The following is a 72,089-nucleotide window of genomic DNA, read 5'->3' on the forward strand; positions in this document are numbered from 1 at the left end:
GACGGTGTGATGGTGCTTTGCTGATGACACGGTGAGTTATTTAGAATTCAAGGCACACTTAACCAGCATGGCTACCACACCATTCTGCAGCGATAAGCCATCCCATCTCATTTGCGCTTAGTGGGACTATCATTTGTTTTAACAGGACAATTACCCAACACACCTCCAAGCTGTGTAAGGGCTATTTGACCACGGAGAGTGATGGAGTGCTGCATCAGCTGACCTCGCCTCCACAACCACTCGACCTAAACACAATTGAGATGGTTTGGGTTGAGTTGGACCACAGAGTGAAGGAAAAGCATCCAACAAGTGTTACACATATATGAGAACTCCTTCAAGACTGTTGGAAAATAATTCCAGGTGAAGCTGGTTGAGAGAATGCCAAGAGTGTGCAAAGCTGTCGTAAAGGCAAAGGGTGGCTACTTTCAAGAATCAAAAATATATTTGGATTTGTTTAATACTTCTTTGGTTACTACATGATTCCATGTGTTATTTCATCATTTCTACAATGTAGAAAATAGCAAAAATAAAGAAGAACCCTTGAATGAGTAGGTGTGTCTAAACTCTTGACTTGTACTGTATATGAACACATTTTTTAAAAAGTTATTCAAGTATAAATTACCAAAGTTCTGATTTGTTATTTTTGGGGTATTTTATTAGGATCCCCATTAGCTGTTGCAAAAGCAGCAGCTACTCTTCCTGGGGTCCACACAAAACATGAAATAGTACAGAACATTAATAGACAAGAACAGCTCAAAAACAGAACTACATACATTTGGTAGACTGCCATAGATTCTGTTAATTACCAAAATTATTGAAGATTCCGGTGGCATAGGCCTCAGTGAATGTCCAGCCTCTCTTTTTATCAGAAAACTAACAGAAACCCTGCTCTCCTAATCTTCGTCCATTAAGGACCACCTGTCTAGCATAACTTGCAACTCACCCAGGATGAAAAACAATCTAAAAATGCAAGCAATGATCAACTTTTAGGGATGTAGAGACTCCATCGATTGGGATGTTTCATTTCCTTTTTTTAGTACAACTCACCCTTCTCATTTGCAAAGTTCCACAATGTCTCTCTTTTCTCTCCAATCCTCCTATATTCTCCAGGGAGACACATTGGCTCTGTGAAATGAACAGTTTATGGCCCATCCCCTGCTGTCCCAGGATGCTTTGAGGAGGTGTGTGTGGAGACGCTAAGCACCTCTCCTGTTCCTCCATCGATCAGAACAAACTAACACACACCCATGCGCACACACAAACTATTGATCAGTGGGCCTACCATCTTCCAAACCAACACCTCTCTCTGATCAGGGAAGAGTTATTTCAAAGGGGCTCAGGGAGGATGATGAGAAACCATTAACCAAATCAATGTGTGTGTGTGGTGTATTATGTGAGAGATGTGCAAGGGGGACAATGGCACCTCTTGGTAGGATATAAATTGATTCAATTAAAGAGAATCTCATAATACATCATTAGCACACAAACAGGCAAACCATGACCAAGTTCATAAAGAGGCTTCAATTGTGCGATTAGAGCCAAATGACAAGTATGGTCATGACCTTGTCTATGTATAACTAACACTGGGGAGAGGGGGCTAGGGAGAGAGGCTCCTCACTAACACTGAGGAGAGGGGACTAGGGAGAGAGGCTCCTCACTAACACTGGGGAGAGGGGACTAGGGAGAGAGGCTCCTCACTAACGCTGGGGAGAGGGGGCTAGGGAGAGAGGCTCCTCACTAACACTGGGGAGAGGGGACTAGGGAGAGAGGCTCCTCACTAACACTGAGGAGAGGGGACTAGGGAGAGAGGCTCCTCACTAACACTGAGGAGAGGGGACTAGAGAGAGAGGCTCCTCACTAACACTGAGGAGAGGGGACTAGGGAGAGAGGCTCCTCACTAACACCGAGGAGAGGGGACTAGAGAGAGTGGCTCATCACTAACACCGAGGAGAGGGGACTAGGGAGAGAGGCTCCTCACTAACACTGAGGAGAGGGGACTAGGGAGAGAGGCTCCTCACTAACACTGAGGAGAGGGGGCTAGGGAGAGTGGCTCCTCACTAACACTGAGGAGAGGGGACAAGGGAGATAGGCTCCTCACTAACACTGAAGAGAGGGGACTAGGGAGAGTGGCTCCTCACTAACACTGGGGAGAGGGGACTAGGGAGAGAGGCTCCTCACTAACACTGGGGAGAGGGGACTAGGGAGAGAGGCTCCTCACTAACGCTGGGGAGAGGGGACTAGGGAGAGAAGCTCATCACTAACACTGGGGAGAGGGGGCTAGGGAGAGAGGCTCCTCACTAACACTGGGGAGAGGGGACTAGGGAGAGAGGCTCCTCACTAACGCTGGGGAGAGGGGACTAGGGAGAGAAGCTCATCACTAACACTGGGGAGAGGGGACTAGGGAGAGAGGCTCCTCACTAACACTGAGGAGAGGGGACTAGGGAGAGAGGCTCCTCACTAACACTGAGGAGAGGGGACTAGAGAGAGAGGCTCCTCACTAACACTGAGGAGAGGGGACTAGAGAGAGTGGCTCATCACTAACACCGAGGAGAGGGGACTAGGGAGAGAGGCTCCTCACTAACACTGAGGAGAGGGGACTAGGGAGAGAGGCTCCTCACTAACACTGAGGAGAGGGGGCTAGGGAGAGTGGCTCCTCACTAACACTGAGGAGAGGGGACAAGGGAGATAGGCTCATCACTAACACTGGGGAGAGGGGACTAGGGAGAGAGTCTCATCACTAACACCTCACTAACACAGGGGAGAGGAAGCTAGGGAGAGAAGAGTAGTCGTGGCCAAAGGTTTTGAGAATTTTCACAAAAAGTCTGCTGCCTCAGTGTCTAGATATTTTTGTCAGATGTTACTATGGAACAATGAAGTATAATCACAAGCATTTCATAAGTGTCGAATGCTTTTACTGACAATTACATGAAGTTGATGCAAAGAGTGAATATTTGCAGTGTTGACCCTTCTTTTTCAAGTCCTCTGAAATCCGCCCTGGCATGCTGTCAATTAACTTCTGGGCCACATCCTGACAGATGGCAGCCCATTCTTGCATAATCAATGCTTGGAGTTTGTCAGAATGGGGGGTGTTTGTTTGTCCATCCGCCTCTTGAGGATTGACCACAAGTTCTCAATGGGAATAAGGTCTGGGGAGTTTCCTGGTCATGCACCCAAAATATCGATGTTTGGTTCCCATAGCCACTTCGTTATCACTTTTGCTTTATGGCAAGGTGCTCCATCATGCTGGAAAAGGCATTGTTTGTCACCAAACTGTTCTGGATGGTTGGGAGAAGTCGCTCTCTGAGGATGTGTTGGTACCATTCTTTATTCATGGCTGTGTTCTTAGGCAAAATTGTGAGGGAGCCCACTCCCTTGGCTGAGAAGCAACCCCACACATGAATGGTCTCGGGATGCTTTACTGTTGGCATGACACAGGACTGATGGCAGCACTCACCTTGTCTTCTCTGGACAAGCTTTTTCCGGATGCCCCAAAACAATCGGAAAGGGGAATCATCAGAGAAAATGACTTTACCCCAGTCCTCAGCAGTCCAATCCCTGTACCTTTTGCAGAATATCAGTCTGTCCCTGATGTTTTTTCTGGAGAGAAGGGGCTTCTTTGCTGCACTTCTTGACACCAGGCCATCCTCCAAAAGTCTTCACCTCACAGTGCATGCAGATGCACTCACACCTGCCTGCTGCCATTCCTGAGCAAGCTCTGTACTGGTGGTGCCCCAATCCCGCAGCTGAATCAACTTTAGGAGACGGTCTGTTGGACTTTCTTGGGCGCCCTGAAGCCTTCTTCACAACAATTGTAAGCTTGTAAGCTATAACCCTACAGAAATAAAAAAGACATGTATTCCCCCACTTTCCCAGTCACTTTCCTCCCTCTCTCCTTCCTTTAGTTCCCGTTCTTCTTGCATTAGGACTTCATTATGTTTTATACGTGTTGGTATCTGATGCCTTCATCCAGGCAGGGAGCTGGGCTAAATTCTGCATCCACAGCATTTTATGAAGATGGAAAAGAGTAGTGTATGTGCATACATGTATGAGTGTGTGCATACATTTGTGTACACTATCGTTCAAAGTATTAGAACACCTACTCAATCAAGGGGTTTTCTTTATTTGTACTATTTTCTACATTGTAGCATAATAGTGAAGACATCAAAACCTCGAAATAGCACATATGGAATCATGTAGTAACCAAAAAAAAGTGTTAATCAAATCCAAATATATTTTATATTTGAGGTTCTTCAAATAGCCACCCTTTGCATTGATGACAGCTTTGCACTCGCTTGGCATTCACTCAACCAGCTTCCCCTGGAATGCTTTTCCAATAGTCTTGAAGGAGTTCCCACATATGCTGAGCACTTGTTGGATGCTTTCCTTCACTCTGCGGTCAGACTCATCCCAAACTATCTACATTTAGTTGAGATCGGGGGATTGTGGAGGCCAGGTCATCTGATGCAGCACTCCATCACTCTCATTCTTGGTAAATAGCCCTTACACATCCTGGAGGTGTGTCGTGCCATTGTCCTGTAGAAAAACAGTCTCACTAAGTGCAAACCAGATGGGATGGCGTATCACTGCAGAATCCTGTGGTTTAACACTTTTTTGGTTACTACATGATTCCATATGTCATTCCATAATTTTGATATCTTCACTATTCTTCTACAATGTAGAAAATAGTAAAAAAACAAAAACAACAACCTGTGAATGAGTAGGTGTTCTAAAACCTTTGACTGGTAGAGAGTGTGTGCGTGTGTGTGTGTTATCTAGATATCTATCTATCTATCTATCTATCTATCTATCTATCTATCTATCTATCTATCTATCTATCTATCTATCTATCTATCTATCTATCTATGTGGGTTAACCTTGACCAAGGGCATTGTAGAAGCGTTATCCAACCGTGGGGTCCCAATTCTCAGCCATCTGGTCTGGATAGAGAGTAGTGGATTGTGCTTGGGTCTCAGCATTACCATTGGCAGGCCCATCAGGTACAGCCCCTGAGCTGGCAGTTAAACTGGGCCTCTCCATGGCTGGGTCAGGGCCATTAAAAACAAAACACTAGAATCTGCAAATATTGTACATTTCTCCAAAACAAATACTCCAACTCCTCCATGTGCTTGCTCCATATTCTGCAGGTGTGTGAGAAAACAAGGCAATGCTGATTGATGTGTTTATTCAGTTTCCCTGCCGTAGCTGCTATTTGGTTATTTGTGTTATCACTTATCTGTTCTGAAAATCCAACAACATTCCAAAGATAAAACACAGAGCTGTCTGTCTTTCTCTAAAGCTTTTAGTTCAAAGCTTGTTGATGGTGTCTGTCTTAAAAGACACCGTCTTCTTTAACCTTTATTCAACCACAAAGTCCCTTTCAGATAAAGCATTTATTTCCCACCGGATATACTGAGGCTGACATTTCAGAAAGGCAGACAGAGGCACTGCCTGTGTCTCAGACCTTTACTGAGCGAGCGAGTGAGTGTGTGCGTGTGCATGTGTGTGTATGTGTGAGAGAGAGGTGGGGAGGCAGCCTGACATCAAGGCCGGGAGAGACACACACACCAAAGGGACACAGCAGGGGATGATGGGAAGGCAGCTGCTCCGAGCGAGCAGCTCCTCTGAGATCCATGTCAGTGTCAGGGAATCAATATGTGTGTGACTGGGTAAAGGCTATCTGTTACACCTACACCTTTACAAGAGAGAGACAGGTGGACAGATGGACGACAGGATGAACAGACAGACTTACAGATAGTAGGCAGGCAGACAGACAGACAAACAAGACACACACACCCCCTACACGACTACCTACCAGACCAGCTTACTACAACACAGACCGTGCCGCCGAAGCACGGTCGATCCACCTGAAGGCTTGAGTTGACCCCAATAATCAGACTACAGCTTGACCACACACTAGTGGACAGTGTGTCTCTCCAGCATCCAGCCCGGCCCAGTGTCCAATGAAGCGGACAGGGGCAGGTCATTCTGTGTTGCCGTGTGATTAAAGAGGGTAAGTCGTCACCTTTTCAAGCATTTAATTCCAGCGGGGACAGAGATTAGAGGAGCTAATTGCCTGGCTGGGCCACGGACGTGACACACATACAGGGGAGGAGGAGAAAAGGAGGGGGGACACTGAGCAAGAGCTGGAGAGAGAGAAGTGTGTGTGTGTGTGTGTTTTCTTTTACTATCCTTGTGGGGACCAGAAGTCCTCACAACGATTGTAAAACAAGGAAAGTGGGGACATTTTGGCTATTGCCTTATTCCTTGTGGGGACCGGCGAAATGTCCTCACTTTCTTTGTTTTATCATCCTTGTGAGGAATTCTGGTCCTCACAAAGACAGTAAAAGCAACGTCTGTTAGGTTTAGGTTTGCAATTTGGGTTAGTATTAGGAGTTAAGGTTAGGGAAAATAGGAATTTTGAATGGGAATCAATTGTTTGGTCCCCACAAGGATAGTAAAACAAATGTGTGTGTGTGTGTGTGTGTGTGTGTGTGTGTGTGTGTGTGTGTGTGTGTGTGTGTGTGTGTGTGTGTGTGTGTGTGTGTGTGTGTGTGTGTGTGTGTGTGTGTGTGTGTGTGTGTGTGTGAGGAGTGCATGTGTGAGTTTACTATACGTGTGAGTGTGAGCATGGATGTGTGTCGCATACTGATCCCCTCTCCCTGTAAGCCCACTGTAAAACCACCTGAGTGTGGGGATTTAAAAGGGTATTTTTCTCCCAGTTCTGCCAGATGCTATAAAAGAGGGTGTTATGAATCAGTCTTACCTTGGTCTGGCCTCAATGTCGCGCTGCTGAAAAAGACAAGAGAAACAGCAGTTTAAATACAGGAGACTATAACACAGCACTGTGGTTGATATTGACACAATCAAACATCTACACAGATGGCAAGACATCACACAGCTGACATCACATATCAAAAGCTATTCTCAAAGATATCGGTGTGGTACATGAGAGTAGAGTAAATGAGCCCAGTGGTGGATCAGTTCTCTGACAGTAGACACTGTTCACACTTTAATTAGCAGCCACAAGCAGCCACCTCAGTCACCATGCAGCCGCCAGCTATAGGGAGAACCGCAGAGACTAACAAGACAGTACGATACTGTAGCTTCCCCTGGAGGGCCCTGCTAACTCCATCTCTCGGCTCCTTTTCATTAAAACAAATTCAATCAAATGTTGTTATTTGTCACATGCGCCGAATAAAACAGGTGTAGACCTTACAGTGAAATACTTACTTACAAGACCGATAATGTTTTAAGAAAATACCTAAAAAAAGAAATAAAAGTAAAAAATAATTAAAGAGCAGCAGTAAAATAACAACAGAGAGGATATATACAGGGGGTACTGGTAGAGTCAATGTGCGGGGGCACCGGTTAGTCGGGGTAACTGAGGTAATATGTAATGTAGGTAGAGTGACTATGCATAGATAATAACAGAGTGTAGCAGCAGTGTAGAAGAGGGAGGGGCAATGCAAATAATATGAGTAGACATTTGATTAGATGTTCAAGAGTCTTATGACTTCGGGGAAGAAGCTGCTCAGAAGCCTCTTGGACCTAGATTTGGAGCTCCGGTACCGCTTGCCATGCGGTAGCAGAGAGAAAAGTCTATGTCTATGACTAGGGTGGCTGGAGTCTGACAATTTTTAGGGCCTTTCTCTGACACCGCCTGATAAAGAGGTCCTGGATGGCAGGAAGCTTGGCCCCAGTGATGTACTGGGCCGTACGCACTACCCTCTGTAGTGCCTTGCGGTTGGAGGCCGAGCAGTTTCCATACCAGGCAGTGATGCAAACCGTCAGGATGCTCTTGATGATACAGCTGTCGAACCTTTTGAGGATCTGAAGACCCATGCCAAATATTTCCAGTCTCTTGAGGGGGAATAGGTTTTGTATTGCCCTCTTCACAACTGTCTTGGTGTCCTTGGACCATGTTAGTTTGTTGGTGATCTGGACGCCAAGGAACTTGAAGCTCTCAACCTGCTCCACTACAGCCCCGTCGATGAGAATAGGGGCTTGCTCGGTCCTCCTTTTCCTGTAGTCCACAATCAAGACACAATGAACAGAACTACCCTCCTTCTTCCCACTTAGTTAAAAGTGGACTATTTGATATTAAAATCTAATTTGAATAGGTGCAGAATTCAAATCAATTGTAAAAATAAGAACATATTGTGAGGCTGGGTGGGCCAGATGGGTGAGGTCTAGTTTACTATCGTAACCCAGGTCTGATTGAGACTGGGGAAATGTCAAATGAGTGATATCTACAGTGATGGCATTCATTTGATTGATTGATAACCAAGATGGCATAGCAGTTCAGACGTCTTTTGTCCTCGTTGTTGTCCTGTATATATATATATATTTACAACTATTTTCACATACATTTTATTTTTAATCAACTCATCTTCAAAACACTCTCCTGCAACCCGCCTCACCAATTTATATTTATAAAAAAGTATTATTTACCTCAAATCTGTAATCCTACAAGCTAGCCAGAAGCTAGCCCAGACGCTAATCCAGAAGCTAATCAGAAGCTAGTTCAGAAGCTAGTTAGCTTCTTTACTGGCAAATCGTTAGTATTCAGCTAACCACGGTTTGTGGTCATCAGCTATCCTTTAGCTCGAAAATCTATCACCAGTTTTGTACGGCTCCTCCGTCACAACGTTCAATCCTGAACCATCAATCATCTGCAGTCCCCTATCCGCCTGCCCCACCGGCCTAACCGTTAGCTGTCTTATCGGCTGCTATCTGAATAGACAATCGGACAATTTATTTATTTGTATTATTATTATGTTTTCTTCTTGGGCCTCTATAACTATATCTATTGTTTTTATTTTTGTTGTTGTTGTGTGATTTGGATTAATCCCCTCTACCACACGGAACCCCACTAATCTACTGACGGAAAGCAAGAGGTGGTTAACAACAGACCTCCATCCTATGCTAGCTTGCTACCGATGGCCTGGCTAGCTGTCTAAATCACCGTGACCCCCAACCAACCTCTCCACTCACTGGACCCTTTTGATCACTCGACTAAGCATGCCTCTCCTTAATGTCAATATGCCTTGTCCATTGCTGTTCTGGTTAGTGTTTATTGGCTTATTTCACTGTAGAGCCTCTAGTCCTGCTCACTATACCTTATCCAACCTATTAGTTCCACCACCCACACATGCAATGACATCTCCTGGTTTCAATGATGTTTCTAGAGACAATATCTCTCTCTTCATCACTCAATACCTAGGTTTACCTCCACTGTATTCACATCCTACCATACCTTTGTCTGTACATTATACCTTGATGCTATTTTATCGCCCCCAGAAACCTCCTTTTACTCTCTGTTCCAGACGACCAATTCTTATTGCTTTCAGCCGCACCCTTATTCTACTCCTCCTCTGGCGATGTAGAGGTGAATCCAGGCCCTGCAGTGCGTAGCTCCACTCCTATTCCCCAGGCTCTCTCTTTTGGCGACTTCTGTAACCATAATAGCCTTGGTTTCATGCATGTTAACATTAGAAGCCTCCTCCCTAAGTTTGTTCTATTCACTGCTTTAGCACACTCTGCCAACCCGGGTGTTCTAGCTGTGTCTGAATCCTGGCTTAGGAAGACCACCAAAAATTCAGAAATTTTAATTCCAAACTACAACATTTTCAGACAAGATAGAACTGCCAAAGGGGGCGGTGTTGCAATCTACTGCACGGATAGCCTGCAGAGTTATGTGCTACTATCCAGGTCTGTACCCAAACAATTTGAACTTCTACTTTTAAAAATCCACCTCTCTAAAAACAAGTCTTTCATCGTTGCCGCCTGCTACAGACCACCCTCTGCCCCCAGCTGTGCTCTGGACACCATATGTGAACTGATTTCCCCCCATCTATCTTCAGAGCTCGTGCTGCTAAGCGACCTAAACTGGAACATGCTTAACACCCCAGCCATCCTACAATAAGAACATCTCCTCCCAGCTGCCCACTGCACTGAAGATAGGAAACACTGTCACCACTGTTAAATCCACCATAATTGAGCATTTCAATAAGCATTTTTCTACGGCTGGCCATGCTTTCCACCTGGCTACTCCTACCCCGGTCAACAGCACTGCACCCCCAACAGCAACTCGCCCAAGCCTTCCCCATTTCTCCTTCTCCCAAATCCATTCAGCTGATGTTCTGAAAGAGCTGCAAAATCTGGACCCCTACAAATCAGCCGGGCTAGACAATCTGGACCCTTTCTTTCTAAAATTATCTGCCGAAATTGTTGCTACCCCTATTACTAGCCTGTTCAACCTCTCTTTCGTGTCGTCTGAGATTCCCAAAGATTGGAAAGCAGCTGCGGTCATCCCCCTCTTCAAAAGGGGGGGACACTCTTGACCCAAACTGCTACAGACCTATATCTATCCTACCATGCCTTTCTAAGGTCTTCGAAAGCCAAGTCAACAAACAGATTACCGACCATTTCGAATCTCACTATACCTTCTCTGCTATGCAATCTGGTTTCAGAGCTGGTCATGGGTGCACCTCAGCCACGCTCAAGGTCCTAAACGATATCTTAACCGCCATCGATAAGAAACATTACTGTGCAGCGGTATTCATTGATCTGGCCAAGGCTTTCGACTCTGTCAATCACCACATCCTCATCGGCAGACTCGACAGCCTTGGTTTCTCAAATGATTGCCTCGCCTGGTTCACCAACTACTTCTCTGATAGAGTTCAGTGTGTCAAATCGGAGGGTCTGCTGTCCGGACCTCTGGCAGTCTCTATGGGGGTGCCACAGGGTTCAATTCTTGGACCGACTCTCTTCTCTGTATACATCAATGAGGTCGCTCTTGCTGCTGGTGAGTCTCTGATCCACCTCTACGCAGACGACACCATTTTGTATACTTCCGGCCCTTCTTTGGACACTGTGTTAACAACCCTCCAGGCAAGCTTCAATGCCATACAACTCTCCTTCCGTGGCCTCCAATTGCTCTTAAATACAAGTAAAACTAAATGCATGCTCTTCAACCGATCGCTACCTGCACCTACCCGCCTGTCCAACATCACTACTCTGGACGGCTCTGACTTAGAATACGTGGACAACTACAAATACTTCGGTGTCTGGTTAGACTGTAACTCTCCTTCCAGACCCATATCAAACATCTCCAATCCAAAGTTAAATCTAGAATTGGCTTCCTATTTCGCAACAAAGCATCCTTCACTCATGCTGCCAAACATACCCTTGTAAAACTGACCATCCTACCAATCCTCGACTTTGGCGATGTCATTTACAAAATAGCCTCCAATACCCTACTCAACAAATTGGATGCAGTCTATCACAGTGCAATCCGTTTTGTCACCAAAGCCCCATATAATACCCACCAATGCGACCTGTACGCTCTCGTTGGCTGGCCCTCGCTTCATACTCGTCGCCAAACCCACTGGCTCCATGTCATCTAAAAGACCCTGCTAGGTAAAGTCCCCCCTTATCTCAGCTCGCTGGTCACCATAGCATCTCCCACCTGTAGCACATGCTCCAGCAGGTATATCTCTATAGTCACCCCCAAAACCAATTCTTTCTTTGGCCGCCTCTCCTTCCAGTTCTCTGCTGCCAATGACTGGAACGAACTACAAAAATCTCTGAAACTGGAAACACTTATCTCCCTCACTAGCTTTAAGCACCAACTGTCAGAGCGGCTCACAGATTGCTGCACCTGTACATAGCCCACCTATAATTTAGCCCAATCAACTACCTCTTTCCCAACTGTATTTAATTAATTTTATTTATTTTGCTCCTTTGCACCCCATTATTTTTATTTCTACTTTGCACATTCGTCCATTGCAAAACTACCATTCCAGTGTTTTACTTGCTATATTGTATTTACTTTCCCACCATGGCCTTTTTTTCCTTTACCTCCCTTCTCACCTCATTTGCTCACTTTGTATATAGACTTGTTTATACTGTATTATTGACTGTATGTTTGTTTTACTCCATGTGTAACTCTGTGTCGTTGAATCTGTCGAACTGCTTTGCTTTATCTTGGCCAGGTCGCAATTGTAAATGAGAACTTGTTCTCAACTTGCCTACCTGGTTAAATAAAGGTGAAATAAAAAATATAAAAAATTCTCTCTCTATGGCTGCGTTTAGACTGGCAGCCAAATTCCTGTGCTTTTACATCTGCATTGCCTTGGCGTTTTAGGCTGTGTTTCTTTGTAACTTTGTGACCTCTGCTGATGTAAAAAGGGCTTTATAAATACATTTGATTGAAATCGGATTTTTTTCCACTTTTTTTCACTTTTTTTCACTTTTGACCAAACAGGTCAGCTCTGATGTGAAAAGATCTGACATGATTGGTCTGGTTTAGGAGCAGGTCAGGTTGAGGCCTGGGTCAACACGGTCAGCACACTGGGCATCTAATGACAAGCTAATGGCTGATTGGACCCTGTCCGAGGCCAGTTTGAGGCCAGGAGGCTTTACACATGATTGTACCCACTGCTTCTACTCTCTATTGTCAAACACTCACTTGCTCACACACAGGCATGCATGTACAAATGAGGAAACTACTGTAACTTGCACAAACAAACAGCCACACTCATTCTAGTATGCACACTAACACAGATTCATATGGGTGCAAACACATCTCACACAATTCAATGGAACGTGTTAGTCTGTGTATTGGTGCACTGCGGAATGTGAGAGGGTCAGTGTGCATGATTGTCTATCTATATGGGTATCATTCCAGTCTGTGCACTTTGCTGTGTGTGTTTATGCTCTGCGGTGTGTATTTGTCTGTGTCTGTATGCTTAGCTGTGTGGTGTGTGTTCTGCAGTGTGTGTTCTGCAGTGTGTGTTCTGTGTGTGTGTGTGTGTGTGTGTGTGTGTGTGTGTGTGTGTGTGTGTGTGTGTGTGTGTGTGTGTGTGTGTGTGTGTGTGTGTGTGTGTGTGTGTGTGTGTGTGTGTGTGTGTGTGTGTGTGTATTCTCTGACTATGTGTGTGGTTGTGTGCATGTGCTATGTGAGACTTTGTGTGTGTGTTCTGTCAGACAGGCTGAGGGATGATTTCCTCCGGGGTGACAGATCAGTGCTCAGTAATCATGGTGGGTGGTGTTTGGAGGGTAAACACAGCGGGCGTACGTCTGTAGAGCTACTTGCCTACCTACCTACCTACCACCCGCCAGCCCGCCCCGCTCTCTATTGATTTAATGACAGATCTGTAGATTACACTGCAAAACAGGAGCCCATTCATTCTGTAATAAATGTACACAGCAACTGCCATAACAGCTGGCCCATTCTTTATCAGCTTTAGCTCTATTTAGGCTAATTTCCTAGCGAGCATTAACACAAACACACACGCACAAGCATCATTCTCCATTTATGCACTGGACTTCTCAAACTAGTATGTATTTCATAGGATAAATTATGGGATTATGTTAATGTTTTTGCCTAAAATTGCAAAACTATCAGATAATTTGGGTAAATAACACGTCATGTATGACAATCTATGGTAACTTTGGTAATTTACACTTGAATAACTTTTCAAAAACTATTCATGTGTAGTATTCCTTTTTCTAAATGGTGTCCATATTTCCCAAGAGTTTCTGGAGGATAGACCATATGGTTCAATAGAAAATAGCCTAATTTATGAAAAAAAGCATCTAATCAACAATGGCATTATTTTCAATTCACTCTGCAACTCTTCCAACTATTGACTTTTTTCAAAACTGCCACCAGTTTGGCGACAAAACATTTTCAACAAAGACATATTGACATAGTACAATTCATGCTGAAGCCCTCATATTAAACACCAGTGGCATTCACTAAGTTGATGGTATATATTTAGGATAATGGTTTTACAGCTTTGTCATTCTATTTTTTGTTTAAAAAACATTTTATATATTTTACATGTGAAAAGGCAAAACAGAGGGCCAGAGAAAATGACAGACAATGTGATAATCCGAAGTACCCAAAAGGGAAACTAGATGTCTTAATCCTTCAAACATTTCCAGTAATATTCACCACGTTTGCCTGATCTAAAGCAAGCGGACTCATCTCAATTATGAGAAGTATGCTTTAGAGAGGGGTTTGAGGAAGGATAATGATCGGGATAATGATCCATCCTAAATTATTTCCATAGTCTTATTCTTTCAGATGTGGTTTGTGGTTGCTGGTCTGTTGGTATTCATACAGTGCGTTTCTGTTGCTTTTCTCTCTCAGATCTGCAGTTGGCATCTTTTCCATATTGTAAGTAGATAGTGGGGCCACTACATCAGAGAATACAGACGGCTAGAACTGAAACGCGCTCGAGAATGTGATTAGATTGTGTGTATAAATTGGTATTAGGGTCTTCTCTCTAACTCGTTCCCTATCTTGTATCTCTTGCACACACACAAATGTTTCTATTTGTACCTCATCATACACAAACATATATCCCTAAGGCAAAACACTGTTTCTATTTCTATTAATCTCTAAGTCACAGCAGGGCATTACTCAAAGCAGAAATGACTTACAGGAGAGAACAAACAGGGCAACCATCACCATTCAATTAGGCCCTTAATGAACTCGGACCACCACGAGCCGATCATTTCACACAGGAAAGCAATCTGCAGGCTGGCCACAGCCATTACTACATCCCTCCGTCTCTCCCTGACTGCCAGCCAGCCTGACTGGCTCATGCCTGAGAGGCTCCACCAGGGAAGACAATAGTCCAGTCTCCAACAGTTAAACTATAGCAGTTGAGTAATGGGCCAGGAGGATCTTTTAATTTACCCCTGTAGAAATAAGATCCTTCTTTTAACTAGTATGAGGGAGGAGGAGTGGGTGGGGAGGGGAATGGGGAGGGGGTGTGTGCATGTGAGTGAGTGAGAATACATATGTGTATGTGTGTGTAAATGTGTACGTATGTAAATGTCAGTGTGTCACTGTATGAGTGTGCGAATAATGGTGTGGGCGTATGAGAAAGTAACCTTGGCAGGGATTGGTATGTAGAAGAGTATTTCCAGCTGGTGTCTCTCTGTGTGTGTGTGTGTGTGTGTGTGTGTGTGTGTACCTGACAAGCAGCCAGAGGACATACATAGTTACACTTAAGCCCCCAGCTATGCAGTGCTAAACATGTTTACATCTAAGAACCCACCCTAGTTTTACACAAGCAGCTTCCCAAATAAAAAACCTGGTCTCAGGGCATTTTGTATTATTCTGTGGATAAATCCGGGACAATCCATTTAGTATCATATGTTACGTTTCATATAGTTTGTATTAATTTGTGGATAACCATCACCCATTTTATATGATATGTTATGAATTACAATTCGTATTACATGTTACGAATTTGCAAATTATATAATATGTTACGAATGTTGCAAAACGTATGATATGTTGCAAATCTAGCTAGGTGGCCAACTTTAGCTAGCTGGCTAGCGTTAGCGAGGTTAGGGTTAGCTAACATGCTAAGTAGTTGCAAAGTTGCTAAAAAGTAGTAAGTAGTTGAAAAGTTGCTAATTAGCTAAAATGCAAAAGTTATCAGTGATGAGATTTGAAATCTAAACCTTCGGGTTGCTAAACATTTGCGTTGTATGCCTGCCCATCCACCAAGAACAACCACCCTACTTCAATTTTTGCCTTAAGTAACCATCTGGTCTTATGTAACCATACCAAACATAACATATAATACTAATTTGAGTGACCCGGATTTACATTTACTGTGTTAGCCTGGTCTCATAGACTAAACATGAGTTTAAAAAGAGGTGTAAACTGATTTTATCCCTTTGTACTCAGCACCGACCTTATAACCTACCTTATAACTGACCTGTATAAATGTTTTATCCTAACCCACCATCATACTAGGATATCTGAAAAGGCACAGCATGTTGAATTACCAATCAACATGCCGTGGCTTTTCAGATATCCTAGTATGATGGTGGGTTAGGATGAAACATTTATATAGGTCAGTTATAAGGTCAGTTATAAGGTCAGTGGTGCGTTACACACCCAATGATGCACTGATCCAAGATCAGTGCCTACAGTGGTAACATCTACCCTGACAATGGTGGTGTATAAGAGAGGGGTGCCTCACCGCTGGTCTGGGGCATGGTCCTCCCTGTGCTAGGGCGGCTACTCCGGCTCCAGGCTGTGCCTCGGCCTGGTCCAGCTGGCCCAGCTGCTGCGTGATACAGGCCATCTCCTCCTGGAGCCGCTCGGTGTGGACGGTGATCTCAGCAATCTTCTCGGCGGCGGCGGCGGTCAGGAAGGCTTCCTTCAGGTCCACTAGGTGGAGGGTCCTCTTCTCCTCCAGACGAACTAGCCGGTGGAGCTCATCAAACTGACTGTTGACATACGCCTCCAACTGCTCTGTAGACATCTAGAGAGGAGAACGAGAGAGCAAGAGAGAAAGCAAGAGAGAGATGGAAGAATGTGAAAGAAGGTGAAGAGATGTGAGGAAGAATAGCAGGATGAAAAGGTGCAACAGTCGCATTGACGGTCTACAGACAGTCGGCCTGAGTCAAAGTCTCCCCTATATCAATTTCTCAAAAAAAGAACAAACACATTTTTTTTAAGTAGTTGAAAAGTTGCTAATTAGCTAAAATGCTAAAGTTATCAGTGATGAGATTTGAAATCTAAACCTTCGGGTTGCTAAACATTCGCGTTATATGCCTGCCCATCCACGAAGAACAACCACCCTACTTTCATTTTTGCCTTAAGTAACCATCTGGTCTTATGTAACCATACCAAACATAACATATAATACTAATTTGAGTGACCCGGATTTAACTTTACTGTGTTTGCCTGGTCTCAGACTAAACATGAGTTTAAAAAAGTGGTGTAAACTGATTTTATCCCTTTGTACTCAGCACCGACCTTATAACTGACCTATTTAAATGTTTTATCCTAACCCACCATCATACTAGAATATCTGAAAAGGCACAGCATGTTGAATTACCAATCAACATGCTGTGGCTTTTCAGATATCCTAGTAAATATTTATTTTTTTGTAAATCGGGATTGTAAAAAAAATCTGTGTAAACTTAAACAACTAAGATCATCTTCTGTGATGTGGTTCACAGCAGCACTAACAGGTGTGTTGACATGACATCTGCGTTGGAGTTTTGAATGACCCTTGCCCCCCTTTGTTTCATTCTGGCTGAAGACCTAACTAGCCAGTAACTAGCCAACAACAGACACAGATGAAAAGGGAAAAGACAAGTATCTTTGCCATAGATGAATATGGTAAACATTTAATTATATTTACTGACACCCTACAGTCAAATGTTCCCAACAGAAGAGTAGCTCTCTAGCTATTTAAATCACACCACTCTGCAACCACTCCTTCTTTGATGTTGGTGACGGTACTTATTTAAATTAGGGAAGAAAATATCATGTTACCGTTGGTGTATTAAAATTATGATGTCACCCTAAACCATTAATAATCCTGCCTCCTGAATCCAGGTGTTTGATACGGGGGAGACGAGTAACTTTATGATCAAACTTTATCAATGTAAAAACAACATTCATTTTTCATAGGAAATTATCTTTAGGAATAGTCAAATGTCTCTGCGGCCAAGGAGAGCCACTACAATTTTAGGTCGGAGACTGCATCATTGACTAAGCCCACCACCACACCCACCACCTAAGCCCCATTTTGATCCAGAAAAACACCTGAAGTGGCAAGTTTAAACGTGTATTTGTAGAATATTTTGGGGGTTTCAATTAGGTAAATGCAGATGGGCAGCCTATTTATTGAATGACGAAATGTTGCATTACTTGAGATACAGGTTATAATGCTTTTAAAGGGAAAATTATATTTTGGATGGTGTCACCATCATTTAATTTAACATTGTAGAATGTCCTTTTAAAAAGTCACCAGAAGTGACCTCAGTTGTTTTACAACTTGATTGGTGTTCACCTGTTGTAAATTAAATTGATTGGACATGATTTGGAAAAGCACACACCTGCCTATATACATGTCCCACAGTTGACAGTGAATGTCAGATCAAAAACCAAGCCATGAGATCGAAGGAAGGCACAGATCTGGGGATGGGTACCAAAAAATGTCTGCAGCATTGAAAGTCCCAAAGAACACAGTGGCCTCCATCATTCCTAAATGGAATAAGTTTGGAACCACCAAGACTCTTCCTAGAGCTAGCCGCCAGCCAAACTGCACAATCGGGGGAGAAAGGCCTTGGTTAAGGAATGGACAGATAACCCGATGGTCACAATGACAGAGCTCCAGAGTTCCTCTGTGGAGATGGGAGAACCTTCCAGAAGGACAAACATCTCTGCAGTACTCCACCAATCAGGCCTTTATGGTAGAGTGGCAAGACGAAATCCACTCCTCAGTAGAAGGCACATCACATCCATTTACATTACATTTACATTTAAGTCATTTAGCAGACGCTCTTATCCAGAGCGACTTACAAATTGGTGCATTCACCTTATGACATCCAGTGGAACAACCACTTTACAATAGTGCATCTAAATATTTTAAGGGGGGAGGGGGTGAGAAGGATTACTTTAATCCTAGGTATTCCTTAAAGAGGTGGGGTTTCAGGTGTCTCCGGAAGGTGGTGATTGACTCCGCTGTCCTGGCGTCGTGAGGGAGTTTGTTCCACCATTGGGGAGCCAGAGCAGCGAACAGTTTTGACTGAGCTGAGCGGGAACTGTACTTCCTCAGTGGTAGGGAGGCGAGCAGGCCAGAGGTGGATGAACGCAGTGCCCTTATTTGGGTGTAGGGCCTGATCAGAGCCTGGAGGTACTGAAGCTCCGTAGGCAAAGCACCATGGTCTTGTAGCCGATGAACTGGAAGCCAGTGGAGAGAGCGGAGGAGCGGGGACAGAGAACTTGGGAAGGTTGAACACTAAACGGGCTGCGGCGTTCTGGATGAGTTGTAGGGGTTTAATGGCACAGGCAGGGAGCCCAGCCAACAGCGAGTTGCAGTAATCCAGACGGGAGATGACAAGTGCCTGGATTAGGACCTGCGCCGCTTCCTGTGTGAGGCAGGGTCGTACTCTGGGATGTTGTAGAGCATGAACCTACAGGAACGGGCCACCGCCTTGATGTTAGTTGAGAACGACAGTTTGTTGTCCAGGATCACGCCAAGGTTCTTAGCGCTCTGGGAGGAGGACACAATGGAGTTGTCAACCGTGATGGCGAGATCATGGAACGGGCAGTCCTTCCCCGGGAGGAAGAGCAGCTCCGTCTTGCCGAAGTTCAGCTTGAGGTGGTGATCCGTCATCCACACTGATATGTCTGCCAGACATGCAGAGATGCGATTCGCCACCTGGTCATCAGAAGGGGGAAAGGAGAAGATGAATTGTGTGTCGTCTGCATAGCAATGATAGGAGAGACCATGTGAGGTTATGACAGAGCCAAGTGACTTGGTGTATAGTGAGAATAGGAGAGGGCCTAGAACAGAGCCCTGGGGACACCAGTGGTGAGAGCGCGTGGTGAGGAGACAGATTCTCGCCACGCCACCTGGTAGGAGCGACCTGTCAGGTAGGACGCAATCCAAGCGTGGGCCGCGCCGGAGATGCCCAACTCGGAGAGGGTGGAGAGGAGAATCTGATGGTTCACAGTATCGAAGGCAGCCGATAGGTCTAGAAGGATGAGAGCAGAGGAGAGGGAGTTAGCTTTAGCGGTGCGGAGCGCCTCCGTGATACAGAGAAGAGCAGTCTCAGTTGAATGACTAGTCTTGAAACCTGACTGATTTGGATCAAGAAGGTCATTCTGAGAGAGATAGCGGGAGAGCTGACAAGGACGGCACGTTCAAGAGTTTTGGAGAGAAAAGAAAGAAGGGATACTGGTCTGTAGTTGTTGACATCGGAGGGATCGAGTGTAGGTTTTTTCAGAAGGGGTGCAACTCTCGCTCTCTTGAAGACGGAAGGGACGTAGCCAGCCAGGGATAAGTTGATGAGCGAGGTGAGGTAAGGGAGAAGGTCTCCGGAAATGGTCTGGAGAAGAGAGGAGGGGATAGGGTCGATTGTTGGGCGGCCGGCCGTCACAAGACGCAGATTTCATCTGGAGAGAGAGGGAGAAAGAGGTCAGAGCACAGGGTAAGTGTGAGCAGAACCAGCGGTGTTGTTTGACTTAGCAAACGAGGATCGGATGTCGTCGATCTTCTTTTCAAAATGGTTGACGAAGTCATCTGCAGAGAGGGAGGAGGGGGGGGGGGAGGAGGATTCAGGAGGGAGGAGAATGTGGCAAAGAGCTTCCTAGGGTTAGAGGCAGATGCTTGGAATTTAGAGTGGTAGAAAGTGGCTTTAGCAGCAGAGACAGAGGAGGAAAATGTAGAGAGGAGGGAGTGAAAGGATGCCAGGTCCGCAGGGAGGCATTTCCGCTCGGCCTTCCGGAGCCCTGTTCTGTGAGCTCGCATTGAGTCGTCAAGCCACGGAGCGGGAGGGAGGACCGAGCCGGCCTGGAAGATAGGGGACATAGAGAGTCAAAGGATGCAGAAAGGGAGGAGAGGAGGGTTGAGGAGGCAGAATCAGGAGATAGGTTGGAGAAGGTTTGAGCAGAGGGAAGAGATGATAGGATGGAAGAGGAGAGAGTAGCGGGGGAGAGAGAGCGAAGGTTGGGACGGCGCGATACCATCCGAGTAGGGGCAGTGTGGGAAGTGTTGGATGAGAGCGAGAGGGAAAAGGATACAAGGTAGTGGTCGGAGACTTGGAGGGGAGTTGCAATGAGGTTAGTGGAAGAACAGCATCTAGTAAAGATGAGGTCGAGCGTATTGCCTGCCTTGTGAGTAGGGGGGGAAGGTGAGAGGGTGAGGTCAAAAGAGGAGAGGAGTGGAAAGAAGGAGGCAGAGAGGAATGAGTCAAAGGTAGACGTGGGGAGGTTAAAGTCGCCCAGAACTGTGAGAGGTGAGCCGTCCTCAGGAAAGGAGCTTATCAAGGCATCAAGCTCATTGATGAACTCTCCGAGGGGACCTGGAGAGTTCCCACTTGGAGTTTCCCAAAAGGCGCCTAAAGGACTCTCCGACCATGAGAAACAAGATTCTCTGGTCTGATGAAACCAAGATTGAAATATTTGGCCTGAATGCCAAGCGGCACGTCTGGGGAAGCCTGGCGCTATCCCTACAGTGAAGCACGATGGTGGGAGCAGCATAATGCTGCGGGGCAGGGACTGGGAGACGAGTCAGGATCGAGGGAAAGATGAACAGAGCTAAGTAGAGAGAGATCCTTGATGAAAATCTGCTCCAGATCACTCAGGACCTTAAGCACACAGCCAAGATAACGCAGGAGTGGCTTCGGGACAAGTCTCAATGTACTTGATTGGCCCAGCCAGAGCCCAGAATTGAACCAGATCGGACATCTCTGGAGAGAACTGAAAATAGCTGTGCAGCGACACTCCCCATCCAACCTGAAAGTATCTGCAGATAAGAAAGGGGGAAATTCCCCAAATACAGGAGTGCCAAGCTTGTAGCGTCATACTCAATAAGAATGAGATACAATAGCCGGACCCCTTCTACTGCCGGTACGAGGCACCGATCCCCGCCGGTCCTTCACGACCGGACTACGAAGTGATCTGCTCGAGGGGGTACTCAACTGGCCCCTACATCATGACGTCCCCTGAATGCCCATCTGCTAGCCGCAGCCCGCTAGCTGTCTAGAGAATATTGGACTGTACGCTGTATACACCCATCGGACAATTTCTTGGTCCTCTATACCTATTTTACCAATAGGACTTGGACCCCTCTGCTACTCGGAACCATACTAACCCATCACGACTGGTTCTATCGACATCACCGCACACGGAGGCTAAAACAGACTTTTCCTCCATCGAGACGTCCCTATAAGGCTGTCTGAATCGTCGTGTCTCCAGCCAGCCCAACCACTCACTGGACCCTTATGATCACCAGGCTACGCATGCCTCTCCCGAATATCAATATGCCTTGTCCATTACAGTCCTGGTTAGTGATTGTCTTATTTCACTGTAGAGCCTCTATCCCTGCTCAATATGCCTTAACCAACTAGTTTCACTTACCACATATGCGGTGACATCACCTGGTTTAAACATCTCTAGAGACAATATCTCTCTCATCATTACTCAATGCCTCGGTTTACCTTCAATGTACGCACATCCTACCATACCTCTGTCTGTACATTATGCCTTGAATCTATTCTATCGCGCCCAGAAACCTGCTGCTTTTACTCTCTGTACCGAACGCACTAGGTGACCAGTTCTGATAGCTTTTAGCTGTCCGCTTATCCCACTCCTCCTCTGTTCCTCTGGTGATGTAGAGCTTAATCCAGGCCCTGCAGTGCCTAGCTCCACTCCTACTCCCCAGGTGCTCTCATTTGTTGACTTCTGTAAGTGTAAAAGTCTTGGTTTCATGCATGTTAACATTAGAAGCCTCCTCCCTGAGTTTGTTTTATTCACTGCTTTAGCACACTCTGCCAACCTGGATGTCCTAGCCATGTCTGAATCCTGGCTTAGGAAGACCACCAAAACCCCTGAAAATGCCATACCTAACTATAACATGTTTTGACAAGATAGAACTGCCAAAGGGGGCAGTGTTGCAATCTACTGCAGAGATAGTCTGAAGAGTTCCGTCTTACTATCCAGGTCTGTGCCCAAACAATTCGAGCTTCTACTTTAAAAAATGTACCTTTCCAGAAACAAGTCTCTCACCATTGCCACTTGCTATAGACCACCCTCTGCCCCCAGTTGTGCCCTGGACACCATATGTCAATTGATTGCCCCCCATCTATCTTCAGAGCTTGTGATGCTAGGTGACCTAAACTGGGACATGCTGAACACCCCGGCCATTCAATAATCTAAGCTTGATGCCCTCAATCTCACACAAATTATCAATGAACCCACCAGGTACAACCCCAAATCCGTAAACACGGGCACCCTCATTGATATCATCCTAACCAACTTGCCCTCCAAATACACTTCTGCTGTTTTCAACCAAGATATCAGCAATCACTGCCTCATTGCCTGCATCCGTAATGGGTCTGCGGTCAAATGACCAACCCTCATCACTGTCAAACGCTCCCTAAAACACTTCAGCGAGCATGCCTTTCTAAATCGACCTGGCCCGGGTATCCTGGAAGGATATTGACCTCATTCCGACAGTAGAGGATGCCTGGTTATTCTTTAAAAGTGCCTTCCTCTCCATCTTAAATAAGTATGCCCCATTATTATTTTTTTAACCATGAACCAATATAACCCTTGGTTCTCTCCCAACCTGACTGCCCTTGACCAGTACAAAAACATCCTGTGGCATTCTGCATTAGCATCGAATAGCCCCCTTGATATGCAACTTTTCAGGGAAGATAGGAACAAATATACACAGGCAGTTAGGAGGCTATATTCTTCAAGCAGAAATTTGCATCCTGTAGCACAAACTCAATAAAGTTCTGGGACACTGTAAAGTCCATAGAGAATAAGAGCACCTCCCCCCAGCTGCCCAATGCACTGAGGCTAGGAAACACTGTCACCCCGATCAACAGCCCTCCACAGCAACTTGCCCAAGCCTTCCCCATTTCTCCTTCACCCAAATCCAGATAGCTGATGTTCTGAAAGAGCTGAAAAATCTGGAACCCTACAAACAGACGGGCAAGACAATCTGAACCATCTCTTTCTAAAATTATCTGCCAGAATTGTTGCAACCCCTATTACTAGCCTGTTCAAACTCTCTTTAGTATCGTCTGAGAAACCCATAGATAGGAAAGCTGCCACGGTCATCCCCCTCTTCGAAGGGGGAGACACTCTAGACCCAAACTGTTGTAGACCTATATCTATCCTGCCCTGCCTTTTTAAGGTCTTCGAAAGCCAAGTTAACAAACAGATCACTGACCATTTCGAATAGTTATCATCATTAGTCATTTAGGTCAACATTGGATCATTCAGAGATCCTCACTGAACTTCTGGAGAGAGTTTGCTGCACTGAAAGTAAAGGGGCTGAATAATTTTGCACGCCCAATTTTTTAGTTTTTGATTTGTTAAAAAAGTTTGAAATATCCAATAAATGTCGTTCCACTTCATGATTGTGTCCCACTTGTTGTTGATTCTTCACAAAAAAATACAGTTTTACATCTTTATGTTTGAAGCCTGAAATGTGGCAAAAGGTCGCAAAGTTCAAGGTGGCCGAATACTTTCGCAAGGCACTGTATATCCACAGTAAAATGAGTACTCTATGGATATAACCTGAAAGGCCGCTCAGCAAGGAAGAAGCCACTGCTCCAAAACCGCCATAAAAAAGCAAGACTACGGTTTGCAACTGCACATGGGGACAAAGATCATACTTTTTGGAGGAGTGTCCTCTGGTCGAATGAAACAAAAATAGAACTGTTTGGCCATGATGGCCATTTTTATGTTTGGAGGAAAAAGGGGGAGGCTTGAAAGCCGGAGTACATCATCCCAACTGTGAAGCTCGGGATGGCAGCATCATGTTGTGGGGGTGCTTTGCTGCAGGAGTGACTGGGGTACTTCACAAAATAGATGGTATTATGAGGAAGGGAAATTATGTGGAAATATTGAAGCAACATCTCAAGACATCAGTCAGGAAGTTAAAGCCTGGTCGCAAATGGGTCTTCCAAATGGACAATGACCCCAAGCATACTTCCAAAGTTGTGGCAAAATGGCTTAAAGGCAATAAAGTCAAGGTATTGGAGTGGCCATCACAAATCCCTGACCTCAATCCCATAGAAAATGTGTAGGCAGATCTGAAAAACATGTGCGAGCAAGAAGGCCTACAAACCTGACACAGTTACACCAGCTCTGCCAGGAGGAATGGGCCAAAATTCACCCAACTTACTGTGGGAAGCTTGTGGAAGGCTACCCGAAACATTTGACCCAAGTTAAACCATTTAAAGGCAATGCTAACAAATACTAATTGAGTGCATGTAAATTTATGACCCACCGGGAATGTGATGAAATAAATAAAAGCTGAAATAAACCATTCTCTCTAGTATTATACTGACATTTCACATTCTTAAAATAAAGTGATGATCCTAACTGACCTATGACAGGGAATTTTTACAAGGATTAAATGTCAGGAATTGTGAAAAGGTTTAAATGTATTTGGCTAAGGTGTATGTAAACTTCCGACTAACAGATTAGATAGACATTTTCTGTCGTTTAAAACAACATGAAATTTAACATAAATACAGTGTGGACATAGTTAATGTTGTAAATGACTAGTGTAGCTGGAAACAACTTATTTTTAATGGAATATCTACGTAGGCGTACAGAGGCCCATTATCAAGAATCATCACTCCAGTCTTCCAATGGCACAATGTGTTAGCTAATCCAAGTTATCATTTTAAAAGGCTAATTGATCATTAGAAAACCCTTTCGCAATTATTTTAGCACAGCTGAAAACTGTTGATCTGATTAAAGAAGAAAAAAAACTGGCCTTTACTCTTGTTGAGTATCTGGAGCATCAGCATTTGTGGGTTTGATTACGGGCTCAAAATGGCCAGAAACAAATAACTTTTTTCTGAAACCCGTCAGTCTATTCTTGTTCTGAGAAATTAAGGCTATTTCATGCGAAAAAATTGCCAAGAAACTGAAGATCTGGTACAAAGCTGTGTACTAGTCCCTTTACAGAACAGCTCAAACTGGCTCTAACCAGAATAGAAAGAGGAGTGGGAGGCCCCGGTGCACAACTGAGCAAGAGGACAAGTGTCTAGTTTGAGAAACAGATGCTTCATAAGTCCTCAAGCTTCATTAAATAGTACCTGCAAAACACCCTTCTCAAAGTCAACAGTGAAGAGGCAGAGTTCCTCTGTCCAGTGTCTGTGTTATTTTGCCCATCTTAATCTTTTCTTTTTATTGGCCAGTCTGAGATATGTCTTTTTCTTTGCAACTCTGCATAGAAGACCAACTTCCCGGAGTCTCCTCTTCACTGTTGACGTTGAGACTGGTGTTTTGCAGGTACTATTTAACGAAGCTGTCTTTTTAGAATAAGGCTGCAATGTAACAAAATATGGAAAAAGTCATGGTGTCTGAATACTTTCCGAATGCACTGTAGACATAAAACTGTGAACAATGACCAATACGGGGAGAGCGAGTGCATAAATGTAGAAGTAAAAAAGACATGAGGAGACTATAAAAGAATAGAGGATGTTGAGGTAAAAGACTAGCACCAGACGGTAGCAGAGAGGGAGAGGTATAGCGAGAGATCGACACACAAATAGCAAAATAAATCAAGACCATGAAAGAAAGTGAAAAAAAGAAAGGGTGAAAAGGGATGGGGTGAATAACTGCCAGGCCTCAACCTCCGCTTGCTTTTTAACAGTCTCTCTATATTTCTTTCTTTCTCTCCGTCTCTCTCTGAGTGGTGCATCTCCTCCCCAGGCTCTCCTCCACGGTGCCAGTCTGTAGATAGAGACCTCAGAGCCCATCTGCACCGCCGCCATGCCATCTGTTTGGCTTTCAGGGCAATTGAACTCCAAACTGAGATTGCATTTTAATCAATTTCCCAGCTCCCCAGGCTTCTGGGCTCTCTTTAGCTACGACTCATTAGAATACGACACCTTCACTAGCAGGCCCCTTGCTGGGACGCCTCCAACGCAACACGCCAACATAGACGGTGATGCATTGAGGAGTTCCAGCCGGCCCCCTATCAAGGTCTCCTGGCACCCCCTCTGCCCCTGAATGCCCTCATGTCCCCTTACCTGCCCTCAACATCTCTCACATTGCCTCCTATCTTTACCTCCTTTCCCTCATCCCTCCCCCTAACTGCTCCAGTGGAGCAGTCTCACAGATGTTAGCATAGCTGAGGCCATTGGATGAGGCCATTGGAGACCAAAGTCTTGTCAGTAGCTGCCATTTCTGCACAAGCAATCAGATTCTCCAAATTACCCCCCAACTCAAGAGATTTAAAACATTTAATTAACTTTTTTTGTATGGGGGGATAGAAACATGCCCATCACCCATTCAGTCCAGGAAAATCGAATCACAGCAAATTAGTAGGCATGGAGTCACTGTACCGAATCTAAAAGTAGTTTTTTCAGTCCCAGCTATCCCATTAGCTTTAACACAGATCAATCTGAGAAATAAGATCATCCATTGAAGAATTAAAAGGGAAGAACATTTCAGTCAGCATAGCTTGCAGCAAGGTTCTTAGGTCATGTCCCTAATGCAAAAACATGTCATCAATCTGGCGCAGTTGACACATTCTCTCACCACCTCTCCCATCCTCAGGCCCTCGATTGAGCCCCCTGCCCTTTCCTGCTGGGTCCCCACAAACCCTGCACTAGATGGGGGACATGCTCCTAGCACTGCCCCCCTGTTTGTGGAGCATGGCCCTCTGCCCTTGGACATCTCTCCCTGGATGGAGCTAAGCATCTGCCCTGATAGTGAGAGGGGAGTCAGCCATCCATGCTAATCTTCATTTACACTGGAGCCGACCGAGGCCTTCAACTGGAGACACCAGAGAGAGCGGGTACAGGACTTGATGATGAGAAAGAGCAAGAGGAACAAAGAGAGAGAGAGAGGCAGAGAGAGAGAGGAAAGGAGAGAGAGGACACACTGGCAAGGCCATGGGCATTGGGCCACTGTGCCTCCGAGGCTACACAATGACAGAGAACGACTGCAAGGAATCAAAATGTTACAGAGGAGAGTTGTGGGTTTGACTAGATATAGTAAACTTCTTAGACATTGGCCATGAAAGAGAGAAATAGTGCTGTGCATATGACTTCAGAAGTCTAGACACAATGCAATTAACATCAGACAGTGGCTTCTTTGGGATTAAAGATTCAGAAGGTGCTACCCATTAGTACTGATAGATAAAGCTAACATTGAGCCAACACTCTTTGGACCAGCAAAACATCACATTCTCATAGCTGGCAGCTAAACCCTGTACGTGTTTACAATTGTATTTGACCATCACTTGAACTCGTAGTCATGCATACATTAGAAATCAAATCAATGTTTACGTGTCACATGTACAGAATACAACAGGTGTAGGTAAACCTTACAGTGAAATGCTTCCTTACAGGCTCCAACCAATAGTGCAAAAAAGGTATTAGGTGAACAATAGGTAGGTAAAGAAATAAAACAACAGTAAAAAGACAGGCTATATACAGTAGCAGGCTACATACAGACACTGGTTAGTCTGGCTGATTGAGGTAGTATGAACATGTAGATATGGTTAAAGTGACTATGCATATATGATGAACAGAGAGTAGCAGTAGAGTAAAAGAGGGCTTGGCGGGTGGCAGGACACAATGCAGATAGCCCGGTTAGCCAATGTGCGGGAGCACTGGTTGGTCGTCCCAATTGAGGTAGCATGTACATGAATGTATAGTTAAAGTGACTATGCATATATGATAAACAGAGAGTAGCAGCAGCGGGGTTGGGGGGCACACACAATGCAAATAGTCCAGGTAGCCATTTGATTACCTGTTCAGGAGTCTTTTTGGCTTGGGGGTAAAAACTGTTGAGAAGCCTTTTTGTCCAAGACTTGGCACTCCGGTACTGCTTGTCATGCGGTAGTAGAGAGAACAGTCTATGACTGGGGTGGCTTGGGTCTTTGACAATTTTTAGGGCCTTCCTCGGATGCCGCCTGGTGTAGAGGTCCTGGATGGCAGGCAGTTTAGCCCCAGTGATGTACTGGGCCGTATGCACTACCCTCTGTAGTGCCTTGCAGTCAGAGGCCGAGCAATTGCCGTACCAGGCAATTTAGCTTTTATAATAAACCAGTCAGGATGCTCTCGATGTTGCAGCTGTAGAACCTTTTGAGGATCTCAGGACCCATGCCAAATCTTTTTAGTTTCCTGAGGGGGAAATAGGCTTTGTTGTGCCCTCGGACCATTCTAGTTTGTTGTTGATGTAGGCACCAAGGAACTTGAAGCTCTCAACCTGCTCCACTACAGCCCCGTCGATGAGAATGGGGGCGTGCTCGGTCCTCCTTTTCCTGTAGTCCACAATCATCTCCTTAGTCTCGGTTATGTTGAAATATTTAGCATCCGCGTTTCCCCTATATTGATTCCTCCCCTGCTGCAACAAATATGTGACTCGATTCAGAAAACTAGGCATATGTCGCACATCATTACTTCACAGGAGAGCCATTTGAATGTAAACATAACAAATCTATCAAAATTAGTTTCTTGGCAGAAATGTCTTCTGGAACATGTGAACTTTCATGTGCTGTAATAATAAACTTGTATTCCATCCATAAATACAAATGAAATGGTTAAATTACGAGCCTAGTTTGTTTAACCACGGACAAAGACAGGAACCTTACCACTAGCCATGATTGGCTGAGATAATGGATGGGCTGGACATGCCGGGAGATGAGCTTGGATTGGTCTGCCATGTAGCATGCTTCTGTCTGTAAAGTGAGCTGTTGAGTATGTGCTGATAGAAAGGACTAACACGACGTTTTTGAAAAGTATATAACGTTAACCATCGAGAATTACAAAAATGTTGCTACTTTTCCTCAACAACATTGATGCCCTGAATTTAGCAGGCGCTATCGACAGATCAGTTGGAAAAAGTGATGGGCTACTTTCTGCATACGCCACGGTTAGTGGGAACTGGAGTGACTTGACAAAACAAGATTTAGCTACAAACAAAACTGAGGTTCCAGTGTGCCGTGAAGCGTTCATCCATGTATACAGGTAAGAGACTCGCCATATATTCAGATATGCTTCTAATTTTATCAGAAAGTCGTTGATCTATGAAGTAAAAGTATTTGAATCAGAAATCCATGCGCATTGCTAGTTAGTCTAATATTAGCTAGCTAACACTGAACCTAGATTGTTAGCTTTAGCATCCTGCGGATTCGTACTACAGCTATGACAATGCTTGTATTGGTAGTAATACAAGTTCGGATTATGCCGGTTCATTGTTTAGCTAGCTAGCTACATGTCTAAACAAAAAGACTCCACTTCGGACAGATTATTACATGACTCATCAAATTAGCCAGGTGTATCTGGGGGTGATTACGGCCATCTATTGTACTTCATGAACATGTGTACATGGCTAGACAATAGTGACCCATCCACTTAGCTTAACATGGCTGGGGGGTGGTTATAGAATTTCCTTCATATGGCCCATCAAATTTGTGTGTTGAGTAAGTGTCATCTAATAATTATAAAATATTTCTAAAATATTTTTATCTGGACACTGTTTTTGATATTGCTACTATGCAAGTCACCATTTCAGTGAACCATTTCTACCTTCCGTATCCTTTGCATGTGACAAATAAACATAGATTTTATTGCATATATTGTGTGTTTACCACATGGCCTCACATGTGAATCCTTAATGAGATGGGTGGGGCTAAGGCTTAAGAGGGTATGAAAGATGCTGAAAGGGTGTAGACAAAGAAGAACTCTCCAGTAGGTGTAGCAAATTATTCAAGGGACATTTTCTCAAAAGTGGGGTTACAAGTTTATCAACTTTCAAAGCAGAATTACTTCCCATTGTTCCTCAACTGCAGTGTATGATATACCATTTACTAGCTCGGAGTCATTACTTTTATCCATTGTAAAAAATACTATTTCAAATTTTGCTACATAAGACCGAATCGAGGAGGTTGGTCACATATGTATATATTTTTTAAAGGGATTGTTGTTGGCTCAATGACTGGAAGCCTATGGGAACTACTAGCATGTAATTGTGCTAACACTAGTAGCAATGCACCCAGGTGCTAACTTTAAAAGTGAAAAGCACCACATTAAAATGTAGGAGCACCAGAAAATACGATTTTCTAAATTGACCGAGAAACAGCCTATATTGGGTCAATATGATTTCTACTCACTGGGCACAGACATCAATTCAAGGTCTACTCTGCATTGGTTCAACATAATTTAATTGAAATTACATTGATTCAACCAGGGTGTGCCCAGTGGGTGGTTTATTATGAAGCACATGTTGTGCCCTATGAACTAATATGTAACACTGTAAAGACATGAGTTTATTATAAAAGCTAAATTGCTTATACAAATACCTGGAATTGAAAATACAAAGTGATTTGTGAAATATTAGGTTTCTACATGGTGTAAAACACTATTTCCCTGTTGAGATGCATTATTTTGAAAATTGTACACGTCCCCTAAATACATAGTGATGATGACATGCAAGAGATCTGTCAATCATTCATTGCCATGTCTATGATCATTGATCTCCTGAAGAAGCTATCCCTTTAACTTTCTTTCTGTGCTCCAAATGTTTGGCTATACTGGTAAATCTACCAGGTTATTAGCTAGCTAGCCAATGAGGTAACATGACTGAACAGAGTGTAAACAAATGGTTAGACCATGCGGTCCCTGAGATCCGCTATAGGTAATAATGGGTCAGATCTTTAGACCTGGTTGGGTTAAAAGCAACACTGAGCAAATCATAAATGAAACATTAAGGTCTGTACACTTTCTGTGCAGATCATCTCTCTCTATATACTGTAGGTCCGGCTGGTGCTTATCCCCAGTGCCAGGCTCTGCGTACTGTTTTTACAAGGCCTAAAAAGCACTAATGGAACATTAGGACTAAATGGCTTTGAACGGTCTATCCCTCCCTCTGGCAACAATGGCCCTGCTCTAAACACTTTTCCAGAGAGATCCAAAGCCCCATTCTTCTCTCTCTCTAACTCTCGCTCTCCGTTATCGGCATTTCTCTGCAAGCAATCACATTCTCCAAATTACCCACTAACTCAACAAAGGAGAAGTACATTTTTTTTTATGTACTTTCTCCCTTTTTTCCCTCTAAAATAATGTACAAATGGGGAAAGCAAGAGAGGGAGAGTGAGAGAGAGGGTCAGAGAGAGGGAGAGAAGGAGAGGGCCTGTGACATCGGCTGTGAAAGAACGTCAGCTACAGTGAGTGTTTAATGATACATACGGTAATTAAATTAAAATGCTGTGAAAAGAGAGAAAGAAGGATAACTGGAGGTAGAGGCAGATAGAGAGGGAAAAGAGAGAGAGAGAGAAATAGCCCATCACCATATACAGTGCCTTGCGAAAGTATGCGGCCCCCTTGAACTTTGCGACCTTTTGCCACATTTCAGGCTTCAAACATAAAGATATAAAACTGTATTTTTTGTGAAGAATCAACAACAAGTGGGACACAATCATGAAGTGGAACGACATTTATTTAAACTGAAAAATTGGGCGTGCAAAATTATTCAGCCCCTTAAGTTAATACTTTGTAGCGCCACCGTTTGCTGCGATTACAGCTGTAAGTCGCTTGGGGTATGTCTCTATCAGTTTTGCACATCGAGAGACTGAAGTTTTTTCCCATTACTCTTTGCAAAACAGCTCGAGCTCAGTGAGGTTGAATGGAGAGCATTTGTGAACAGCAGTTTTCAGTTCTTTCCACAGATTCTCGATTGGATTCAGGTCTGGACTTTGACTTGGCCATTCTAACACCTGGATATGTTTATTTTTGAACCATTCCCTTGTAGATTTTGCTTTATGTTTTGGATCATTGTCTTGTTGGAAGACAAATCTCCGTCCCAGTCTCAGGTCTTTTGCAGACTCCATCAGGTTTTCTTCCAGAATGGTCCTGTATTTGGCTCCATCCATCTTCCCATCAATTTTAACCATCTTCCCTGTCCCTGCTGAAGAAAAGCAGGTCCAAACCATGATGCTGCCACCACCATGTTTGACAGTGGAGATGGTGTGTTCAGGGTGATGAGCTGTGTTGCTTTTACGCCAAACATAACATTTTGCATTGTTGCCGTAAAGATTTGTGCAATATACGACTGATTGTTGTCCTATGGACAGAGTCTCCCACCTCAGCTGTAGATCTCTGCAGTTCATCCAGAGTGATCATGGGCCTCTTGGCTGCATCTCTGATCAGTCTTCTCCTTGTATGAGCTGAAAGTTTAGAGGGACGGCCAGGTCTTGGAAGATTTGCAGTGGTCTAATACGCCTTCCATTTCAATATTATCGCTTGCACAGTGCTCCTTGGGATGTTTAAAGCTTGGGAAATCTTTTTGTATCCAAATCCGGCTTTAAACTTCTTCACAACAGTATCTCGGACCTGCCTGGTGTGTTCCTTGTTCTTCATGATGCTCTCTGCGCTTTTAACGGACCTCTGAGACGATCACAGTGCAGGTGCATTTATACGGAGACTTGATTACACACAGGTGGATTGTATTTATCATCATTAGTCATTTAGGTCAACATTGGATCATTCAGAGATCCTCACTGAACTTCTGGAGAGAGTTTGCTGCACTGAAAGTAAAGGGGCTGAATAATTTTGCACGCCGCCCAATTTTTCAGTTTTTGATTGGTTAAAAAAGTTTGAAATATCCAATAAATGTCGTTCCACTTCATGATTGTGTCCCACTTGTTGTTGATTCTTCACAAAAAAATACAGTTTTATATCTTTATGTTTGAAGCCTGAAATGTGGCAAAAGGTCGCAAAGTTCAAGGGGGCCGAATACTTTCACAAGGCACTGTATTTTTTAATGCATTTCTGTCTGTTCCTGGCCTCCCCATGACAGCTTTAATGTGTCTACTGCTCTTGTAGATTTTCTGAAGCAGGGTAAAGAGATGGAGACAGATGGTATATATACTGTATGTATTACTAGGCGCTCCTGAAATGGAGTGATTCCTCACAAAACCCAGACAAAAAAAATGTTTTTAATGATTTGATGGTTTTCACAAAATGTAATCCATCGAATAGTCTTTTGAAGGAAAGAATGTTGACATTTTTATCTAAAAACAAAATTGAGAAATAATTGATCAAAGTTGGCGTTATATGACATTTTGGCCACACCCAGGCCTTCGAATCAAATTTTATTAGTCAGATGCGACGAATACAACAGGTGTAGGTAGACCTTAGAGTGAAATGTTTACTTACGAGCCCCTAACCGACAATGCAGTTAAAAAAATATGGATAAGAATAAGAGATAAAAGTAATAAGTAATTAAAGAGCAGCAGTAAAAAAATAACAATATATACAGGGGGGTGGCGGTACAGAGTCAATGTGCGGGGTCACCAGTTAGTTGAGGTATTATGTACATGTAGGTAGATTTAATTAAAGTGACTATGCATAGATGACAACAGAGAGTGGCAGTGGTGTGGAGAGGGGAGGCGGGGCGGGGCGGGGCAATGTGAATAGTCTGGCCATTTGAGTAGATGTTCAGGAGTCTTATGGCTTGGGAGTAGAAGCCTCTTGGACCTAGACTTGGCGCTCCGGTACCGCTTGCCATGTGGTAGCAGGGAGAACAGTTTATAACTAGGGTGGCTGGAGTCTGACAACTTTTAGGGCCTTCCTCTGACACCGCCTGGTATAGAGGTCCTGGATGGCATGATGGCCATACCCAGGCCTTCTTTAAGAGAGTCTATAATGTTTAACCTATAGATGCTACAAAGCATAAATTGGTGTCATATGAAGATTTAGCGCCTGCTATGCAATTAGTATTTTATTCAAATATAATAATTGTTCCATTAATTAATGACTATGGAAAAAATAAGCACATTTTTCAATAAATTACACTCCATGTGCAAATCAAAGTTCCAAAGTGGGATCTCAGCTAGTTTTAAAGAGCAAATTCCCCTAAAAAGCAAGTAATCCCTTTGAAAATGGCCTGTGTGGCATCGATATGGGTCAGTAACATTTATTCTCGTGTCGAAATGTAGTTTGGAACTTCCGTGCGTCACAACAAGTAAACTGAAGGTTGCGTTTGGGTGAACAATTATGACAAGAAATCATGCCCCGTTATGCCAAGCTCCATATGCAAATCACCCCTCTGCCCTTCCCTTATGATTAGGGCTCCGTTGTTTCATCTCCCCCAACACGCTCAAAGGATCACTGCCATTAGAGAATGAAAACCCCAATACGTATTGACCATGCCTCTATGGTATGCATGCTCTGCCGAAGGACCCTAAGTATGCAGAATAGGTGCTTGGAGTTCGTCGGCCCCTGTCTGCACTAGTAATGGTAGCTTGGTGTGCAACGACCCGTGGTGGTTAATTATGACCAGAGATACTAGAATATAATGCACTCTCTGGTATAATAGAGGACTACATGAAAAGGCGGGCCGAACAGGCCACCATTAACATTGACGGGCTGTAGTGGAGCGGGTCGAGAGTTTCAAGTTCCTTGGTGTCCAGATCACCAACGAACTATCAAGGTCCAAACACACCAAGACAGTCGTGAAAAGGGCACGACAAAACTCTTTCCCCTGAAAAGATTTGGCATGGGTCCCCAGATCTTCAAAAAGTTCTACAGCTGCACCATCGAGAGCATCCTGACCTGTTGCATCACCACCTGGTATGGCAACTGCTCGGCATCTGACCGTAAGAAGCTACAGACGGTAGTGCGTATGGCCCAGTACATCACTGGGCCAGGTCATAGACTGTTTTCTCTGCTACAGCACGGCAAACGGTGCCGGAGCGCCAAGTCTAGAACCAAAAGGCTCCTTAACAGCTTCTACCCCCCATTGCTGAACAATTAATCAAATGACCACCATTATTTACATTTGTGACCCGATTCAGGAAACTAGAAAAGTCATGACTTCACAGGAGAGCTGTGTGAAAGTAAAACATTTTTTTCAGCAGAAATGCCTTCTCGACCATGTGACCTTTCATGTGCATAATATCAAACTTGTATGCCATCTGTAAATATGAATAAGAGTTCAATTACAAGCATAGTTGGTTTAGCCACAGAAAAAGCAGGCAACCTTCCCAATAGCTATGATTGGCTGAGATAATGAGTGGGCTGGACATGCCGAGAGATGAGTTTGGATTGGTGTGCCATATAGCACTCGTCTGTCTATTGGAGCTGGTCAGTATGTCTAGGTAATCGTGTCAAACGCAGCTTTAAAAAAAAATTGAGCTCAGGTTCATCATGTTTCCATTGATCATCCCTGAGATGTTTCCACCTGTGGTTTGGAAAGGCACACACCTGTCTATATAAAAAGGTCTCACAGTTGACAAAGCATGTCAAAGCAAAAACCAATCTAGAAGAAAAAGAAACGCACACCTATTAAGACGAGGTGCTGGCTAGCGGAGTAGAAACTTGAAAATAAAAGAAAGCCGCACACTCTTGGAGCTCAGATGCAAAAATGTAACACCAACGTTTCGACAGCCAAGCTGTCTTCATCAGGGTATAACCCAAAGCAAAAACCAAGCCATAAGGTTGAAGGACTTGACAATAGAGCTCCGGGACAGGATTGTGTTGAGGCACAGATCTGGAAAGGGGACCAGAACATTTCTGCAGCATTGAAGGTTCACAAGAACACAGTGGTATCCATCATTCTTAAATGGAAGAAGTTTGGAACCATCAAGACTCTTACTAGTTCTGGCTGCCTGGCCAAATTGAGAAATCAGAGAGAAGGGCCTTGGTCATGGAGGTGACCAGAACCCGAAGGTCACTCTGACAGAGCTCCATAGTTCCTCTGTGGAGATAGGAGAACCTCCACCAATCAGGCCTTTATGGTAGTGTGGCCAGACGGAATCCACTCCTCAGTAAAAAGCACATGACAGCCCGCTAGGTACCTAAAGGACTCTCAGACCATGAGAAGCAAGATTCTCTGGTCTGATGAAACAAAGACTGAACTCTTTGGCTGGAATGCCAAGCATTACGTCTGGAGGTAACCTGGACACGTGTGGGGATGTTTTTCAGCGGCAGAAACAGGAAAACTAGTCAGGATTGAGGGAAAGATGAACCTGCTCCAGAGCGCTCAGGACCTCTGGGTGGGTGGGGGTGGGGGGGGGACAACAACCAAAAAGGACAACAACCCTAAGCCCACAGCCAAGAAAACACAGGAGTGGCTTCAGGACAAGTCTCTGAATATCCTTGAGTGGCCCTACTGAGTCCGTACTTTCATTACCACCAGACAAAATGCCCATAGGCACAGTGTCTGTATCAGCTGGGAACGGTGAAAGGTACACATTGTTATATAAGCAGAATACTGCTTCTATTGTATTATATAAAAGGTTGTTTGTCAAGGACACATCCAAGAAACATCCACATCAAACCACACCCCCAAACCAACTCACGCTTGGCTTCTGTCATGGCCACCAGCAATTCTTGAGGAGGAAGTTCTGCTTTAAAGTTATTGCCCATTTTATACAGAGAATTTCGCATACTAGGCAGTGTAACCAATCCCAGCCCTCTTGTTACTTGTATCATTGCACATCCAGCAAAATACCAGCAGAGAGCAAACTTTTTGAATCAATTTTCACATTCACTCTGTTGGTAATGCCTACAAATCGGATCGTAACTCTAAAAGTAGCAGAGACCTATGCTTGCTATGCCTATAAAGTATATTATGTTCAACAATATCTTGCCCAGTCAAACATGTCTATATATTTTTATTTTTTTGTAAAGTAACGTAAAAAAAAAAAGTTATTGAAATCAAAACACTACTGATATTACAGAGCAAACGATAAAGCTTCATATGACACCAATGTTTGCTTAGTAGCACCTACAGATGAAACACTATGGAGTCTTAAAGGAGGCCTGTGGAAGGCCAAATGTCACAAATATGCCAACTTTTCTCAATTATTTCTCAATTATGCTTTTAGATACAAATGTCAAATATATGTCAACAATTCTTCCTCCAAAATGGATTATGAATTACACTTTTTGAAATCCCACAAATCAATCGGTCCTGTCTGAGGTGATTGAGCCAGCAACACCACAGAAGGCAGTGCGCCACTGACAGAATTATGCAGAGGAGACAGTAAATAAAAAAAGAGACAGAGGTAAATATGCTGACTACCTGCTGCCTTGATCTAAACCTCCCCGCTTCACACAATGTTACCTGCTCTCTGAGACAGACACGTAGACACACACAGAGAGATGCCCAGACAGAGAGACATGCAGACAGGCGGTTAGATATGCAGGCAGGCACACCCCCCATGCTATCCTAATCCCCTGGTCATCCATTAATATGTATGGGCTGAGTCACAGCATTACTGTGCTTTTTGTATAATATTCCATTCTCCCTGCAGGTATAGTGTGTGTGTGTGTGTGTGTGTGTGTGTGTGTGTGTGTGTGTGTGTGTGTGTGTGTGTGTGTGTGTGTGTGTGTGTGTGTGTGTGTGTGTGTGTGTGTGTGTGTGTGTGTGTGTGTTCCATCCCCCTGCAGAGCATGGAGATATGAGTTAAGAGACGTGAAGATTAAAATCCCCATACCTGAGGCAGAGTACATAATTAAGTAGAGGGAATTTAATAAGTAAACAGCAGCTATGGGTTAAACCTTTTTATCCACTCACCTCCCTGAAAAGCACACACACGCACGCACACACACACACACACTCCCTTGGGACCATGCTAAAGTTTCATCTCTTCAAACTTCCCCTTCACACACACACCCTTCCCTCTGCCAGCATTGAACTGTAGTCTGAACTGTAGTAGTCTTGCATAATGAGAAGCTGTGGCATTTGAGAGCATAGAGAGGACACACTGACAAATCGACCTAATGGTTCCTGACGCTTCAGCCTGTGAGTGAGGAGGGAAGTGGATTCTCCTGAACAGGCCACACCTCTCTGGTGGGAAGACAGGAGACAAAAGGTCCAGGAAGGCCCAGGGGCAGCATTGGTATTCTAGTATGATAATATGCCAGGGCTGGTATTCCAGTGAGTACGATATTAAACTGATTATGACAGTAGGTAGATTATGCAATAGTCGCGGAAACACCTTCATTCTGCTTATATTAAATCGCCATGAGGTCCAAATTGAAGTATGCATATGTCGATTAAAACACCTGGATTTCTGAGCAATCTCTCAACTTATTAGGACATGTAAAGACCTCAATCGGCGTTCCAGCGGTGTATTTGATCAGCTCATGTGCTACCACCAGCCGAGAGCCTCCCTCTTTAGCACAAGTGAAGTGAGTTCGTAACAATGGAATGCATGTGTCTTAGAAGTAGTTTTCACATACAAACTTTATATATGTCTGAACTCAGAATCAAATAGGCTTCCCAAACATAACACTGTGGTAGGACTTTTATTTTGATTGGCATTGATAAGAGTGCTAGCAGGTAGCCTGATTTCAGATGTGTCCATGTAAATATAATTATTAGGGAAATCGTTCTTCTTGCAAAGCATGTCGTTGTTTTAATCCACAATAATCATAATATTGTGTACATGTAACTGTACTCAGTGACTACTTGCCAATAAGGGTATTACCTTTTCACAGGGTGTTCAAATGAACCTGTTACATTATGGTGCTTGACAGCGGGTCAGCTCTCAGAGGGGACAGCGGGTCAGCTCTCAGAGGGGACAGCGGGTCAGCTCTCAGAGGGGACAGCGGGTCAGCTCTCAGAGGGGACGGCGTCAAGCCACTCCTCTCACAGAGAGAGACATAGTTATGTAACGACACAGCAGAGTGTTAAGGGTGCAGGGTTCGCTGGAGGGCCAGGTTCAACACTGTCTATGGTAAATAAATTAGACCTGGCTGATTAGCAATGACCTCCCGCATGCGCACGCACGAACACACAGTTTTACTCCCAGTGACTGACTCCCAGTTATTTAGGCTGACATTAAAGACATTATTTCCAAGGTTGACCAGGGATAAAGAAAGTCTATTTGAGTTGCTGTGTGTTAAAATGGGCCAACCTGGCAAGAGGGAGAGCAACTTAGCTACCTGCCAATCCTATAGCCTACTGTAGGAACCAACAGCACAGAGGGAAATTATTCATATCACTCTGACCGCTGCCAAATAATCAATCCCATACACTGAACAATAAACTCCTTAGAGGAAAACCTACAGTCACTAACACAGTATAAAGGACTCTGTGCTAAAGGACTCTGTGCTATTTTCTATTTTCTTTAACTAGGCAAGTCACTTAAGAACAAATTCTTATTTACAATGACGGCCTACCCCGGCCAAACCTTGACGCCGGTCCAATTGTGCTCCGCCCGATGGGATTCTCAATCACGACCAGTTGTGATACAGCCTGGAATCGAAACAGGGTCTGTAGTTACGCCTCTAGCACTGAGATGCTGTGCCTTAAGACTGCTGTGCCACTTCTGAACCCTCTGCTATGTCTCAGAAATAAATCAGGTGGTATCCCTGTTACTCCAGTATTGCTCAACAAAGCCATAGATCTCTGTCTGAGAGTTTATGAAGACAGATTTAGGTGGTGATGTCATAAATATCTAGATTTTTAGAAAGGTATGACGCTCCAGGAAGCCAAGTGGAAGCCTTCTCAGTGAACGGAACACAGTGAGTAAATAGGAATAATTGGCTCCCATGTATACTTCCTCCGTCTCATTTAGGATGTAATCTCTGTGTATTCCATCTTTAGCTCACACTAGACTGATGTGTGTCATACTGCCACAGCTGGGTTTTGTTCTTAGAGAATTAGGAAAATAAATCAGACTTTCTCGTTCAAAGCAGTGTTCCCGAGGTAGAAACACTGTCGGCCATATTGGAATGTTAGTTGTAATAGTGTGGTTGTACTGACCTCAGGGTTGGTCCACTTGGTCTTGATATGGTCAGCCATGTTCTGTGTGCAGCCCAGCAGGTCATAACCCTCCCTGCTCTGGAGGAGAACAAAGACAACACAGAGACAGACAGTCACACAATATGAAGTTGGTTTGTTTTTGAATTTTGTAAAATTCCATCACTCCTAGGCTTAATCTATTCCTCAGAGACAAAATTATGATGATGATTACCCCACTTGGTTCATCACTAATTGGTACTATAATGATACGGAGTGTAAATGGGGCCATGATAATGTCATCTCTCTCCTCCCTGCGTAGTGATGATGATGTGTCATTCCCTCTCCTGCACATTATCCATGATATCTCCTCTGCCCACAGAGAGCAGTCAGTTAGTCAGTTAGTCACGGGATGGGACGGGTTGTAAAACGCCTGCAGTAAAAAGCCATCTGGGAAGGAATCGCTCCCTAGCCAAACAGACATTGGAATATGTTAATCATATATATTAAAAAAATGTTGTTTCCATTCAATTTATTAATAGGCCTTAATAATTGGGAGGATTTGTCATGAGGTCATTGTAGCCTTTACATGGTGGCATACTATTATTATTTTGACATGAAATCATTGTGTTAAACATATGGAGATACTCTGCTCAACTTTTATAAATCCTTAGTGTGTTGACTGGAGGTAATGTATCCGTGCATGAAAGCTATTAGTCTATTGTAATCATATAATATTACAGACACTACATAAAAAATAATGATAGTATTGTTTCTCCTATAGGGGATGTAATTTGCAGTAGAGGGCTTAGAATGAGTTACATACAGGCTGTGTCACTTCACTGTATGCCAGTGGAGGCTCCTCAGAGGAAGAAGGGGAGGACCATCCTCCTCAGTGAATTTCATGAAAATTAAAACAGTAAAACATTGAAAAAGTTATCCTTTTAAATACAACTATACTAAATATAGTCACGTCATCAAATAATTGATTAAAACACACTATTTTGCAAAGAAGGTCTACAGTAGCCTCAACAGCTATCTGTGGGGTAGCACCATGGTGTTGCCGGAAGACAGCTAGTTTCCGTCCTCCTCAGGATACATTGACTTCAATACAAAACCTAGGAGGCTCATGGTTCTCACCACCTTCCATAGACTTACACAGTAATTATGACAACTTCCAGAGGAGAGTCCTCCAACCTATCAGAGCTGTTGCAGAATGAACAGACATGTTGTCCACCCAATCAAAGGGTCAGATAATTAATCTGGTACTGAAAGCATAAGCTACAGCAGTGCATAAAATGTGGTGAGTGGTTTACTCAAAGAGAAATAACCACAGTAGTTGTAAATGTCTTCCAAAATGAAAGAGAAGCAAGAAAGAAATAGAGAGAGATTATCTTTTTTTCTCACTTTGTTTCCCTTACTTAGCTATCAAATGCAGCTAGCAGGTTTAGCCTACTCAAACATCCTGCTCAAACAGAAGGATGCTATGTTACCTAGCAGGCTATGACTATCCAACAAAACACTGGAACTCTTCCAAGTCTAGGTAAACTTTGGTTTGACTAATTTAGTGCTTACTGACTTTACACTGTAACGTTACTGCATGATTGCAGTGGGTTTACGAACGCGTTAGTTCTATTGGCTATGGAGACTATGACGTTACTTTAGCTAATATGGTGACTACGATGTAGGCTGTGTGTAGTGGTTTGGCTTGGAAAGGTTTTTTCACCTGGTCACATACAGCTGATGTGCATTGAAATCCACAAGTGAAAGGAAGAGTTGAGAGGAGGAGAGCGGGGGAGAACGCAAGAAGAAATACAACGTGGCTGATATGAAAGTGAATGTGATCAGGGGTGTATTCATTTCACCAATTCTGTTGAAAAATTATTCTCATAACAGAACCAAACGGACCAAAATGGGGATAAACATACCTGAATATCTCCAATAGAAACTCTTGTTTGCAAATGTTGGACTAATGATTACACCCTATATCAGCTAGATGCAAGCAGGAGTGTGTAAGGCTGTATGGAATTTCACTGTCTGTCCATGTGTCACTGTCTGCCACCTCAAATTTGTCTCTCGACCTGTGTGCACCTACATTGTAAACTTTCATTCATAGGCTAGGTTGTAGCAACCTCGTGATGGGTATCGGGAAACATTGAGTATCGTGTAGTAGTCTAAACGTATCGCTGATACATTGAACTGGGTGAATGGAACATGAATGACAGTCATCCAATATGCTGTAATAGAAATAAGGCCATGCTGAAGAAAAAAAACAAAATGCCTCCCTCATCTTAAATGGCAATGACTGCTACTGCTATACGATTTCTATCCATGAAGAATACCTTTGCAGGTCATTTAATCAAGGACACAGGTGGCAAGGATCTCTCTTCCCCTTTACAATGAAATGCAAGTTCAGAACTCTTGTTGGCCGTTGTTAAGGGTCTGCATGTTTGTATACACTCTATATACAAAAGTATAAAAGGACACCCCTTCAGAATAGCGGATTATCTTGTGGCTGAATGGAAGCAAGTCCCCCCACAGCAATGTTCCAACATCTAGTGGAAAGCCTTCCCAGAAGAGTGGAGGCTGTTATGGCAGCCAGGGGGGGGACCAACTCCATATTAATGCCCATGATTTCGGAATGAGATGTTCAGCAAGCAGATGTCCACAAACCTTTGGTCATGTACTGTAGTGTTTGTTAAATTGTGGGACTGTGCTTAAATCCATGTTATAAATGTGGTACTGCACTTATATCAAGTTTATTAACAGTGGTACAGTGTAATATCTATGTTATAAACATGGGTTGACAGGTAGTGATCATTCTTATGTGAAGTCATTGCGAGTCCGCCTGCAGGTATGATATTTTTAAGTGCGACTCACCTTTTGCCAGATGTAGGCCTCGCGCAAGGTGATGATCTCATGCTCGCGGTGCTCCCCCTGCACGGCACACACCACACAGATGACCTTCTCGTCAGTCTTGCAGTAAAGAGTACCCTCCTGGCCATGCTCATTACAGCGCAGCCTCTCCACTGTCACCGTCTCCCTCTTAATGCCCCCCTCTGGGGCTGCCACCGCCTCTTCATCACCATCATCTTCATCATCAACTTTCCCCTCCCCTTGGATTCTCTCTCCTCCACACGCCTCGTTCTCTTGTACCCCAGCCCCACCGCATGCCCCATTTTCCACCACCTCTTGCTCTGCCCTACTCCCAATCTCTCGAACCCTTTCCTCCCCCTCCCCTGGGTCTCTGTCCCTGGCCGGCTGTTGGGACCGGGCCTGGGGCTGCGCCACTTCCTGGTCGTAGGGCGTCAGTAGGTGTCGTGTGCTGTGGACATGTTTCTCAGCGTGGGTAGAGCAGAAGGCAAAGCTGCAGGTGTAACACACCTGGGTTGCCTGCTGGGCCTCATCAGGCTCACAAGCGTCACATGACCCGTCCATCTGTGGTAACTCCTCCTCCTCAGGTCCTCCACTTCCTCTCCAGGGTTTCCCTTGGTCTGTCATTGTGGTGGGTATGAGTAGGGTCAATAAGGGGCGATGAGCAGGACACCCTGTAGGAGAGATCAGTAGTACAGGACAGAGTAAATAAATAGTGGTGACCAGAGAACATACTCACACCAAGCTCTGCAGAAAGGTTATGTAGTCAGAATGTTACAGTCAGCTCTTCTAGACATATCACATGTGTTTGGGAGGGACAGACAATCTCTCTCTAAGAAAACAACAGTAATCTACACCTTTAACAAACACATCCTCCTACTGTACATCACCTAAGCAACAGCAACATGTTGTAGCGACTCTTGTCAAAGGGAAGACACAACCCAATTCTTCCACAGGTACTGTACTGGGTAGGTTACCTTCTAAATGTAATCCGTTACGTTACCTGTCCAAAATTGTAATCAGCAAAGTAATTTTGGGATTAACCAAACTCAGTAAAGTAATCTGATTACTTTGGGTTACTTTCCCCTGAAGAGGCAATTAGAAGAAGACAAGGATATATTGCAGGATAAACCAATGTTAGAGTTTACATAGCTGGCCATAAATCAATGTTGCATTTTCATTTATGGGTTGGTTATGTAGGCCTCTTATAACCCATTGCTTTCTACTACAGATAATAATACGATTAGGCTATATCGTTCCAAAAAAATCAAAGTCTGTCATATTTCCCATCAATCCAATTAATTTAATACCCCTTGATCTTCAAGAATATTAAATATGGAATATGGAAATATAGACTAGCCAAATAGTTTTACCTGAGCATATACACACGCATATTTTATTTTATATACTCAGTCGGGGTCTCAATTTACTGTTGAGAATTAGAATAGTAGGATACACAAGGTGCAAATTTGAAATGTTGTGTATCAGCAGTTATCTTGTTATGTCACTCAAATTAGCCATGTCAGCTAACAATTTTTTGATTGGTAAATTAGTCTAGCCAGATATCTAAACTATTAATAATGGCCGAATACCTACCGGCACATACACAGGGGCTCTGACCTCCAGGGAGCCCTCATTGATTTTGTTAGTCACTCTCACTCAGACATAATTAACATGGCATAAATTATGGCAAAATGTGTAGAATTTCAGGTAATTCGTTTTAAAACTACAACATTTTCTCTACACCCCATGGCAAAAATGTGTAGAATTGCAGCAAGTGAACTTCTCTGCCATCAAGAGGGTGGTGACTAAAGTGTTTTGCCCGAGAGGTGTGGAGGGGAGGGGGTCCATCTAAAGCTCGCTTAGGGCCTCCAAAAGGCTAGGGCCGGCCCTGAATCATTTACCCAGCCAAGGAGGGGCCCCCAGTTACCCATGTGGGCCCCCTACCTCTTCTCCTTTAATGATTAGCAGAGTGGGCTCCTGTGGTTGACAGGTGGAGTAAAAAAAAAGTGATATAAATATACACTACCGGTCAAAAGTTTTAGAACACCTACTCATTCAAGGGTTTTTCTTAATTTTTACAGTGTAGAATAATAGCGAAGGAATCAAAACTATGAAATAACACTTATGGAATCATGTAGTAACCAAAAACAAAGTGTTAAATCTAAATATATTTTATATTTGAGATTCTTCAAAATAGCCTTGACAGCTTTGCACACTCTTGGCATTCTCTCAACCAGCTTCACCTGGAATGCTTTTCTTCCAACAGTCTTGAAGGTATTCCCACATATGTTGAGCACTTGTTGACTCCTCCCAAACCATCTAATTTTGGTTGAGGTCGGGGGATTGTGGAGGCCAGGTCATCTGAGGCAGCACTACATCACTCGACCTTCTTGGTCAAATAGCCCTTAAACAGCCTGGAGGTGTGTTGGGTCATTGTCCAGTTGAAAAATAATATTATATTCCCACTAAGCCCAAACCAGATGGGGTGGCATATCGCTGCAGAATGCTGTGGTAGCCATGCTGCTTAAGTGTGCCTTGAATTGTAAATAAATCACTGACAGTGTCATCAGCAAAGCACCCCTACACCATAACACCTCCTCCATGCTTTATGGTGGGAAATACACATGTGGAGATCATCCGTTCACTTACACAGCGTCTCACAAAGACAAGGCGGTTGGAACCAAAAATCTCCAATTTGGACTCCAGACCAAAGGACTAATGTCCATTATTCGTGTTTGTTGGCCCAGGCAAGTCTCTTCTTCTATTTGGAGAGCTTTAGTAGTGGTTTCTGTGCAGCAATTCAAACATGAAGACCTTATTCACGCAGTCTCCTCTGAACAGTTGATGTTGAGATATCTGTTACTGAGTGTCTGCTACTTGAACTCTAAGTAGCATTTATTTGGGCTGCAATTTCTGAGGCGTGTAACTCTAATGAATTTATCCTTTGCAGCAGAGGTAACTCTGGGTCTTCCTTTCCTGTGGCTGTCCTCATGAGAGCCAGTTTCATCATAGCACTTGATAGGTTTTGCGACTGCGCTTGAAAAAAACTTTCAAATTCATTACATTTTCCGCATTGACTGACCTTCATGTCTTAAAGTAATGATGGACTGTCGTTTCTCTTTGCTTATTTGAGCTGTTCTTGCCATAATATGGACTTTGTCGATTACCAAATAGGACAATGTTCTGTATGCCAACCATACCTTGTCACTACACAACTGATTGGCTGAAAAGCTATAAAGAAAGAAATAAATTCCACAAATTAACTTAACAATGCACACCTGTTAATTTAAATGCATTCCTGGTAAACTACAATTTATGCATATTCAACAGGTATTGAATATGCCACTGCTGACGTCCTGCCACTGCTGTCATCCTTACTTCCAAGCATTTATTCAAGTTATTCAAATCTTTGGATGCCGACAGCAGTCACACATTGGAAGACATAGCTTGGACTATGGCCTATGAAAGTGTATTACTGCTCTTTTCCCGCAATCCATCACAGATTTGGTGTGTAATTGTGGTCTCTGACTTGTTGTCAGACTCATGTGGAACAAACTTTAACTTTTGCCTTTTTCAATGCTGATTTGAATGTAATTGAGAAAACAGAAAAATGTTAAAGATAAATATTTTCTTCTAATCCTAGAAGTAATCATCTGTAATCTGATTACAATATCTTTGCTGGTAAAGTAACGGATTACAGCTAGGTTTTTGGCAATACGTTACTCCCCAACCCGGAGACTGTACCTGCCAAGGTTTACTGTCTTGGTCTGCACACACATACACTCTTTTTTTGCAGACTTTGCCCCACATACATGCATACACACAGTCACACAACTACTGAGAATGCATACCCAGCAACAGCGCAAGCAAATACACACACTCTCTCTCTCTCTGGGCAAGTTCGTTTTCCATAGACCAGTGCCATGAGTGGGTGGAGATTTTACTTAAGGACCAATGGAATTGTATAAAATGTACAAACTTCGCCCACCCCGGACACGCAGAATGAACTCCCTTTCTCTCTTCCCTCCTTCTGTCAACCGTCAGAACTTGACCTTTTTTTAATCACTTCACTCATCATCTTTTGCTCCTGTCCCTTTCTTTCATTTCACTCTACAGGAGAGCATATAAGAATGCAGGCTACCCGCACTGCCTGCCTGACACACACAGCAGGACCTAAGCTTCATACAAACCCATTATGTGGCACTATATTGAATCACTCCAATATGGTATCCTTCTGCGCGGAAGGATACATTTAAAAGTAAGATTAGTCCCATGTACCGGGTAGTGCTGCTGCCACCGCACTACTTCCAAATCTTTAATTTCTTGGCTCATTCCAGAGAGGATTTGCTTGGTAAGAGCTCTATATTAGAGAGTGTATAAGCGCAGAAGTATACCCGCTGCTATTCAATACCTTGGAGCAGCTAGCTAGCCTCTCCATTTGGGTGCTCTGCTGTCCCCCTACTCAGTTTGGCTTGTGTCATCTCATTCGGGTTTTGTTCTTGTTTTAAATCACTCGTGACAGTGTACCAACATGGGCAATACTCAGTTTGGTCGACCAGTATTGCGGCGCTGGCGGTATGTCTTAGTTGTCTGTGGGACTGTCCACCAGAACCCTCGCGGTTTTAGCCTTCCGGTTCTGGGACCGCCTACCCTGCAGCCATCTTGCCTAGACTCTTGCTCTTATGTGTTCCACAGTGAACAAGCTATGCAAAGAGGCTAGCTTAATGAGGTGTGAACATTGCAGGACTAAGCACAATTATAAATACACTGTACACTTCCCATAAGTCCTGCCAACACTTTCCTTAAGTCCCCGCATTTATACCAAGAAATAAGCTATAAAAAGGTGGCTTGAATTACAGCTGACCCACACGTATAAAGCAAGAAATAAGATATAAACGTGTGGTAGAATGCCCTGCCCCTTAACGGTCAGACAGTTCACACTCCATGTGTCCACCTTCACATAGTCTGTGTTCAAAATACCCACTTGCGTTCTCCTGTTCTTTCAAGGGTGATCTTCTGAGAACACCTGAAACAGCATATCGTGTAGATTGGGAGAACACAGAGCACTTAAAATCCCCCAAAATTGAAAGGTACCTCGATGTGACCTCTAACACAAACAGTAAATTTCATCACGCACCTGGCGTCAACAAAGATATATTGTGTAGCATAAAAGCATGTGGACCCTCCTTCAAATTAGTGGATTTGGCTATTTCAGCCACACCCGTTGCTGACAGGTATATAAAATCGAGCACACAGCCATGCAATCTCCATATCCAAACAGTGGCAGTAGTAGAGCTCAGTGACTTTAAACGTGGCACCATCATAGCATGCCACCTTCCCAACAAGTCAGATCATCAAATTTCTTCCTGCTAGAACTGCCACGGTCAACTGTATGTGCTCTTATTGTAAAGTGGAAACATCTAGGAGCAACAATGGCACAGCTGCAAAGTTGTAAGCTCACAGAACGGGACCGCCGAGTGCTGAAGTGGGTAGCAAGAAAAAAAATAGTCTGTCCTAAGATGCAACACTCACTGAGTTCCAAACAGTCTCTTGAAACAACATCAGCACAAGAACTGTTTGTTGGGATCTTAATAAAATGGGTTTCCATGGTCTGGGGCTGTTTTTAATGGTTTGGGCTAGGCCTCTTAGTTCCAGTGAAGGGAAATCTTAACGCTACAGCATACATTCTAGACAATTCTGTGCTTCCAACTTTGTGGCAACAGTTTGGGAAAGACCCTTTCCTGTTTCAGCATGACAATGCCCCTATGCAAAAAGTGAGGTCCATACAGAAATGGTTTGTGGAGATCGGTGTGGAAGAACTAGACTGGCCTGCAGAGCCTTGACCTCAACCCCATCGAACACCTTTGGGATGAATTGCCGACTGTGAGCCAGGCCTAATCGTCCAACATCAAAGCCCAACCTCACTAATGCAGTTGTGGCTGAATAAAAGCCCCCACAGCAACATCCCAACATTTTGTGGAAAGCCTTCCCAGAAGAGTAGAGGCTGTTATGGCAGCAAAGGGGGACCAACTCCATTTTAATGCTAATGATTTTGGAATGAGATGTCCACATACTTTTAGTCATGTAGTGTAGCCAGCTACATCCATTTACAATATACCCAATGTAGTAGTGTTAGCCAATAGTGCTACCAATTCAGTGAAGGACTATGCCAGAACTGAAATATTGAACACAAATACTAAGTGAAGGAACAGAATCAATTCTCAGTACCCTAGTAGTTCACTAAATTAAGCTGAAACCAACCAGAATTGCTTGGTCTGCTGCTACATCATTGTGGACATATGACAGGTAAGCTTTCATGAATTGTAAAGAAAAGAAAAGTGAAATAAGCTATTTTGCTTACTGTTTAAGAATGATACATTGACAGAAAACTGTAAATCTGATATTGCATTGCATTAGGACTGCTGGTGTTTTATTTCCAACGAGCAGGCTTACATTGTGATAAATTCATACAACAACCATGCATATTATTAAATTACACCGATGTTCAAGACAGCTTGAACCCTATACATTGATAACTAATTGATAGACAATATAATTCAATACAACTACATTAGGTCTAGACTACTTCATCTTAATGTATTGGATTCAAAACAAACACTGGCATATTATAAAAGGAGAACAGGTCCAATTTACTTATATGAATACATAAACAGGAATATCTATGAAATGAATACACCAAATTTGATTAATGCCCTTCTCTCTCCTTGCAGGGGATTAGACAGATGAACTGCAGTCCCCAAATGCCCATGCCTCAAAACCAGAATTGTGTGGAGACATCAACACTGGTTATTTCTTATAAAATATTAACCCTGTTGTTTTCCTGTAACTGTGTACAGTATGAATACAACAGGATAAATATGGTCCAAAGAAGTGCTTACGTGCATGTTCATTCTCGACAAAGTAATAATAAGAAATAAAATAAATACCAAACAAAGAGTAAATGGCTCAGTAGCATAAACCTTTAATCAACCCCAAGAGAGACACATCAAGGAGACTAACATTCAAAAGCTTGTTCAGGACATGAGGGCACATTTATTCACAACAGCCACACGTTTTTTTTTAAATACACAGGACAGGAGTTTATAGGTTTTTGCTCCAACCTTTCACCAACACCTCATTCAACTAATTGTTGTCTAAATTGTAGACAAATAGTTGAACATGGTGTTTGCTGGGCAGTAATAAAATGTGCACACAGTACAGTACTCTGGGGCAGAAATCATCCACATCTGTATTTTTAGAAAGAGCTTCATATGTTACAATGAGCTGACAATTCTGCATGATGGAGAATACTGTGTGGATCCACTTCTAACATAGTGACGTTGCACACTGCTGAATAAGTTCCTGACTAAAGTCCTGTGATAGGGTGATTTTCCTGGTGGACAGGAGGTCCTCAAGTTCTTCACATCTGTCTGTGTGATGGGGTGGGATGTGTGTCAACCTAAAGAAAACAGAGCAGAAACATAAAGCCAAGGGAGGATAAATTAACCTCACTGCTCAAATGTAAAATGCTGGTTGAAGCTGCTGAGAACCACAACTAGCTTTGTTAATGTGCAATGGTTTTTCATAAGCCTTGGCTTGATCACGTTAAGTTTTAAAACGTTCATTTCATTATATGCAATGGTGAAACAAGAGGGGGGTGACAAGAAGAAAGTTAGCTAACGTTAGGTAAACATACTACATGCATGTATTTACTGATAATTTAAGAATGCACAAATAACTTGCCTGGCTAGCAAGCCTAGATTGAACAGAACACTGTTAGCTGCATTTCCTGCAGTTTTTTTTATCCGATGTTAAAATGTCTTGCCTCCAAACCAGTTGGCGCAGTGACTCAACATTTGAATAAAACATTTATATGAAAGTAATTCGTTCAATATTAACAAAATATGGTGAATCAATAAACCTAATACTTACATTTTACAAAGTTATTCCTTTGGAAAATTTTCTCCCAAGCAGGAACCTTAGACCCCGTTAATTTAAAAGTTTCGCTCTGTCGCAAGGTGTTATGGGATATCCTCCCCGGTTAACGAAAAATATGTTCCAATGCGTGCTTTGTTTTCCAGACTTTTCGCTTATAGAACTTCCGGTAAACTTAGTACATACTTGCCTTTTTGCGTTCTTATTTTTGGACTCGCACTTGAAAATGACAGTTGTCTTTCGTACTCGCTATACGCTCTAGATAGGACAGGAGTATGCATTTTGGAACACAGTAATAGTGTATGAGACAAAGGCTGGTACTGTAGTTCCGTAGTAATATTTACGATTATACACAGCAGGGCCTAAACTTCATTCAAATCCGCTATTTTGTTTTCTCTTCGGTTCTCCTTCTCTGTGTTGGGGCCTATTCTCTCCTTCCTGACACGAACAACCAGCACAAACCGGGCTTCGCTGCAACAACAAAAAACAACCGTCTTCTCCCCTCTGCTATATCCAGTTCTCTGACTCATTCACACACTCACTTTTCCCCTGTGAGACCTACCAGTGGGCAGCGCAGTTCAAATGGGTACTCACTGCTGGTATTTTTGTGAGGAAGGCGCTGCAGTCTCGTTCTCTTTCTGTCGCTCTTCGTTAAACTCTGCTGGGGAGAGCACAGCCAGTGTTGACGTTAGCTAGCTAGCACTTATGCAAACTGCCCTGGTCTACTTTCACTTCACAGCTGAAGCTTTGGCTGCATTCACTTCCTTGTTTTCCTCAGTTGCTGGGTATTTATTTTTCTCCCCCCTTTCTCTCTTTACTTCCTGGTTCTCTAGCGGCAGCCGGAAAGAGAGACACAGAAGTGGGAGAGAGAAACTATATTGACAACCATAAAGGCAGAGGGAGCAGCCCGCTAGCAAACACAGAGACAACGGAGCAGGATTAGAAGGCTTCAGAGGGAGAGGAAACAAACTCTTCCACCGTTCTCCTCAGATAGAGCTAAGAGGCTATTGAGCTAGGCTCCACATAAGCAGAGGGGTTTGGTCTGTGTTTAGAGTGCTGCCTCCTACTCTATGGTGAAACATAAATACATTTTCCATTAACTAAACCGGTTACGTTGAGTGGCCATGTGCTATTTTAGACGATTGACACGCTGAAAGTCCGCCTCTCCCATCTACTAATTGTTTTTTAGGAGAATACTGGCGGTAATTCACCTTAAAGTTGTTTGCCAACTGCCATATAGAATTCACAGAAGAAGAAAAATACGAAAGATGAGAGATTAACAAAAGAGAACTAACTAAAAACGATCTAGGTTTCCCCTTTATCTGTGGATTAAATGTCAGATTAGAAAAAATATGACACACAATGGGTCAAAATTCTACAAAGATCCAGCTAAAAAAAGTACCATATGCATTTCAGGTAAAAAAAATAATTAAAAAAACAACCCAATGATTATCTAACAAGACAAATTACCTAGTAACAGCAAGCTAGAAATGTCCATTAATGTTCTGTGTTTTGACTTGTCCCCAAATGAATATAGTTGGTTCACAGTTGGTTTTGCTATTTTAACGGGCGTGTCATGAATGCATCTGGTGGGAATAGACAAAATCAACATGCACATGGTGTAGGATGCATGCACAGAGCCAGTTTGGTCAAGGTGTAAACTGAAATCACTGAGTGGGCCTCAGAGGATGTGGACAAAGATGTGTTGCCAATTACAAAATATAAAATAACAAAGCCAGACAAGCCACACTGCAAGATAATAAACAACAGAGACCAAAAAAAGCATTTAGCACAAACGGATGAGAAAAGTATATTGTCCAAATCTTTAGTGATTTCCAGTGGAAAATAAGGGCGGCTAAAAAAATATAAAAAAATCAGAAGGTCGGATTTCAACAAAGACAACACTTGATATATTGCACTTGGGTAGTTTCACAAGAGTCCCTTTTTGGGTTGTGTAACTTGGTGGGGAATAAAACAGTTACCTAATTTTAATTCTGTCATGACCAGCACATTCAACTTAATAAAAAACACATTTCCCATCTCAAGATGTTAAATAAAATAAAACATGTAATTATTAAAACATTTCTAGCCTGTCTATGGGTAACATTGTTGAGGTGTTACGCTCGACCCTCTCAGTTTTGCACTAGAATGTGGCCAAAAAGAGTAGAACGAGCTCACTTGCGTTTACACTATGATTTGACTATTAGATGTTCAATGTTGATTTTGAAAAAAAAATATTTAAAATGGAATAGCGTCACCAAATTAAAAGAGTTCAGTTCACGGTTAACCTTAAATTGAGGGATGAACCCTCATGAAATATATAACAATCATCAGGAATAATGTTCTCAAAGCAACAAAATAACTAGGGCTTTACAAGGATGGTGAAAACCTGGAGAAGGGTGAAACTATGCAGAGGGTTAAGTAAGCTCTAATTCACCAGATATGGCAAGACCACATAACTTACTCACTATAGAACATCATTGCCTTTTTATGCACTTTTTCTCTATGCTTATTCTGACCTTGAACTTTAGTATGAGAAAAGCATGCTATTCACCCACTAACCGTTTGAGGTGGAGCACAAATTAATGAAGATGTGGTGGTGTGTCTAAAGATACAACGTATTCGGACCTTTACTTTAAGCCAATTAAAAGCCAATTTACAGTGCATTCGGAAAGTATTCATACCCCTTCCCTTTTTCCACATTTTGTTATGTTAATTAAAGCCTTACTCTAAAAGTGATATTAAAAATAAAAAAAATCTGGGCCTCCTGGATGGCGCAGTGGTTAAGGGCACTGTACTGCAGCACCAGCTGTGCCACCAGAGATTCTGGGTTCGTGTCCAGGCTCTGTCATAACTGGCCGCAACCAGGAGGTCCGTGGGTCGACGCACAATTGGCCTTGCGTCGTCCGGGTTAGGGAGGGGTTGGCTGGTAGGGATATCCTTGTCTCATCGCGCACCAGCGACTCCTGTGGTGGGCACCAGCGCAGTACGCGCCAACCAAGGTTGCCAGGTACACGATGTTTCCTCCGACACATTGGTGCGGCTGGCTTCAGGGTTGGAAGCGTGCTGTGTTAAGAAGCAGTGCGGCTTGGTTGGGTTGTGTATCGGAGGACGCATGACATTAAACCTACATAACGAAAAAGCTATTAAACAAACATATCCTTTGTAGCCGAGGTAACTCTGGGTCTTCCTTTCCTTTGGTGGTCCTCATGAGAGCCAGTTTCATCATAGCGCTTGATGTTTTTCTGCAACTGCACTTGATGTTTCCTCATTGACTGACCATCATGTCTTAACGTAATGATGAAGTGTCATTTCTCTTTGCTTTTTTGAGCTGTTCTTGATATAATATGGACTTGGTCTTTTACCAAATAGGGCTATCTTCTGTATAGCACCCTACCCTTGTCACAACACAACTGATTGGCTCAAATGCATTATTAAGAAGGAAAGAAATTCCACAAATGAGCTTTTGGTAATGAGCCTATCTGGTAATTGAATTGCATTCTAGGCTGGTTGAGAGATTGCCAACAATGTGCAACGTTGTCATCAAGGCAAAGGGTGGCAACTTTGAGGAATCTCAAAAGTAAAATATATTTGGATTTGTTTAACACTTTTTTGGTTACTACATGATTCCATATGTGTTATTTCATAGTTGTGATGTCTTTACTATTATTCTACAATGTAGAAAATATTCTAAATAAAGAAAAACCATTGAATGAGTAGGTGTGTCCAAACTTTTGACTGGTACTGTATATTATATATTTTCTACTCATACCACCCGCGGACCGTATTGGACCCCTTGACAGGCAATATGTTTGACATACCTGCTCTACAACCTAGTGTGTCCCTCTGTTCATGCACCTTGGTTGAATGGAAAGGTGCAGAATATACAGTACGTTCCTGTTTCTCTCTCACTCATCTCAAAGCAGGTCAGTTCCTGGGCTGCTCTCTTCAAGCCCGGTATACCCTGCCTGGTATAACATGGTGTCAAATAATAATAATGCAGAATCAATAGGTTTTAGAGAGTAAGTCAGTGTCTGGACTGGTGGTGCTCAGATGGGTCTGTGTGGAGGGAGATTATTTTTGATTTATTTCACCTTTATTTAACCAGGTGGGCCAGCTGAGAACAAGTTCTCATTTACAACTGTGACCTGGCCAAGATAAAGCAAAGCAGTGTGACAAGAAACAACAGAGTTACACATGGGATAAACAAACGTACAGTCAATAACAATAAATCAATCTACATACAGTGTGTACAAATGAAGTGAGGAGGTAAGGCAATAAATCGGCCATAGTAGCAAAGTAATTACAATTTAGCAATTAATACTGGAGTGATAGATGTGCCGATGATGATGTGCTAGTAAATATAAATTATGGTGTGTAAAAGAGCAAAAAATAATAATAAAATCAATATGGGGATGAGGTAGGTAGTTGGATGGGCTATTTACAGATGTGCTGTGTACAGTTGCAGCGATTGGTGAGCTGCTCAGATAGCTGATGCTTAAATTTAGAGAGGGAGATATAAGTCTCCAACTTCAGTGATTTTTGCAAATCATTCCAGTCATTGGCAGCAGAGAACTGGAAGGAAAGGCGGCCAAAGAGGTGTTGGATTTGGGGATGACTAGTGAGATATATCTGCTGGAGAGCGTGCTACGGTGGGTGTTGTTATGGTGACCAGTGAGCTGAGATAAGGCGGAGCTTTACCCTGCAAAGACTTATAGATGACCTGGAGCCAGTGGGTCTGACGACTAATATGTAGCGAGGGCCAGCCAACAAGAGCATACAGGTCGCAGTGGTGAGTGGTATATGGGGCTTTGGTGACAAAGGGATGGCACTGTGATAGACTGCATCCAGTTTACTGAGTAGAGAGAAATGGAGAGGGAGAAGAGATCTAGAAAGGGGGAAAAGAGAAATAGAAGGAGAGAGAGATATAGAGAGGAGGGGAGAGATAGCAATCCATATTTTTTTAATGAACTTTTATTTAATCAGGGGAGCCCAATTGAGACCAGTGTCTCATTTTCAATTGTGCACTGAGAGCATAAAGTAAAATATTTACAAAATACAATAACAACTACATTACATTAGAACATCACAGCCATCATAAACAATCAATCAATTAAAACAATTGTCTTAGTTCCCTAGTAGCACCACGGAATCCAAATGTAATACATTTTGCAAGTGATTACAAAAATGTGGAGCATGAAAACTTAAAGCAGATTTACCTAATTCCGTGGAGACCCGAGGAATCTGAAGAGTTAATAAACCATGCTTGGTTTGGTATCAAATTATTTTAGATGTTAGCAACGAAGTCAGGTAAGTTGGAAGTTTCTGTAATAGGTCTTTGTAAACAAAAAGGGAGTAATTCACTTATCTTTGGACCTTTAATGAGGACCAGCCAACCTGTTGATACAGGATGCAGTGGTGAGTATTAAAACTGTCATCAATGATAAAACGAATGGCGCTATGGTGGACGGCATCCAAAGGTTTAAGAGTGGTGGCTGCTGCAATCTGGTAAATGGTGTCACCATAATGATCTGTCAGGAAGGTGGACTGTACAATCTGCTTCCTGATATTTTGGGAGAGGCAAGATCTTAAAAATATATATATATATGTCACTTCAGCTTTTTAACTAGCTCATCCATACATTTTTTAAACATGATGTATTTGTCAATCCAGATGCCGAGATATTTGTAGATGGGAATCCGATCAATGGGAGACCCATCCAATTAATAAACATAGTGGGAGATATAGAGAAAGAGACCAAAATAGGTCAGACAGAAAGAGGCAGAAAGAGAGAGATTATAATGCCAAAGGGGGACATTTTAATTTGCTCCTGATCCTCTGCAGTCCCAGAGGAAAATATAATTTCAGAATCATCCCAGAATATTCTATATTCAATACAAAACTCTCAAAACAATTTTCTGCAGAATCATTCATTCCTGAAAACCCCTAATATAATATTCAATATAATCTGTATATTTCTTATGCAGTCAGAATTAGATTAATCCTGTACATGCATATGAGGCAAGGAAGGAGAAGTGGAGAGAAGGCAGAGAGAGTGTTTGCTTCATACAATGATAGAAAGGTGACACACAGTGTGTGTGTGTGTGTGTGTGTGTGTGTGTGTGTGTGTGTGTGTGTGTGTGTGTGTGTGTGTGTGTGTGTGTGTGTGTGTGTGTGTGTGTGTGTGTGTGTGTGTGTGTGTGTGTGTGTGTGTGTGTGTGTGTGTGTGTGTGTGTGTGTGTGTGTGTGTGTGTGTGTGTGTGTGTGTGTGTGGTGTTAGGCACAATCTGGATGCAGCATTCAGCTCTGATGTTATTTTCAGTAATGTTGGTGATTTCACATCACTCACACTTCACTAACAGCTCTCAGGCTATTTTATGAGACTGCGAACGCCTTCATCTGAACATTTTTCTTTTCCTTCTCTTATATTACCATAGGATCGATACCCAGGTTTAGTGGACACTTTCCCCCACTAAGTCATTGATTCAATCATTTTCTGAGCAAGGTCTGTAGCGTGTCTATTATCATAAAACCAGGCCTGACCTGGACTTTATTGCTACTAGCAGATGGTAACGCTAGGAGTGTGGGAGAGAGCCACTTGGCAGGAAGTTGCAGGTCTTAACATGCCATTTTTCACCACTAACAGAAGAATGGCTAAGACACAACAGGATGGAGTGAAATCTTCTACTCCACATATTTTCTTATTCAACCTTTATTTAGGAGTCATGCTAAGTCCATGTTTTTTTCAAGGAGATGAGCTCTGTATGAACATTACAATAAACAATTACACCTATACATATCTTTATACATCTTCATCTTAATCTACAAAATACATGAAAAGAAAAACGTAATCATATGAAATGAACACAGTCTTCAATGAAAAGGCCCTCTAACATCTGCCTGAATTGCCCTAGAGGCACCAACATAAAATGAAAAAAAAAAAACTAAAAGCTCAGTGGAGATGGAAGGGATCTCCAAGTTTAGACATCCCTGAGTCTGGGTCTGGTAACTTATACTGTACGTCTGAAGGTTAACAATGAGCTAATGTATGGCGGAAGTTTATGTATGAGGTCTTTAAAGTCAAAAAGAGCGCAATGCATCGATCTACGAGACTTCACAGAGGGCCACCATACTTTCTGATACAAAATGCAATGATGTGTATTGAACCCATCTACTTTAATACTGCCTCCAATACAGTGGCAGCTGCATTCATATAAACAATATGGCCATTGTTAATAAGGATTTATTTTACTCTATTTAACGAACGACAGGACCTGTTCATATGGAATAAGCCTATTTTCATTCTTAGTTTCTTAATGAACAGCTTTTAGGTCAATCCAGATGCACAAATATACCGTATATAAGCAGGGATACAGTCAATGAAGGAAGGGCACCATCAAAAGTATGTATGTATGTATAAATCACCAGATACATTTTTATGTGATGTGGAAAATAAATGTGAAAAGTATTCAGAACCCTTCCCTTTATACACATTTTGTTACGTTACAGCCTTATTCTAAAATGAATTTTTTTAAAAGTATATATATCATAAATCTACACAAAATACTTCACAATGACAAAGTGAAAACAGGTTATCATAAATGTTTGATAATTTATATATAAAAAACAAAAACTAAATACCTTATTACATAATTATTCAGACCCTTTGCTGTGAGACTCAATTGACCTCAGGTGCATCCTGTTTCTATTGATCATCCTTGATATGTTTCTACAACTGATTGGAGTCTACCTGTGGCAAATTCAATTGATTGGACATGATTTGGAAAGGCACACACCTGTCAATATAAGGTCCCACAGTTGACAGTGCATGTAAGAGCAAAAACCAAGCCATGAAGTCAAAGGAATTGTCCGTAGAGCTCCGAGATAGGATTGTGTCTGCAGCATTGAAGGTCCCCAAGAACACAGTGGCCTCCATCATTCTTAAATGGAAGAACTTTGGAAACACCAAAACTCTTCCTAGAGCTGACCAAACTGAGCAATCAGGGAAGAAGGGCCTTGGTCAGGGAGGTGACCAAGAACCCGATGGTCACTCCAACAGAGCTCCAGAGTTCTGGCAGAACCTTCCAGAAGGACAACCATCTATGCAGCACTCCACCAATTAGGCATTTATGGTGTAGTGGCTAGACATACGCCAGTTCTCAGTAAAAGGAACATGAAGGTCCACTTGGAGTTTGCCAAAGAAACCAAGATTGAACTCTTTGGCTTGAATGCCAAATCAAATCAAATTGTATTTGTCACATGCACCAAACACCACAGTGAAATGAAATGCTTACTTATGAGGCCCTAACCAACAATGCAGTTAAAAACAAATATGAGTAAGGATAAATAAAAGTAACAAGTAATTAAGGATAAATAAAAGTAACAAGTAATTAAAGCGCAGCAGTAAATAACAATAGTGAGACTATACATAGGGGGTACCGTCACAGAGTTATGTAGGTAGAATTATTAAAGTGACTATACATCGATGATAATAACAGAGAGTAGCAGCGGTATAAAAGCGCGGGGCGGGGGGCAATGCAAATAGTCTGGGTAATTTGATTAGATGTCCAGGAGTGTTACAGCTTGGTGGTAGAAGCTGTATAGAAGCCTCTTGGATCTAGATTTGGCGCTTCGGTACCACTTGCCGTGTAGTAGCAGAGAGAACGGTCTATGACTAGGATAGCTGGAATATTTGACAATTGTTAGGGCCTTCCTCTGACACCGTCTGGTGTAGAGATCCTGGATGGCAGGAAGCTTGGCGCCAGGGATGTACTGGGCCGTACGCACTACCCTCTGTAGTGCCTTGCGGTCGGAGGCTGTGCAGTTGCCATACCCGGCAGTGATGCAACCAGTCAGGATGCGCTCGATGGTGCAGCTGTAGAACCTTTTGAGGATCTGAGGACCCGTGCCAAAAATGTCAGTCTCCTGAGGGGGAATAGGTTTTGTCGTGCCATCTTCACGACTGTCTTGGTGTGCTTGGACCATTTTAGTTTGATGGTGATGTGGACACCAAGGAACTTGAAGCTCTCAACCTGCTCCGCTACAGCCCCGTCAATGAGAATGGGGTCCTCTTTCTCCTGTTGTCCACAATCATCTCCTTTGTCCTGATCACATTGAGGGTGAGGTTGTTGTCTTGGCACCACATGGCCAGGTCTCTGACCTCTTCCCTATAGGCTGTCTCGTCATTGTTGGTGATCAGGCCTACCACTGTTGTGTCATCGGCAAACTAAATGATGGTGTTGGAGTCATACCTGGCCGTGCAGTCATGAACGAATAGGGAGTACAGGAGGGGACTGAGCACGTGACCCTGAGGGGCCACTGTATTGGGGATCAGCATAGCGGAGGTGTTGTTACCTACCCTTAACTCCTGGGGGCGGCCTGTCAGGATGTCCAGGATCCTGTTGCAAAGGGAGGTGTTTAGTCCCAGGGTCCTTAGCTTAGTGATGCGCTTTGAGGGAACTATGGTGTTGAACGCTGAGCTATAGTCAATTAATAGCATTCTCACATAGGTGTTCCTTTGTCCCGGTGGGAAAGGGCAGTGTGCAATAGAGATTGTATCATCTCTGGATCTGTTGGGGTGGTATGCAGATAGGAGTGGGTATAGGATTTCTGGGATAATGGTGTTGATGTGAGCCATGACTAGCCTTTCAAAGCACTTCATGGCTACAGATGTGAGTGCTATGGGTCGGTAGTCATTTAGGCAGGTTATGTTAGTGTTCTTGGGCACAGGGACTAAGGTGGTCTGCTTGAAACAGGGTGGCAGGGTAGCCTAGTGGTTAGAGTGTTGGACTAGTAACCGGAAGGTTGCAAGTTCAAATCCCTGAGCTGACAAGGTGCAAATCTGTCATTCTGCCGCTGAACAGGCAGTTAACCCACTGTTCCTAGGCCGTCATTGAAAATAAGAATTTGTTCTTAACTGACTTGCCTAGTTAAATAAAGGTACATAAAAACACATGTAGGTATTACAGACTCGGATAGGGAGAAGTTAAAAATGTCAGTGAAGACATTTGCCAGTTGGTCAGTGCATGCTTGCAGGATTAGTTTAGCTTGTCTGATAGGCTTGCCTCACTGGGCAGCTCTTGGCTGTGCTTCCCTTTGTAGACTGTAATAGTTTGCAAAACCTGCCATATCCCAAGAGTGTTTGGAGCCGGGGAGGTACGATTCAATATTAGTCCTGTATTGATGGTTCGTTTGAGGGCATAGCAGGAATTCTTATAAGCTTCTGGGTTAGAGTCGCGCTCCTTGAAAGCGGCAGCTTTCAGCTTAGTGCGGATGTTGCCTGTAATCCATGGCTTCTGGTTGTGGTATGTACGTACAGTCACTGGGGACGACGTCATCGATGCACTTATTGATGAAGCCAATGACTGATGTGTACTCCTCAATGCCATCGGAGGAATCGTATTCCAGTCTTTGCTTACAAAACTGTTCTGTAGATTAGCATCTGCTTCATCTAACCACTTTTTATTGATCGATTCACTGGTGCCTCCTACTTACATTTTTTGCTTGTAAGCAGGAATCAGGAGGATAGGGTTATGATCAGATTTGCCAAATGGAGGGTGAGGGAGAGCTTTTTATGCGCCTCTGTGTGTGGAGTAAAGGTGGTCCAGAGGTTTTTCCCCTCTGGTTGCACATTTAACATGCTGCTAGAAATTTCCTGCATTATAGTTCCCGGCTACTTGGAGTGCCGCATGTGGGTGAGCATTTTCCTGTTTGCTTATGGCGGAATAAAGCTCATTGAGTGTGGCACTTGTGCCAGCATCGGTCTGTGGTGATATGTAAACAGCTATGAAAAATACAGATGAAAATGACTTCCTTAGATATCGTGCACCAGCTGTTATTTACAAAAAATACATAGTCTGCCGCCCCTTGTCTTTCCAGACGCTGCTGTTCTGTCCTACCGATACTCCAAATAACCATCCAGCTGTATGTTGATAATGTTGTCGTTCAGCCACAACTTCGTGAAACATAAGACATTACCGTTTTGAAAGTCCCATTGTTAGTTTAATTTTCTGCGTAGGTCATCGATTTTATTTTCCAAAGATTGCACATTTGCTAGCAGAATGGAAGGAAGTGAGGGTTTATTTGATTGCCTACGAAATCTCAGAACGCATCCTGCCCTCTGGCACCTTTTTCTCCGCCTTTTCTTCACGCATATGACGGGGATCTGGGCTTTTTCCCGGGAAAGCAGTATATCATTCACATCTGGCTCGTCAGACTCGTTAAAGGAAATAAAGGATTCTGTCAGTCCATGTTTAGCAGTCGCAGTTCTGATGCCCAAAAGTTATTTTCGGTCATAAGAGACGGTAGCAGCAACGTTATGTACAAAATAAGTTTTAAAAATAAGTTAAACAACGCAAAGAAATGAACAAAAAACACAATTGGTTAGGAATACCTAAAATGTCAGCCTTGATCTCCGGTGCCATCTCTACCCTGCCTTAGCTTCACGTCTGGAGGAAACCTGGCACCATCCCTACGGTGAAGCATGGTGGTGGCAGCATAATACTTTGGGGATGTTTTTCTGCGGCAGGGACTGGGAGACTAGTCAGGATTGAGGGAAAGATGAATGGAGAAAAGTACAGAGAGATCCTTGAGGAAAACCTGCTCCAGAGCACTCAGACTGGGGCTAAGGTTCACCTTTCAACAGGACAACGACCCCGAGCACACAGCTAAGACAACGCAGGAGCGGCTTTGAGACAAGTATATAAATGTCTTTGAATGGTCCAGCCAAAGCCTGGACTTGAACCCGATCGAACGTCTCTGAAGAGACCTGAAAATAGCTATGCAGTGATGCTCCCCATCCAACCTGACAGAGCTTGAGAAGATCTGCAGAGAAGAATAGAAACTCCACAAAATAAAGTTGTGCCAAACTTGTAGCGTCATACCCAAAGAAGACTCAGGGCTGTTATCGCTACCAAAGGTGCTTCAAAAAAATACTGAGTAAAGTGTCTGAATACTCCATGTGTAACTCTGTGTTGTCTGTTCACACTGCTATTCTTTATCTTGGCCAGGTCGCAGTTGCAAATGAGAACTTGTTCTCAACTAGCCTACCTGGTTAAATAAAGGTGAAATAAAACAATGTTAAATTAAAAAACTTATGTAAATTAGATATTCCATTTTACATTTGTAATACATTTGAAAAATTATCTAAAATCCAGATTTTGCTTTGTTATTTTGAGCTAGTGTGTGTAGATTGATGAGGGGGAAAATATTTAAGGCTGTAACATAATAAAATGTGGAAAAGGTCAAGGGGTCTGAACACTTTCTGTATGCACTGTACATGGTTTTACCTGCATTAAGTACCCATTTCAGTTCTACAAAGGCTTTCTGCAGGGCAATAAAGGCAGATTAAAGCTATGACAGAGCCTGGTCAGCTGTGGGGGCAATAGCATACACCACAGTGTCATCTGAGGTCAGGTGAAAGCATTTTTTTTACAGATAAACCAATATTGTTCATGTAAGTGGTGAAAAGAACCGGACCAAAAATCGTTTTGTCCAGAAAATATTATTTGACACCATCAGTAAATACACACTATTCTGTCCTTTAAATAAATTCCAAACCAGCTACACGCAGCCTGGTCCAGCCAAATGTATGAATGCCTATGGATAAGTAATGAGTAGTCCACAGTGTTGCTTTAGACAGGTCAATAAAAAGTGCCGCACAGTGTTTCTTCTTTTACAAACAATTAAGAACATAATTTCAAACCAAAGAAGTAGCAGAGATGATGCTATGACCTAGTCTGAAACCCGACTGATGGACATTTAGAATAAATGTTGAAGTTAAAAAGCATGTAAGTTGAATATTTACCACCGATTCTATAATTATTGCAAATCAAGAGAGTTTTGAAGTGGGGCGATAATTATTTAAGTCACAGGGGTCCCCAACTTTGTGAAGGGGGAGTATATGGCCACCTTCCAAACCCTGGGGATGGTACCAGAAATAATAGTAAGGTTATAAATATGTGTTAAAGATTCTGTAATCAGAGGAGCAGAAAGCTGCAGCAAGAAAGGATCAAGCAAATCAGCCCCAGTGAATTTATTTTACATCAATCTTGTTCAAGGTGTCTAGTACATTACAAGTACAATTTGTTGAAATGAACACAAAGATTCAATAGAAGTGAATGGAACTTCCATTGAGCCAATTAGAGGCTGGGAGAGGGTCAGGCAGTCGACTGGCTGACCAGGGTAAATATCTACAGTACAGTATATGCAAAAGTTAAAGAGGCTCATCCACTAAACCAAAGTGCACCCCAAATCACTAACAATGTCCTCCGCGCCTAAAATAAACCAAAATGCATCCCGAATCATGAACAATATCCTCTGTTATTCTGTTCAAAACACTTCTATTTTGAGAGGATGTATGGTTAGTCAATATGCTACAGTGGCTGGGTTAACACTGGCAGTCGTTTGATTGATGAGAAGACTGGCACAATCAAATAACTGTTGGAAGGAAAACGGTGTACTCCTTGACAGTGATTCACTGAGTGTTGACAGTACAATATATGGACAATAGCCCTTGTCACTCTGTGGCTCAGACGAAAAGCGTTTCCCCGATGCTGTCAAGCCTGACACCCAGCCAGCTGTCTGGAGACAAACTGAAAGGAGATGCAAGCTTGTAAACATCACCAATGTCATATGCCTTATCAAAGTTGCTTTATATCAATCAGTATACTGATCAAAGCTAATCAACTGATCTCCCGGTTCCAGCTCAGAAAAGCCTCCACGACAGGGAACACTAATTTGTCCACGGAGGCCAATATTTGATGTTTTCTAGGCTCAAAAGTGGTGAAAACAAAATGGTCATCCAAAGGTTGAAAGTGTACCATAGTTTCCAAAGACGTCAGAGCACAATCCCTTTCCCTACCATTCCGTTGCTCATGCTCTGGGCTCCAGGCGAGCTCCACCGAGCCGCAAACAAGATTCTATCGATTTGGCTACGGTTTGGATCCTGTGCCATGTCAGTCAGTCAGCAGACATGTAAATAATCAGATAAATCGGTGACTCACCATCAGAGCCTTAGTGAACGCAGTCCTGTTCTGCAGCCTCGTTCCACCCCACTCGATCCACGACTACCTCTTATTAGTCCCCTCTTCACACAGGCCGTCTCCATGGTAACCATCTTCCACTACCAATTTGAGGGCAGCGATGTGCCTCCGTCGGTTTCCAGCGAGGTCGGCCCCTGCTTTTTCTGACTGCTGTCAGAAACCCTTATTTGAACAGAACCATAGGTTAGCAAAGTTCCCAACAGCAATCCCAATACCTTACCACTGCTCCACCTGGCTATCAGCATAGCCTTGTCTGGCAGTTCAAAATAGTTAATTCAGCTGATATGGCTTACTTGCATGTAGTGCCTACTGACAAATGAGATGTACAAACTATGGCATAAGAAGATGACAAGCAGATAAGAGGCAATCCATAATTATTATTAAGATTAAGACAATAAGCGAGCTAGGATGGATTTAGTCAATATAACTATTTCCTCAGCACTTTGGAAATGTACAGCGCCAGAATTCAGAACATGGGCCGTTCTTACAGTGTCATCCCTGTACACCAAGTCAGAACCGTAGGATAAATACAGGGGGCATGTAAGCAGACAATGAAAGCTCTTACAATATTCAATGATTACATTTCTCTAAAACAGGTCATAGGCTGCATGTCAACCACCAAGTCAGAACAATAGGCGAAATTAAGAGGGGAAAATAGACCAGTGTTCCTTTGTGGACAAATTTTGTCATCAAACTTTGTCATCAAAGTCTGGCATTCTCTGGATTTATGGTGCTTTCAAGACAACTGGGAACTCTGAAAAAAAAACAAGATTGAATCATGATGACGTCAGTGATCTTCAGGTCGTAGCTCTAGAAAGAGGCCCGAGTTCCCGACTTACAATTCTGAGTTGGATGACCGTTCAAAATGTATTTTCTCAGTCGGAGCTTGTTTTTTCCTGAGTTCCCAGTTGTCTTGAACTCACCGAAGTCAGATTACCGTCCCACCTCGCCAACAGCCAGTGACATTGCAGGGCACCATATTCAAAACAGAAATCTCATAATTAAAATTCATTTTACACCATTTTAAAGATACACTTGTCGTTAATCCAACCATAGTGTCCAATTTCAAAAATGATTTTTGGTGAAAGCAGAACATATCATTATGTTAGGTCAGCAACTAGTCACAGAAAGCATTCAGCCATTTTCCAACCAAAGAGACGTGTCATAAAAAAACAGAAATGTAGCTAAAATTAATCACTAACCTTTGACGATCTTCATCAGATGACACGCCCAGGACTCAATGTTATACAATACATGTATGTTTTGTTCGATCAAGTTCATATTTATATCCAGAAACCTCAGTTTACATTGGCGTATTGTTCAGAAATGGCTCCAAAACATCCAGAGAAATTGCAGAGAGCCACATCAAACAACAGAAATACTCATCATAAACTTTGATGAAAGATACATACATGTTTTACATAGAATTAAAGATAAAATTGTTTGTAATGCAACCGCTGTGTCAGATTTAAAATAAAAAAAAGCTTTACGGCAAAAGCACAATATTCTATAATCTGAGAACAGGTTCAGCCACAAAAGCAAGCCATACAGTTATCCGCCAAAGTGTGGAGTCAACAAAAGCCATAAATAGCATTATAAACATTCACTTACCTTTGCTGATCTTCGTCGGAATGCAGTCCCAGGACTCCCGCAATAAATATTTGTTTTGTTCGATTAAGTCCATATTTATGTCCAAATACCTCAGTTTTGTTTATGCGCTTAGTTCACTATTCCAAAGGCACAATGTGCGAGCGCAAAATCCAGACGAAAAGTCAAAAGAGTTCCATTACAGTTTGTAGAAACTGATGATGATGATGTCAAATGATGTTTACAATCAATCTTTAGGGTCGTTTTATAATAAATCTTCAATAATATTCCATCCTGACAATAGCAGTAAACACCTGATTGGCCTCAGCCTAGTCCACTTGTTGAAACAGTTCTTATTCAACACCCTTCCACAATAGAAGCCTCAAACAACTTTCTAAAGACAGTTGCCATCTGCTGGAAGCCTTGGGAAGTGGAATCTGGCCCCAAAGACACAGCATATTGGATAGGCAACCACTTAAATGAAACTACAAACCTCAGATTTCCCACTTCCTGGTTGGATGTCTCAGGTTTTTACCTGCCATATGAGTTCTGTGATACTCACAGACATCATTCAAACAGTTTTTAGAAACTTCAGAGTGTTTTCTATCCAATACTACTAATAATATGCATATATTTGCATCTGGGACAGAATAGCAGGCAGTTTACTCTGGGGACCTTATTCATCCAAGCTACCAAGAAGTTTTAACAGTTGTTTTTAGCGTGGCAGAAATCATGCTGGAATGACAGCATGGCCAATGTTGAATGTTTATCATTTTAAACTGGGAAAGAGAACCATAATCCAAGAATTGGGACAACACACCCACTCCACAGAATAGCATGCTAGTGATTGCTTTGCAATGCTTGCAATTAGCCACTTATTCCTTCCAAACCAGTCATTGTTGAATTTGCGATTTCTAACTTGTTGTGTAATGTTTATGTGCAATGTCCGATTAGCACCGATATGTTTTAGCTATAAATTCTCTTCACATGACAAGGATTAAAAAGTATTTGCGAGTAGGGTTGTCGACTTGATTCATGACCGCTAGCTAAAATTTTGAAAGTATGATGTTGAAATTATCAGTCCAATCAAAGCTACTCTAGATATAATGTGATTTGACATCATTTTATCTGTGGTCAATGACCTTGAGCCTTTTTGGATGGGCACTTCGAGCTCCCCCTTTAGATTTGACAGTGACGTAGTGTCCCCATGAGTGACAGAACCCTGAGCCAATCATGGCGCAACTAGAGCTGAAGCACCTGCATTTTGGAGCTGCCTTACTCAAGAAAGCAAAAAAGAGACAATGTTTATATGGAGATTTTATTATTATTGTTTACATTGTTTGCAAACTGATATGTAACACATTAATGCCAAAACAACATGCAAAACAGGCAACCCCAAAAACATTTTCTAAAATTGATTTATTTATTTGCCAAAAATCTGGGGCTCAAAACAGTCTTTCAGACAGAATCCTTACAAGGGAACAGTGGAGTTACAATTACTTTACTGTAGCTTCTGGGCTTGTTAAGTATGTTAAGGCCTTGCTCCACAGGGAGCAAAGAGGAGTAGCTCTAAGTAAGCAAATACTGTCATCTATGTTGTCAAGAATAATTATGTCCTAACACCACACTTAATCTTGTCCAGATCAGCAGAATAGAGACAGAAACACTGACTACCTCCTCTGCCAGGAAAAGCAGGGTATAAAAGTCCTAACCAAACACAATGGGGATTTGTCTGAGACTGTCACGTGTTGGCATGGGGTACGACACTGAAGGCGCTCGCTGATATACCGTATCAGTGATTCATCGGAGGTTGGCAAGTCTCTGCCTGTTCCTTGTCTGGGTGCTGCTCTACTCTACTTCACTTCACTCCAGAGGGCCAGACACTTCAGGACACCACAGACACAGAGACATGAACTCTCTAACAGGCACTGTTAGATAACAGTGTTCTCGGACTATACCATAATGGTTCAATTCAACGGAAGAGTGGATATAAAGATACAGAAAAGGCATTCCAACATCACACTCATGCATGCACACACATTACTCATACTTACTCTTTCTTCTCCACAGAGCCTATGCTTTGAATGCCTCCACTCACAGTGTACATATTAGGGCACTGTTATCAGTCTGTCTGTTCCGTTCTCACATGTTGTTCCACCACAATTAGAATCCTCACAGTCGTGACATCATAGCAGAGGACACAGAACATGTCCTTGGACTCCTCTTTACAATAAAACCCAGTGCTCCCCTTTCACCAGGGCCCTAACCGTGAGCGCACAACGGTCCTCTGTGTGTCAGTTCAGCTAAACCTAAGGTATGGCAAAGTAGGGTGTGTAGAAGTTGAAGCTCATTTAATGCATTTCTACACAATACAAAAACTCCAAAATGCTATTTGAGGAACAGCACAAATGAACAAATCTGACCCCAGACATTAATTATCACCTCAACATTAGGTTTAAATGTCTGTGGAACGGCATGTACAATGTCAACCACCACTCAACCTCATCATACACTGACTAATTTACTTGTGGAATGGGGCATACAGTGCAACATGAAATAGATGTATATAAAGTATTCAAAGTATTTACACCATTTGACTTTTTCCACATTTGTTGTGTTACTGCCAGTATTTAAAATGGATTAAATTGACATTTTGTGGCACTGGCCTACACACAATACCCCATAATTTCAATGTGGAATTATGTTTTTAGAAATGCTTACTAGTTAGTTAAAAATTAAAAAGCTGAAAAGTCTTGAGTAAATAAATATTTCTTATGGCAAGCTAAAATAACTTCAGTAGTTAACATTTGCTTAACAAGTCACATAACACGTTGCATGGACTCACTCTGTAATAATAGTGTTTAACATAATTTTTGAATGACTACCTTATCTCTGTACCCCACACATACAATTATCTGTAAGTTCCTTCAGTTGAGCAGTGAATTTCAAACAGATTCAACCACAAAGACCAGGGAGGTTTTCTAATGCCTCGCAAAGAAGGGCACCTATTGGTAGATGAGTAAAAACAAAATATCCCTTTGAGCACGGTGAAGTTGTTAATTACACTTTGGATGGTGTATCAATACACCCAGTCACTACAAAGATGCAGGCGTCCTTCCTAACTCAGTTGCTTGAGAGGAAGGAAACCATTAATACATTGCTTTATGTGTTAAAATCAATGAAGGGGACTGGCATCACATTTATGACCACAGACTCCCAAGGAGACAGTAAGCACAGATAGAACAATGAGACATATATCTCACCGGATGTATAAATGTGAAGCATCCACTTGCCATTTCCGCTCACTACCAAATATGGAAATAATTTGAAAGAAGGAAATCAGTTGAAAGACAAATACTAAATAAGGATCACATGAGAAAACACTTTTCCATCAAGCAATTATCTCTCCAAATATGGTAGTGATAGGAATCCCAGTTGCCGGCATTGGGAGAAGATGGAACAAAATAGATTTTGCCAGTCTTCTAATTGATAAAACATTTGATCTCAATACAGTTCTGTTCCTAAAACTAGAATCTGTCATGAACAGAGTGGACTAAGTTTAAAAGTGTAAAAAAAAATAAGTGTTAAAAAAAAAGGCCTCTATGACTGATTTATTCCCATTTGAAATGACAGGCTGTGGTCTATCTTGGGTTAGTTATAAAAGTATTTGCTATAAGTCCCAGTCGTTATTACATACAACGTCATGGCCCCGCCCAGCTGTGGGGAAAACAACCTGTGGTTACCTAGGTTACCCCATTGGCTCACAGCAAAAATGTTTACTTTTTCAAACACAATATTCTTGATACTACATGTCAAGTACATGTCTTAATAATACGTTTCAACATTGCCTGCTCCCGAATGTTCTCAGTACTCATAAAAACGTAATATTGTAGGGCTTCCCTCATGACCCTTTTCATAAAGGTGCTAGCAGCCACGTGAACACAAACAGACTATTCAGCTACAAGTAATCAGTGTTACAAACGGATTATACCAAATCAAGTTAAATGTCTTACCTGTGTGTCAATGGTGTATTGGAGGTGAAGTCGGGTGCAGGAGAGCATAGTATAATGAACAGGCACACTTTTATTATAGTTCCAAAAACCAGAGCACTACATAAAACAACCGCGCTCAAAAAACAGAACATAAAAGTAAAGCAGGTAAACTAACTTCACATAACATGAAACAATTACACACAAAATATGATGGGAAACAGAGGGTTAAATACAAGTAGATTGATTGGGGAAATGAAAACCAAAGGTGTATGGAAACAAGACAAGACAAATGGATGATTGAAAAATGGATTTAATTTATTCAACAGTGAAGGAGAAGAAAGCGAGAGAGAGAGATTTTGTAATTTTTGTAACTTTCTGTTTCACTTACTTAACTAGCAAATGCAGCTGGCTAATTTAGATATGACAGAATGGCGCTGGAGATGATGGCTGTCATTTTACAGACTTCTATCCAATTGTGCTATTGTGTGTGTTCTTTTGCATTATTTGTAACTTATTTTGTACATAATGTTTCTGCCACCGTCTCTAATTAAGACGAAAAAGAGCTTCTGGATATTAGGACAGCGATTACTCACCTCATACTGGATTACGATTGTTTCTTTAATTAACCGCTCTAGGATAGGGGGACAGTCACGTCTTACTTGGTCAAAAGAAAGGAAACTGCAGAGCGGCAAATTCAAATAAAATTATATAAAAATCTAACTTTCATTAAATCACACATGTAAGATACTAAATTAAAGCTACACACGTTGTGAATCCAGCCAACATGTCAGATTTTAAAGATGCTACTATCTGATGATAGCACAACAGTAAACAAAGAGAGTAGCATATTTCAACCCTGCAGGCGCTACACAAAACGCAGAAATAAAATATAAATCATGCCTTAACTTTGACGAGCTTCTTTTGTTGGCACTCCAATATGTCCCATAAACATCATAAATGGTCCTTTTTTAAGATTAATTCCATCCATATATATCCAAAATGTCAATTTATTTGGCGTGTTTGATTCAGAAAAAAACAGCTTCCAATCTGCACAAAGTCACTACAAAATATCTCAAAAGTTACCTGTAAATTTTGCCAAAACATTTGAAAATACTTTTGCAATACAACTTTAGGTATTTTTAAACGTTAATAATCGATCAAATTGTTTTCAATCTATCTGTTTTCAAAATAGGACGAGAGGAAACTAAAGCTACTTTTCTAGTCTTGCCCAACTCTCAACAGTGTTACCCTGTTCCTAGATGGCCGTAATTCTTCATTGCACAAAGGAATAACCTCAACCAAATTCCAAAGACTGGTGACATCCAGTGGAAGCGAAGGAACTGCAAACAAGTGCCTAATAAATATCGTTTCCCCATGTGAACTCATTGAACAGACAGTGACCTCAAAAATAAATAA

The 72,089-nt window shown here is 42.8% G+C and overlaps 1 protein-coding gene across 3 annotated transcripts; it reads right to left on the reverse strand.

The window, feature by feature from the left end:
- Positions 1-6,589: 6,589 nt before the first annotated feature.
- On the reverse strand, positions 6,590-52,092 carry LOC124002129 (tripartite motif-containing protein 44-like). 3 transcript variants are annotated; one of them, XM_046309433.1, is made up of 5 exons: positions 51,615-52,092; positions 43,121-43,788; positions 40,265-40,342; positions 16,017-16,301; positions 6,590-6,789 (listed from the first exon to the last, which is right to left on the reverse strand). In XM_046309433.1, exons 2-5 carry the CDS (start codon positions 43,739-43,741, stop codon positions 6,760-6,762), a joined length of 1,014 nt encoding a protein of 337 aa, XP_046165389.1. In that variant the 5' UTR covers positions 43,742-43,788; positions 51,615-52,092; the 3' UTR covers positions 6,590-6,759. The 3 variants fall into 3 exon arrangements, with proteins under 3 accessions (XP_046165389.1, XP_046165396.1, XP_046165380.1); XM_046309440.1 differs by having other exon boundaries at positions 6,591-6,786; positions 51,647-52,091; XM_046309424.1 differs by having other exon boundaries at positions 6,592-6,789; positions 51,647-52,090.
- Between the last annotated feature and the right edge of the window lie 19,997 nt (positions 52,093-72,089).

The sequence above is a fragment of the Oncorhynchus gorbuscha genome, linkage group LG02 (assembly GCF_021184085.1).
Source record: "Oncorhynchus gorbuscha isolate QuinsamMale2020 ecotype Even-year linkage group LG02, OgorEven_v1.0, whole genome shotgun sequence".
Classification (NCBI taxonomy): domain Eukaryota; kingdom Metazoa; phylum Chordata; class Actinopteri; order Salmoniformes; family Salmonidae; genus Oncorhynchus; species Oncorhynchus gorbuscha.

Bases quoted from the DNA above. Each gene is read 5' to 3' on its own strand.
- LOC124002129 (XM_046309433.1), bottom strand. From the start codon at position 43,741: ATGACAGACCAAGGGAAACCCTGGAGAGGAAGTGGAGGACCTGAGGAG. The intron at 40,343-43,120 runs GTGAGTCGCACT...GTTCTCCTCCAG, and splicing joins AGGCCTACATCTGGCAAAAG to AGCAGGGAGGGTTATGACCT. The intron at 16,302-40,264 runs GTCAGTACAACC...TCTCCTCTCTAG, and splicing joins CCAAGTGGACCAACCCTGAG to ATGTCTACAGAGCAGTTGGA.